The 57897-nt window shown below is 39.5% G+C and overlaps 3 protein-coding genes across 3 annotated transcripts; 1 reads left to right on the forward strand and 2 right to left on the reverse strand.

Moving 5' to 3' along the window:
• Positions 1-573: 573 nt before the first annotated feature.
• BUB3_2 (mitotic spindle checkpoint protein Bub3) lies at positions 574-14526 on the reverse strand. The gene is made up of 3 exons (XM_051214201.1): positions 14451-14526; positions 14283-14410; positions 574-4461 (listed from the first exon to the last, which is right to left on the reverse strand). Exons 2-3 carry the CDS (start codon positions 14347-14349, stop codon positions 3308-3310), a joined length of 1221 nt encoding a protein of 406 aa, XP_051067350.1. The 5' UTR covers positions 14350-14410; positions 14451-14526; the 3' UTR covers positions 574-3307.
• Positions 14527-33685: 19159 nt separating this feature from the next.
• Positions 33686-34719, forward strand: RPS7 (40S ribosomal protein). The gene is made up of 6 exons (XM_012938745.3): positions 33686-33789; positions 33826-33975; positions 34009-34086; positions 34120-34191; positions 34226-34582; positions 34615-34719. Exons 2-6 carry the CDS (start codon positions 33958-33960, stop codon positions 34690-34692), a joined length of 603 nt encoding a protein of 200 aa, XP_012794199.2. The 5' UTR covers positions 33686-33789; positions 33826-33957; the 3' UTR covers positions 34693-34719.
• Positions 34720-53189: 18470 nt separating this feature from the next.
• Positions 53190-54608, reverse strand: MS3_00006096 (uncharacterized protein). Its single transcript, XM_051214206.1, has 2 exons — positions 54179-54608; positions 53190-54133 (listed from the first exon to the last, which is right to left on the reverse strand). Exon 2 carries the CDS (start codon positions 53709-53711, stop codon positions 53355-53357), a length of 357 nt encoding a protein of 118 aa, XP_051067351.1. The 5' UTR covers positions 53712-54133; positions 54179-54608; the 3' UTR covers positions 53190-53354.
• Positions 54609-57897: the final 3289 nt, after the last annotated feature.

Below are 57897 nucleotides of genomic sequence, written 5' to 3' on the forward strand. Positions count from 1 at the left end.
AGTGAAATATTAAACGAGGCTGGTATAAAACACTACACGAGGTTCCCGTACTTCAGTGTGGAAAGAATAAAACACCTAAATCTGAAGAATCCAGACTGAATTTCAGGTTTATGGGACATCATACTTTTGCCTTGTTGCACTTAGTGTCCCTTCAGCCTGATCCGATCTTACCCTGCACTGCTGTTACTAATAGTTAATGAGCTGGTGTAATAAGTGACTCAGCCACCGTACATGTGTCGTTGCTTTTACAATGGTTTCACCACTCCATTTGTGGAAAACGAACGTGAAAGATAGGAAGACCTCATCTTTCTAACTAATAATATTATTTCATCTGCATAATCTAGATCAGCCTAACAATATTTGAGTAAGGGAATAATCCCTGAGTTGTTAGTAAACAATTATCTTGACTTGTGAATCTTTAAGGCTGGAGAGAAACGGTTACAAGGTACAAAGACCCAGTCTTAACCAAGAGGATATAATTAATTCGTATTTTTGAATGACCGATGACTTATAAAAGCAGATTACCTACGGTTCGTGTACTCTAGATAAACTAGGTAATAACCTCTAATGACCCAACTTAGGATTCTGAGATCAAAATTCCTACAACACATCATATGACTCTGCAAATCTTATTCATTTTTGCTTTGTTCCAATATCATAAGATTAAATTCAACAAGAGGTTGGCTTACTTATCTAATGGGACCATAATTTTACCTTAGGGAGTTGTAGGTTAGTTGGAACTTTTACAGCCCCTACTTCTGGTTTTGCCAATCAATTAACTCCTCTATTAGCCACCGCATTTATTAGTGTCCGTTAAAGAGCTGTTCACAAATTCAAGGATATTTCCACAACCACCACTACTCGCGGTTATCGACGTAAACGGCTAATCAATGTGCTTAAGCTACTTTGGCTTCAACTGATCTCCAGCCTGTTGTTTTGCACACAATCTACAGCAGACCGACTTTAGCAAGCAACATTCGAATGAGAACTATTGAAATAAGAACTTGGCAAGCTTATTTCTTCATTTGAAAAACTTGCCATGCTCTCATATTCCTCAACGTCGAATGGTCAGATACAGATTTAGTATCTTTCATCGCTCCCAACCGATAATCACTAATGATGTTGTTGGGTGGATATCATGTCTGAAGTTAGTGCTGGTCAGGTACATATAGTTGTCAAAGTAAAGAGGATGATAATCACCAGACAGAGTTTACTAAGTCCCAAAAGAATAGTTCACACTGGTATTAGCACTACCATTACAAGCAATTTGATCATCGAGTCGATAAAATCTTTAGGATTTTGAGTTGGATAGTTCATATCAAAGAGTAACATTTTAGTAATATGAATGATCTCCCTCAAATTGAAAACCCACCACCCAAAACAATTAGTTTCATCGCTATCGAATAAAGTTCACATCAAACTCTAAAACGATAGTTAGTAACTACGCCTTCCTAAACCATGAAGTTATTGAATTTTAGGAGGCATTCAGTAAGTCATCATCTAATAAAAACAAACATTAACACGTCTCGTTCTTATACCTTTTGGTAGACAAAAGCATCAAAGTTTTATCTACTAGCTTGTATTTCAACCAATTGAAAGTTCTAAGTGGAAATTTTGTGTTTTTATTTTCACTATCAAATAATTTCCGTTTGAAATATTCAAGTTTTACGAGTACAGTACACAATAATAATTAACTCATTTACCACGCACTTAGGTATGAGTCATATTCTAGATATGAGGGCTAATGGGACTACCCAGTCGCCCAAATCAACTTAGGCGATGAGGAGTTTGAACATACGATTTCAAGCCTGAAAGTCGAACGTCTTAACCACAGTTTCATGAGTGGTCGACCCAAACACTACGATCAGTAAAAACAACACACAGAAAGCAAAACTACTGAATTTGTGTGTGACCGTTGTCAAAACATTGAAGAATCACAAGAACAACGTTGAGAAACGTCTAAATATGTGTATACCATCTTTCGTAAATAAAACATAATCATGCTCCATCAAGTTGAAAACTATTTTGTTGTTTCAATGTCGTAACAATGATAATTACGGCGAAGGGAATCACTTTCAGTGCTCAATATTGCTTCGTTAGCAAACAGTTCTAAGCAGGAAATACAGTTCATACTGAAATTGTATTATTTGAGTGTTAACATAACACGTAAGAATGTGAAATTAGAAGTTCCATACATAACTGAACATAACTAGGTTAGTCTAGGTAAATAATTGTTACAAGTCCATTTTAACAAATCTAATAAATTCATTCTTGCATAAATCCCTTTAAACATTTAGACCATTTAATTATAAAAGATATGGAAGACAAACCAGTTATCCAAATATCTGAATGTTTCAAAATGAACATATCTGCTTACAGAAAACGATAAAGGTAAAGGGGGATAGAAGAGGTATGTATGTTCAATAAATATAGCTTTAAAATGGAAAATAAAATGTAAGTGAAACCATAGTGGTTGCAATAATAAACATAATTCTGTACCCCAAAAACATTTTAATGTTACTAACAAAATAAACTTTTTTTCCCAAAAAGAATACAATTAAACTGGTACACGCATTTTACGCGTGAAATTACAGTATAAATAGATTCATAATGAAATGAAATGATGCGGAAAAAAATGATACAAAGTTTAAACTGTTTAAATGAACAGAACTGAGAAAAAGTTGCCTTATTTGGAAGTGTATTTGAAATGTTTACTTTTGAACAATATAAATTAAAGATCAATATATCAAACAAGTAATATCTGGAGATGATGGTAATAGTGATGGTTTAGAAGAAAACAACACGCTTAACCATGCAATATCTATAAAGCAGTAAAGAAAACCAATATGAGTACTGGGACAAAGTATTTGAAAAACATAGAGAGGAGAATTCATTCGACGTCCTGGAAACAGTCCCGACTCCACTTTCCTTAGTAGTTATACAATAGGTAAGTAGCAGATAATGAATAAATAATAGATCATAAGGAATGTGACTTGAATATTGAGTTCTTTTTCAAAATAACTTGCATTTCGGTTTAAGAAGTTAAGTTCATAGCAGGAAGAAATCAAGCGCCATAAACGAAAACCTTAAAATGAATCTATGAAAGGTTCATTTTTACATAAAATTTATTTCTCCGACATTAGACGTGTCGTATAAAAATTCGTGGGATATATATATATATATATATATATATAAAGAGAGAGAGGAAGAAAGAATGTAACATCCCACCCAGTACAAAACAATACCAGATGATACCATAGGTGAAAAAGGGGATACTTAAAAAATACGTTTCGTGTTAATTTGTGCATTAGGTCGATTTTCGGTCGAAACGGCGCCACTGTTCCAGGAGGAAACTAACTAGTTGGTTTCGTGAATTATCTTTAGGTGTATAGAGTTTCTGTTCACATTGGACACCCACTGCAACAGTTGCCCAAGATGTCTGTGGTTTTTTTAGATCTTCTCGGACTGAATCAGGTTGTGGATTATCTTCATTAAGAACAGGATTAGGTGAGTCGTTTGCTTGTACGGGAGGTGAATCTCCCATTCCAGAGCCTGAAATGCGATTCCGTGAGAAATTGTTCTGATGAGGTCGACCAGGGTGAGCTGCCGGTCCATTATAACGGTGAAACTGACTGGTATTACGAGGTACGAAATGCTGTTGATGTGATCTTCGCAAACTGCCATTATTATTAGGACGTCGCCACTGATCAAAAGGACCATTTTGATATGCATTAGGGATTGCCCCAGACTGGGGTGACATATTTACATTATACCGACTCACTGAAGCCCGGGTTCTCGTGTTAGCTCCACCAACAGTAACGGGTGAAGCGTTTGAACGCTGACTGTTGAGATCGTCTGACTCGTTGGCTTGAGTAGATGATCTAAATGAACGTGACGATTTATGTGCATATCGAGGGAATGTCCTACTATCACTAAAGTCATGTCCATTTGGGAGATCCGAAGAAACAGATGGAGCTGGAGAAGATGAATTAGATGCTACAGGTTTAGTTTGTTCTGTGTTAGATGTTGGTGCATTTTTGTTGCTTGAATGCAAAGATCTATCATATTTAAAGCGTGAAGCCGCTGAATTTGAAGTATTAGTATCACTTGGATTACGCATACTTTGTCCATCAATTGAATTACCGTTAATGATGGGACGTTGTATGTCTGTATTTTCTTTTGTATTTCGACTATTGGTATAACGAGAAGGATCATGATGGCCGTTTTGAAGTCCTCTGAGTTTCTTTTTTTGTGCTTGCCTTGTGTTAGATGGACGCACCTGAGTCCAATGTTGACAAGACCGCTGACCAGATTCGGACTCTGCATTTTCCCCACAGCAAAATGAACATTCAACTCTATTATCAAAATCAGTAACATAATTCCCAGGATTGACATCAGTATTTGAATGGAAAGTCATAGTAGTACTGTTGTCTTTGTTAACTGCATCTGTATGTTCCATACCTACGACAAAAAGATATCATAAGTCAGGTTAAATGATTTAAATATTGGTTGGTGGTAACTAAACGGAAATGAATCAAAGATAAATGAATTCTTCGTAGACAAATTTGGGGAAGTTAAATAAGAGATTAAACCAAATGTGACCTGAATAATACAAGTTTTATTCGCATTGTTAACACGCCAATGTACGTGTGGTGGAAGAAAATGTACTCGAAACAGTTGCTCTATGAAAAAGTCAAAAGGTGGGTCTGTAAAAATGCAGACGTTTATAAGCACCATAGAAATATATTAAAACATATATAACAGCCACGCTGTCTGTGGATAGAACTAAATGTGAGTGGTGAGTATGAGATGTGGATTAATGACAACTTTGAGTTAGAGCAGTCAAACGAAAAACAGTTTTGGGTAAACTAATTGCATAAGACGAAGGTTTAATGTCCCAAGTTACCAGCGACAGATACATGACTGTAAAACTTCCCGAGTCGATGGACAAATGAGAAAAATTTAACTGAGATTAAGGAAACAAGCAACTGAACACTAAACAGTAACGAGGGATATGAGAGCTTTAACCAAACTTGTCTCTTGTTAGACCTACATCAAGGCGTGGACGTTAATAGAAGTAACTATGGTTTCATAACTGCTGTGTAAGATATTGCGTTCAGCGAAGATGCTTAAAAATTGACCACTTAACGAATTAAGACCATTCGTGTAGCATAATAATTTTAATAGGTACTAGTTGCTGAGGTCAAAATGAAAAATATTGCAAGCGGAAATAGAACAGCACACATATACGTAGTATAAAATGACCATTTTGTAGCAAAATGAGATTTGTGATTATCCATATACCAAGAGAGGTATTAGTATGAGCTATTGGTGAATTTTATTTGTGAAGACTATGATGCAATCAAGACAGCTTAACCAAAGCAAACGTTTCCTAGCGACTCATGTCCTCAAATATATTTCATCTATGCGAGTAAGTCACAATGTTTTGGATCAACACTGTGAAGTCTTTTCTCGTATGGGCCGTTGATTGGAATAGGTTTGTACATCATTTGTCCCTCTGAGATACTGGGGTTTAAGTACCGTTAGTTTAGAATCAAGGTTTTTACATAGAAGTGAACCTTGTGTCTATCTACCCGGTGTAGTGGTCACGTGTTTGTTTTTATCCTCTCAGTGATTGAGACACTTTAGGTCGTTCAGAAGCGAAAAATCACGACTGATGTTGAACCAGAGACTAGAATTGAAAATGATCGAAACCTAATAAACACAGGAACACGACTAGTTAAAAAGCCAGCTCATTTTTTACGAACAATTAGAGGCATATAGACGACTTCTATGTTTAGGTAGCCAAGTATTGTCTAATCAACTGTACACTGGAAATGGATACTGTCAAAATGAGACCAAAGGCGAACTTATAAACCGGAAGTTATTCTGATGGGTTACAAGAATGATGAAAAGCTATTTAGACGTTATGAAAAGTTCTACACAACGAAGATGAGGAACGCTAACCAAAAGTGTGTGATTATTAAGGGGATGCAACTCCGTTCTTCGTTATTCGAGCTTGTTAGTCAAAATACTGAGGTGAGTTATAAGCATGCGATCAGAGCGGTTCTCGAGGTCCTACATAAATAGAAAAAGCACTTTCAATCAGAGTTACAGTCGCTTGCATACTTCGAACGAACGAAGTTATAAGAACTCTAAAATATAGAGATACACATTGTTGTTTAATCGTATCCTATATATACGACCATGACTCTAACCAGAACAAAATCAAAGATAATAGCGGTTGTGATTGGACCACCAAGTATGCAGGTCGACTGGAAATAAACTGAGGCTTACGACACTTTTAGGCAGCAAAGAAACAACGTTAAGCATTAGCGGGACTTGCGTGAAGATGAGAGTATGATCCACTTTCAGAAAAGTTGTCGGGACGGGAGATTAAAAACTTAAAGGACCAGTTCAACTGCCTTTAAGCTACTCTTCAGTTGCTTGTTAACCTCCAAAAGTCTAAATGGCATATTGTTCAACTTCACCACAGACATTTTTTTAGGCGATAACGCTAACTCTTTAATAACCGATCTACCAGAGGAATCACTTGTTGACTTCAAATACGTAGATGAGATAGTTGTTAGAAGACGCTGGTAAAATGCAATCTTCCGATCACTTTGAGCAACAACGCAAGGATGTTTAGGATAAGCTTTAGTAATGGTCTACATTAACGTCCAAAGTAATGATGGGAGTGAAGTTGGTAATGTCGATCACTTTTCTTAGAAGCCTTATCACCCCTGATGGATTGGTCAGACAAAATCTCGGTTACCATTTACCTACATGGGTCACTCGTAGTGTAGCTCACATGTTTGTCTACTAAGGGACGAGTATACTGAGTAGTTGGTTTTTTTTTACGTTACAGGTGAGAAACGTAACCTTGTAAAACAGGATATTTGTAGGTCACTGGTATTTGATCACAGGTGTAACTTCGAAGCATTGCCCATCAGTTAACAGGTCATAGATTAGATTAATGCATGCTCTATAGACGATAGTTGGGGCAGGTTAACTGGTTAAAAAATGGGTCAGTCAGTGCTAGGAGATAGGTAAAGCTTCCAGAACATTCGTATGCACCCATGATCCTAAGATAACAAAGGATGTATGAACTTGTTGTTAGGCACCAGCTACCATGGGACTCCAGCTCCTAACGTTGCTTTACTGCCTCGTGGATTAGACCTCTATGACAAGGCTTGTGAAGTGGCTCCCTAAGAAGATCAAGTGCTTCGGTTCGGGCACCCAGGCAGTACTTCAGCCATCACACATATCGAACGATTTGTGTGACGCATATGCATTTGATGCCTTCTTGAACCAGTTTATGTTCTTAAATAAATAAGCGTAACTTAAATGGATCGATGTCACCTAACTGGTTGCATCTTCAGTTGCAATTAAATAGTAAATCGAGTTAGGTTCGGGGTTAGCTATCAACCTATCGAGAAGGATAGATAAGCATTCGTTGCAACTGCATGACGCCATGAAAATGGCGAGTAAAGCCGCTTGCAGTTTCGCGAAACGTCCCGCTTATAAGCACTGGGTTTCTTCAGGCTCCTTACAACTCATCGGAGCTCGCCCCCAAATGCCCTGGTATGGCCGAGAGTGGGGTGGGTTCGCCCTCCCTCTCGAAATACTCTCACACGGCCGCGCGTATACAGCCTCTGCTAGGGAAGTCCTACTCATTGCCTTCTCGTGGCGGGGGTGTTGTTTACGAAAATGAGAGGACGAAAAGCGAATGTCCGGCGCTTTAACCGGATCCCAAATCTATGGTGCACATGGGCACCAGTATCCTGCGGGAACAAATGGCGTATGAACCAATTTTCGGTCACCGGCTACCATGGGACTGCATCTCCTTACGATGCTCTACTGCCTTGTGGGTTAGACCTTTAGGTCAAAGGCTCGGGGTGTGGCCCCCTAAGATAACCACCTGCTTCGGTCTGGGCACCCGGGTAGTATCGCAGCCCACACGCAATTAATGAACTGAACTGTCTATGATCATGGAAACTAATTCCCTTGCTTCGACGAACATTCAAATGATTCAACTATTATTATTGCTATTATTATTATTATTATCATTATTATTATTTACTACGTCATTATTCACCCTCTTTTATTCCTACTCTGTCTATACTTATTTTTTTCGACTTATACAGCAGCTCGTCTATGGTGCAAATTCGACTGTATCTAAACGTTCTCGAGTCACTGTCCGGTTGAAAATTGTTTGTTACCACCGAATATGAGTACTGAAGCAGTTTTTTTTAAACCACGTGCACCATCCAAACTGGCTGCCTTCAACGTTCGCACATTTATGCAGGTCGGATAACAGATAGGGCTGGCTATGTCTTTAGAAAGTCTTAATATCGATGTCTGCTGTCTATCCGAGACCCGTATTCAAGACTCTGGCAAAGTACTAAAAATTCGATCTCCATCTGTCGCTTCGAAAAGCTTGTTTTAGGTGCGCTTATCCGGGGACCCTGTGGCATCTTCGGCTGGTCTTGCTGGCGTTGGTGTCGTACTAAGCGCTAGAGCTGAGGCAGCACTAATCGATTGGATCCCCATTAACAGTCGGTTATGTGCTGTTAGATTAGGAAGTTCTATCAAAGCGAGAGGAAATCGGTGTGGGAAACGATGTCTTTACGTCGTCTCCGCCTATGCCCCGACAGATTGCAGCCCGGATGCAATCAAGAATGAATTCTACCACCAGTTATCTGTTCTTCTCCAGAAAGTGCGTTCGACAGATATTGTAGTACTAGCCGGATACTTGAATGCTCAGGTCGGGCGTCTAGGCACAGAAGAGAGTCGTTTAGGTGGCCGATGGGGACTCGTTGGTCGCAGGCCAGATAACGGGGACCGTCTACTGCAACTTTGCACAGACCACAACCTGTTTCTGGCTAGCACTAACTTTCGGCACAGTCATCGCCGATGTGCCACCTGGCGTCCTCCCTCTGCATCTCAAGCCTGGACTCAGATTGATCACACCGCGATCAGCTACCGCTGGCGTGGTTGTGTACAAGACTGCCGCTCCTTTTGGAGTACCTATCTGGACTCTGACCATGCCTTGGTCCGCGCCAATCTTACCTTACTTTTTAGTGGCCAACGAAGTGACCGCCACCAACGGATTGATGTTAGCAAGCTGGCTGCAACTTCTGTTGCTAGTAAGCATCGAAACGAGCTAGTTTCTAGGCTAGCTACCATTCCACCGAAAAGTATAGATGAGCATTGGTTGCAATTGCATGACGCCATGAAAATGGCGGGTACAGTCAGTTGTGGGTTTGCGAAACGTCCCGCTTTTAAGCACTGGGTTTTTGCAGGTTCCTTACAACTCATTGAAGCCCGTCGGTCTACTCCGGATAACCGTGAGTTTGACCACAAACGAAGGTTGTTACGTAGTGAAAATGGGCAGAGCTTGCGTAAGGACCGAGAAGCCTGGTGGTCGATGCGTGCTAATGAGCTGGAAGCAGCAGCTGCATCTGGTAATTACCGGAAGCTCTTCCAACTCATCCGAGCCACTGTCAGCAAGAAGTCTGGTGTGAGCAAAACAATCTGCGAGGATGATGGGATGCCAATCACTAACATCCACCAAATGGGGCGGAAGTCCGCAAGGAACTCCAACTCTTGAAGCGCTACAAATCACCTGGCCCAGATGACCTACCTCCGGCTCTTTTTAAAGATGGTGGTGACTTTCTGACTAAGGAATTGACGACGTTGTTTACAAAGGTTTGGGAACTAGAGAGTGTACCAACGTCATGGAATGAGTCGATAGTTGTCCCTATCTTTAAAAAGGGTTCACGTCGTTCCAGTAACAACTATCGGGGGATAAGTCTACTTCCGATTGCGTCCAAGCTATTGGCTTCCGTCATACTTCGTAGGTTGTTCAAAACCGGAGAAAGATTGACTCGAGAGGAGCAGGCTGGTTTTCGTTCTGGTCGAGGATGTATTGATCATATCTTCACCCTCCGCCAAATGTTAGAACACCGCCATACTTATCAAAGGCCAACAATCGTAGTGTTTCTTGACATCAGGGCTGCCTTCGATTCGTTGGACAGGACTGTTCTCTGGGATTGTCTATTGAAGAAGGGTGTGCCTGAGAAGTTTATTAATATCCTAAAAGCCCTATATACAAACACCTCAGGCAGAGTGAGGGCATACAACCACCTCTCTCCATTGTTCCATTCGAGCAGTGGGGTTAGGCAGGGTTGCCCAATCTCACCATTCCTCTTCAACTTTGCCACCGATGACATTCTGGAAACAGCTCTGATGAATGTAAGTAATGGCGGTGTGGATCTGTTGACTGGAGAAAGAAGTCTCGACCTTGAGTATGCGGACGATATTATCTTACTGTGCGATAATGCTCAAGCCATGCAATCCGCACTTAATCAGTTGGCAATCAGTGTCCGTAGGTATGGTATGTGCTTTGCACCTTCTAAGTGCAAAGTACTTCTACAAGACTGGCAGGATCCTAATCCTGTACTCACCCTGGATGGTGAGCAGATAGGAGTAGTCGAGAAGTTCGTGTATCTGGGTAGCTGCATAAGTGCTGGTGGGAGGTGTGAGTGATGAGATTAATGCACGTATAGTGAAAGCCAGAGCGGCTTATGCCAATCTGGGCCATCTTTGGCGCCTTCGTGATGTTAGTCTGGCCGTAAAAGGTCGGATTTACAACGCGTCGGTGAGAGCAGTTTTGCTCTATGCTTTTGAAACCCGGTCTCTCCGAGTTGAGGACGTTAGACGACTCTCTGTGTTCGATCATCGCTGTCTCCGAAGGATTGCTGACATTCAGTGGCAACACCATGTCAGTAATGCAGAGGTTCGGCATCGTGTGCTCGGGCGCAGAGATGATAATTCAATTGGTGTCACCATCTTGAAACATCGACTTCGGTGGCTTGGACATGTTCTACGAATGTCATCCCAGAGAATTCCACATCGTGCATTATTTGCCGACTCTGGGACTGGTTGTAAGAAGCGGAGGTGGTCAGTGCATGACATGGTGTCGTGGTATGAAAGAAAGCTGCAAAGGGCTGGCTTCTGTTGGTCCTTCACGACTCCCTGGTTGGGGTCCGAGAGATGGTACAACACAGTGGCTAGAGACGTTATCAGATATGGCTCAGAATAGAAGCCAGTGGCGATCATGCTGTAACTTTCTTCATAAAAAGAATAACTTTAACTGAAACTATTCTTTCTGTTCGTACTTTTGCTAGCTGAACTTCATCTGCCATGTTTATTATCTCTCTCATACACTAATTTCTGTTCGTTGTTGTTTTCCTTTTTATTATACGCACTTTACATTCTCTATCTCCTCACATTCTCATTGTTATTGTGTGGTGCATATGTATTTGGTGTCCCTTTGTACCAATATTTATGTTCAAATAAATAGACAAATTTGGAATATTCCATTCCTGATCATCAAGTTAGTAATTCTGAGGTTAGATGCAGGGCACTAGGTGAAGATAGAAAATCGGTTTGTGGGGTGGTGAGTCTACTGGGAATATGGAACAACCGAATACAACTTATGGGGAAGAATATCAATGTTGATTCAAGGTGAATATATGGTCAACTTCAACTGATTAACATAAGTGTATTTTTAGTCTTACCAAGGTTTTAATCAACAAAGCCCCATCAGGAAACTGAACCTTTTACTCTAGTTATTGAGGCAATGAAAAAGACAGCAATTGTCTTGTTCACAGTACTGAAGTTGCGAAACAGTAGCTCAGTGGATGATTAAAATTACAGAATGTGGTGGTTGAGAAATGTATTTTGTATGCATAACTACCGCCTACCTAGATCCGCGATGTTTACTGGTGCATAAGTTGGAAAGCTAGGCGCAGTCAAATCAAAAAGTGGCACCAGTCGAGTTATTGACTGCTGAAATGAGCTGTTCTGGTTGATAGAGACTAACCCGTTGGGTTTCTTAGGATAATAGTAACGTTGGGTGACATGTTCTAAAAATGGTTACAATGGAGCAGTTAAAATCACTCCTTATCTCCTCATCAAATCTTTTACATTATTTTTTTATTTAAACACAAACATTGGTACAAGGTGGCACAAAATTGATATGCACCACACAAATCATTCGATATGTATGAGGGCTAAGATACTGCCCGAGTACACAAAACGAAGCAGGTGGTTTTCTTAAGGGGTCACTCCCGGAGCCTTTGACCTGAAGGTCTGATCCACAAGGCACTGGAGCAACGTCAGGAGATGCAGTCCCACGGTAGCCGGTGACCAACAATTGATTCATACACTATTTGTTCTTTTGGGATACTGGAGACGATGTGCACCAACAGTTTGGAATCAGGGTTTTCTAACTCCCCTAGGTGGACTCTCCGTGTTCACCAACCCGATTAAAACGCCGGACATTCGCTTTCTGTTCTCTCAAGTTCGTAATCAACAACCCCACCAGGAGGTAGTGAGTAGGACTTCCCTAGCAGTGGTTGTATGCACGTGGCCATGTGAGAGCATTTCGAGAGGGATAGCTGACTCTCCCCACTCTCGGCCGTACCAGGGCGTCCGGTGGCCCTTTTTACACCACAAACTTATTGCTTTGGAATCGTACTTCATTTGCGTGATCTCTTCTGCTATCACTGATACAGTTATTACTTCTGTTATCTCAAGATTTATCATGATAGTCTCATATCGGTGAGATGTGTTGTGAAAACTCTGACCGATGCACACATACGCTGAATTCTACGTTTATTATTACTGAACTTCATATTAAACAGTTAGTTACAATAAATCCGAGGACCCTAAACAGTCTACACCTATCAATACAGACCAATTCAATAGTCAGTGACTTCATGGACTGATAACACGTTTTGGCTTGATAGTGCCTACACCAAACAACATCGAAATGAAGGCAACCGAGTTACATAATAGTTATTTGATGATAATATTGCAGTCTCGAACGGCAGTTTAAACCAGAGCATATTTGGACTTTCGAGTTGTACTGACGGATGGTGAAGCTATTCGGGTGATAAAACAGGAATAAATGGGGTGGCGCGGAAACTTGAAGTCTGTTTTAGCTAATTACTTAACGACTTAGAAGGTATAAATTGATGACAAATTAACCTACAAAGATTTATGATGTAATTAACAGATTATGTATACAACTGGCTATTGGGCTAGTAAAAATATTGTGACTAGCAGTTAAAAAGGTAGAAGAATGGTGTTGAATATTTTGAAATACCAGTAGAACGCTCAGTATTGAAAACAAGATTGCACCAGTGATAATTTTATCGAATCTAATGGAAAACACTTAACATCTACTTTATTACGATAAATTCATCATACATGAAAAAATACAATCAAAACTACTTTTGGTGGTGAATCCCTAGGAAAAGTCTACGACTTATAAGAAATCGTAAAAATCATTGAGGGGGATATATCATATGGAATAAACATCGATACATAGATTCGTAGAAAAACAACCAATTACTTAAATTGGAGTTCCATTAGGTATTTATTATATCTTTACATGACTAGAAATACTAACGAACATCGACGCATCTTAACCTGTTTTCTGCTCAAAGTTTATGTAAATATTTGCAAGAAACAACGATTGTGAAGTTTTAATAAGTATAGTGGTATTTGTTTCGGGCTTACACACCAATAACTATAAGATCTCTTCGGCAGACTCACAATGGGTTGAGACTGAATATGAGTTCATATTTACTAACCTAGAATTGTCAAGATGGAAGCGGTGACTGCTCTTACAATCATAGCTACCACCCAGCTAACCTATACATGTACACGGGGTGTAAGGGTGTATTAATTACTACATATAAAACCAGTGTAATATTTCACACGAACTTTACGACACGTTAAGCGCAGCTCGCCCCAAACCAGAGTATATTTATGCCAGGCCCTGCTTTTTCAATGACTAAGACCACAAACTCAAATTAAAAATTTTATACGCATGTTCCCAAGACGTTGTTCCGTTTGGTGGTTATTCCAAAAGAAAGTATATTATCGTGGATTTTTATCACACTACTACGGAGCTATCATAATTTATTTTCTGAAATACTATATAGTAGTATATAGTATTTTTATGATATCATAAAAGACACTGACCAACAACTTGACAATCGGCTTTCATGTGATTGCATGGCCATCACATACCACGGGCAAGCTTAATGTCTGAGAATAACGTGAATACCCTACAGGCGAAATGAAGAGGGAAAAAAAATACCCTATTAATATGTGCATGACCAATTGGTCACGCACAAGTGTCAAAAGTCGGGTAAACTGAAAGTAACCAGGAGCAATAGGCAAAGTGGAGATACTAAGCTGACCTGCTTGCAAACTGTGCTCTTCAATTTTGCGGTCACTTCCACAATGAGTAATTTTCTCAGCCGGCATGACGTATATTCCCAGCAGATTATCCAACAGTCCGCTCTACTGTTTGTGTGCAGCTTAGAACCTTAGTGGATTATAACAAATTTTAATGTCCAAGAATTTACCGTTCGTTTAACAATAAATAGAATAGGACAACGTAGATTAAGTGTGAGGTTGGCCTCAGTTTTAAATTATTTCATCGGTTAAAGGTTTCACCAGGGACCAATCAAACAGTTCCACTACTTGGAATTTGTTACCAGAAGTGGTGTCCACAATTTCAATTGACTCATTCAAGAGAAGACTGGACACTCACAGAAGCATACTAGAAAAGGAACACCATAGGCTGTAGGCCTCCTGCCTTTACTAAACGAATCTGAATTTGAAATGGATCAAATGCTTATGAACGGAATAGTAGCTTTCATCTTGTAGCCTGAGAAAAAGTGAAGTCAACACTAGTCTTAAAAAATCGATTATTTAGATATGAAGTAAGCCAGTCAAAACACAGCGTCCAGCTTAGGTCCTGAACGCGACGAACAGACATTTACAGTATGTAGTTAAAGTTTTTAAAAAAGACCCAATCTTCGTGCTGAAAGGAAGGGAGATAAAGGAGAACCAGCGAGGCCAACGAATCTCAGTAGTTGACAAAACTTAGTTGTTCGGAATAGAAATAAAGCTTTGAAGCGAACAAAATCTGAACGTTTGGTCTGATAGCAAAGAGCCGAAAAACCGAAGTTGATTTGGTTGAATCGAACGAAGTTCTCTTGTATTGCGTGCAAAGCTCATTTAATTAGTTCGTGTTAAACTATGTCACAATAATAACACTGAGATAAGTGCAATGGATTCTAATTCAAGGAAAAAATTATACCGAAATTACTTAGTGGTTCAAATGATACAGCCTGTGCTGTAAGATCAAAGTTTAATCTGTCTCAAAGCAACGTACTTTATAGTAATAACAGAGGTTAATAAGCAAGCTCTTCGTACATGAGAATCTATAGGAGTATCCCTAACAAGATTGGAAAAAAATACCTATCTACAATGATTCGAATAACCGTTCTCAGAAGGCAATCAAAGAAAAGAGTGGTCGGCTGCACTATGCCATGGACTTGAATCCCGTCAAACAAATCTCTGTCGCTAAAGACTCGACATTATTCAACAACAACATAAGTACTAAACATAAGTCTTTACAAAAACCATGGAATTACTCAAAGAAGATTGAAAGGTATAATACCGTGATTAGACGAGTCGTAAATAAAAGACAGTAAAGATGAGAAAAGAAATAATAATACTGTCCAATTAAACACTCTAAAGAGTCTATTGTAACACCTATATTCAGCGTTTTTGTGACGAAAAAATGAAGACATCATTTTCCTTTATTTGTAACATTTTGTTTGTAACCACATTTATATTCTATATCTATTGTTTCTCTGTATCGGTGGTAGAGAAGAGGGTATAATTGTCTGGTTATATATGCACACACTACCGCGATTGTTCAAGAACAAACGCTACCTCCGCCGTCTGTTTTCCTGCTTTATTGGCCACAGCCTTTGACTGAAGATTATAATAGTGTTATAACATCCTTTAAGGCCATCCTACGCTAAGTTGAAGTTTTGCCTCTGACTACTATTAAACAATACTATCGGATTTAATCTTTCTCATTACGCCGTTGGTACCACCACGTTCAGATGAACCTTGTTAACCAAGTGAACTCATTTGTGGCTGTTATCTCAAAGAGCGGCTTACATGTGACATTATTTCTTCACAACTGTTATCGTTTTTTTGTTTAATATGCCATTTATATTGTAACTGTGGTTCGTTACCTTTTGCTTTGCTCATAAACAAATACTTAGGTTTGTAGTGTTAATTCAGTTTTGTATATTATGAGTAACCTTGTGTATTGTTATATCGTGAATAAGCTCTTCTGGAGGGGTTCGCCAAAAGTCTCAGAGGTAACAAACACAAATCAACGACCGTAATATCGTGGAATAGCCGTTGTTGTAAGATCCAAACTGAGGTTTGGACTGAGGGATAGCTGTCTAGGTGGGTTAGATACGCGCCCTTGTCCGTTTGAAACCGAAACGAGGTAATTGGGTAAAATGACGATTCTAAACAAATATGACCACTCAGCTATCCAACCAATAATTGTTCAATTGATCAAATCAATCACAACAAATAAATGTTATTCTATCTAGTCTGGATAGACCACGCACAAATTCTTTTAAAAGATAATATTTGGTCGCTTTATAACACAGAGCGTTTTCAATTCTGAAAGAGTGCCTCAATTCACAACCAAAAATGCACAATTCCAGTCAACACAGGTAACGCAGTCAAAAGGAGGAACAAACCAATATGGCTGCCGCCAAGACCAAGTATAAAGTAAAACAACATAAGTGCAGTTCGAGAAGAAACACGGAGACTTAGTGAAGATGTACTAAAGATAAAAACTATGATAAAATACAAATATTAACAATTCAAATGTAATCAAAGAACTAACAATGTACAACTAAGGGGATCAATAGGAACAAAATGCAGGTATATACATGGAGGGCTTTTCACACACACACACCAAGCATTCAAAACTGATCTTACAATTATTATTACCGCTATTATTAACAAACAACTCATTCATACAAGTGTTGTGAGGAAACCGGAGGAGGCTTCTTCAGAAATGCTATTACGCACAGTGTTTAATAGTGTTTTCATAATATTCACCACGTTTAAACAAGTTATATAGTGTTTTGAAGAATATTGGGCTACCTTTCAGGGAGAAAGGAAGAAAAAAGGATGAGATGTGTAAATAAGTTGGTAAGCATGGTTATGATACACAATCAGAAAAAACGGTTTTAAAAATGATTAAGGTGGCAATATTGTCTTTGTTGCGTCGGTTGTGGGATATGATAATAAAGTGTGGAGGGGCAGATGCCGAAGAGTATGAAATACAATTTATAAGCCGGTATATAAATAAAAGGTTTGATTAAATGAGCCTGGGATAGAGGGGTTCTGACTTGACCTGATGACGTCATTGGTTACAGTCCTTATTTTCAGAACACCCCAAAACAGTTCTGGCGAATCTTCCTAAAACGCCTTCAATTTCCATCATATCATTATGCCAGCAATTGTTGTAATCTAAAATACCATATTCAGGGATAGGTATGGCACATTTCTGTGTAATCGGTTATGAAATATCTGAGACGAACAGAATATTAACACGATTAACATGTGTCGACTGAAATCATCTCCCTCATCATCAATATTTTCTAGTCAGTAACTTCAATATTCCTCCTTTTGGATGTTAGTTTTTTTAAGTAATGGTTTGTCTATCTGTGACATAAGTCACCCAGCTTTATTTCCCTCACCCCAGCAGAGAACACCATTTTCATAAGTACAGTGTTACAGGGATATCATATTGTTGAGATTTATGGACCGCGGAAAGACAGATACAGGATCAAGTATTACCGTAGGACAAAATCGGGGTCTCAAAACACTATAAGTTAATACGAAAGGATGAAAATGAGGAGATTCTCATCAAAGGTAACAAAATAGAAGCAGTGATACGACAGCAAACTGTAAAAATATCCAAACTGATAAGAAAATATAAGACTAACTGAGTAACTCATTACAGTGAAGATTGTATCCCCCGTAACAAATTTATTTTTCCTGTAAATTGGCACGCCTCATATAGCAGACTGTATTTTGAGAATAAATCATTATTCAGTATGCCACAGGCATTTGAAGTTGGACGACATTTTACCCAGTAACACCTAATATGAATTGTACCCACCAAGTGAAATCAAAAGACAGAAGCGAGGAGGTTCGAAGATATATTTGAGAGGCTATCAATACATCGTGAATCGACTGATCTAATCTGGTTAGCGATTGCAGGGGATGTTGAGCACGGCGTTCCCACTCGTAATCTGGTGCGGATGCATGAACGAGCGCCTTTAGCCGGGTGAGTCCATTAAAACTAATGTGGTCAGCATCCAATGTCGAAAACTTACAGAGCTATTTATTTTGGGGATTTATTAACCGAAACAGATCCCCCCTAGTGGAATAGTGATGACCCTGAGACATGGCCAGCAAGAAGCTTAAACCCAACGAGTTTGTCGTTGGTAAACACTGTTCTGATAGCTTGCTAGGTTTTGCAGCGTATGGTCGTCTTTCCTTACTATAAGGGACCGTGAAGTACAATATAGTAATAAAAAAGGTACAATAAAATTTTCGTTTCATCGTAAACTTCGTCGTTCTTTATTTGTCTTTTTCAGCCGTCCTGGAAAAGAAAAAAGGATATGTAAGTGCATGTCGAAATACACTCGTACACGCGTAAAAACACGAAGCGGGCGAAAAGAGGAAAATATGTAACAGCTCAGGTTGGTTGGTTAAGAGTTGACCCCAAACAACCAAGCATATGCTAAAACAGTATTGTTCAAGTATTCATTCACTTCCTTATTTTTTATAAGCGTTATATTCCCTATTATCTTATATTGAATGTTGAGAGCCTTTGTTTGTCTGAACAGATAATCACACTCCACTGTGACTGCGCAAAGATCGAAATAAAGACCTATCCACTACTTCTCTGGTTCCTTCTATCAATAGCACGAGGGTTACCTTAAGGCACGAAAGTGGTGAGCCCTTTTTGAACACAAATCTAACCTCATTTCTGTTATTAACATTTTTTTTACTGAATCGTAAAAGTAGACCTGATTACCGTAAACTAAGTTGAGTATATAACTAGTTTATTCCGTATTATCTTAAGTTATTCGTGTTATAGTAACCATTTTTTCGTGCTAACTTTATTGCTATATTTGTCACATACCTCATGTCAGACTCAACAGAAACCCATAATCTGGAGGATTTGTCACCAGTGGAGATAGACACTGTTATGACTACGAAATCCCGACTTCCAGAATTTGATCGTAGTGATCCTGAGTTGTGGTTTGCTCAACTAGAGCATTATTTCACGAGACACAATTTCAAATCTGAAGGGATTCGCTATAGAGATTTGTGTTCTATCTTTCCTCCTTCAGTCGCCAAAGAAGTCCGTGACTTGATTTTAGATCCACCATCACCACAATCATACACCATCTTAAGACGAGAGATAATGAACCGTTTATCATTATCAGATAGTCAAAGAATCCAAAGACTTTTTCAAGGTGAAACACTAGGTGATAGGTCGCCATCACAGTTTTTACGTCACCTCCAAGTCTTAGTGGGTGATAACACAGTGGGTGAAGCAGTCCTAAAACAAGGATGGATACAAGCTCTCCCATGCAACGTCCAACACTGTTTGGATGCACAAGATCCTGAAACCTCATTATCTCATTTCGCGCGTATAGTCGATAGAATAATGGAAAGAGGTCCTCCAACTGGATCAGGCACAATAAATCACACACAAAAAGGAGGATCAGCAAAAGACCCCGTCATAGAAGGACTCATTGCGAGTGTTAAGAGTCTCACTGAGGCTGTCACCAGAATGCAAATGGGTCATAGAAACAGGAGCAGGTCACCACAACGACCACGATCCAAGTCACAAAACAGGTCACAAATGTCCAGACAATCTGGGCAGTTTTGTTGGTACCACTGGAAGTTTGGTGTCAACTCAACCAGGTGCATGCAACCATGCGCCTGGCCTAAGCATAATTCTAAGACAGCGGGAAACGAGTAACCCCTCCCCAGGTCGCGACGACTGAGGAGAGGCGCCTAAACAGTCGCTTGTTTTATGTTAGAGACAGAAACTCTGGCTTGAATTTCTTGGTGGATACTGGCGCTGCTCTTAGCATCATCCCTCAAAATAAAACTGAGATTAGTCGAGAAACATCATCAATTACACTTCAAGCTGCAAATAAAACTAAAATCGCGACATTTGGGCAGAAAACTTTAACCCTAGATTTGGGGTTCAGGAGGCAATTCCCTTGAGTTTTCACGGTAGCCGACTTAGATCTGGCAATACTGGGGATGGACTTTCTAGAGAGATACGAATTTCTAGTTGACACCAAGAAACGGCGATTAACACTAAAAGAAACTTCGTATTACACAAAAGGCAAAGAAAGTCACATCAGCTCTCTTAACTTGATTCAAACTCCCCCAGTAACAACAGCGAAATTCCAAGATATACTCGTGGAATTTCCAAACTTAACTAAACCAAACCCACAGCCTTCTAAAGACAAACTAAAAGTAAGTCACACTATCAAAACCGAAGGTGCACCGGTTTTTGCAAAACCCAGGAGACTAGCACCAGATAAGCTCAAAATCGCTAGGGCCGAGTTTGATTATATGCTACAATTGGGTATTATCCGTCCCTCTGATAGTCAATGGGCATCCCCTTTGCATATGGTCCCAAAGAAGAATGAAGGTGACTGGCGACCGTGCGGGGATTACAGAGCCCTCAACCGTCAAACCGTACCAGATAGGTACCCAATACCGCATATCCAAGATTTCACCAACGGTTTACAGGGTATGAACATATTCACTAAAATTGACTTAGTCAGGGCATATCACAATATCCCAGTGGCTGATGAAGATATCCCCAAGACAGCTATTTCAACACCCTTTGGCTTATTCGAGTTTGTACGCATGCCATTCGGCCTGAGAAACGCGGCACTTCCTCAGATATTCTTATTCCACATTCTCACACTCTTTCTCTTGAAAGCACTCTGCAAACTGTCAGCGATAGTTGTAGAAAAGATCACATGCTACAAAATAAGATGACAAGCTAGTAAATGAAGAGACATCCATGGACTATCGTTGACAGCGTTAGTCGTAACTGATTGTAAGTCAAATAGTGAGCGAGTTGATAATTTCCCCTTGGGATGAGAAATAGAACTAAGGTGTTTTCGATAGATAGGTTAATCGAACCGACGTACCTACGGAAGTCGATTCTAGGGGGAAGCTAATGTAACAGTTCAGGTTGGTTGGTTAAGAGTTGACCCCAAACAACCAAGCATATGCTAAAACAGTATTGTTCAAGTATTCATTCACTTCCTTATTTTTTATAAGCGTTATATTCCCTATTATCTTATATTGAATGTTGAGAGCCTTTGTTTGTCTGAACAGATAATCACACTCCACTGTGACTGCGCAAAGATCGAAATAAAGACCTATCCACTACTTCTCTGGTTCCTTCTATCAATAGCACGAGGGTTACCTTAAGGCACGAAAAATAAACTCTTACACACGTGATAGCGTAAAAAAGGTTTTCACAAAATGTTTTTTTTCTAAGTAAAAATATAAAAATATAAGCAAATTAAAATTGCTCGTTTTTTGAATTATATATAGTACAAAGAAAAATCGAGACGAAATAAAATGTCAACCAGTATCTTACGGGCAATAATCGTTTAAATGTTCTTGAAATCTTAGTCTTCTTCCAGAACGTGTTGTTTTAGAATTATTTTCTGATACTGTCGATGTATCATCATGCGTGTTGGCTGTCGAATGAGGTATTATGAGTGTAGAAGCCGTGTTGTTCGGTTGTATCGAAGGAACATCGACGTGAATAGGATTTCTTTCTAAATACGCAGCTTTGAGACGATCGATGCTGATGCTATCGTCAGTTCCGTTCTTATGGACTGTACAATAATTGGGTTCGCGATCAAGAACTTTGAGGGGTTGTAGAACTATGGTCTACTATGATATTAGTACTGCTCTAATAATAGACCTAATCCTAAATTTGTAGATTTGTCATGATATAACTGCCTAATCTATAAGATCTTACGTGGAAGTCACACCATCGACTACACCAACTCACTGTGTCGTATCAATTACCAATACATGATGTAGAACAAGGTTAGGCTAGAGAAAGAACAATATATTTAATATGAATAGAAGATATAAGGTAACATTCAGCAGAGACCAGGCCTGCATAGCCGAGCCATGCCACTCGATCAACTCCAGTCCATTCAACTCCTTGTTCGCGCCTTCTCCATTGTTAGGTATTTCTCCGTGTTAACTATTGAATATCTATTTTCTGAGTAGTCTTGTGTTCAGCTTTGAAGATTGTGTGGTTATGGTCCAATGCCATTACAGGGTCCTTCGTATGCTGATTCGGGATGTCGTCGATGTGAGTCTCGACGAACGAAAACGTGATTACTATATCGAAAATCAGGTTGAACGAAAACGTCAGTTCATTGCGATAGTGTAGAAACAGGTTTAACTGGACGCATTGCGTTTGTAAGCCTGTTAAGTCCATGTTCATTAAAGAAGATGAAGGATTCACGAATTCTCCTGGAAGTCGAAGTGTCGGTCCATAAACGAGTTGAGCCTCCAGTGCCAGCTTTTACTGCATTGCGAATACCTAATAAGACGAGTGGAAGAGCGTCAGTCCAGTGAAAAATGTTTGCAGCTGATAGTGAATATTTTATTTGTCGATGAAAACGTCCTACTAACCCGTTTGTTTGTGTGTAGTAGGTGGTCTTTCGGAAGCGAGTGATTCCTAATAGTGTGGTCAGACAACGGAAAGGTCCAGATTCCAACTGGCGTCCGCGATTTGTAGTGATGGTTAAAGGGCAGCCGAAGATTGCTACCTATCGTTCTACGAAGGTGCGGGCCACTGTTTCAGCAGTAACGTCCTTGATAGGTACTGCTTCTGGCCATCGAGTGAAACGGTTTACGCAGGTTAAGAGGTAAGAGTATCCATTTGAATCTGGTAAAGGTCCTACCAAATCCAGACGAACATGGTCGAAACGAACATCGGGAGTTTTAAATGAGCCTAATGGACATTTGTTGTGCTTAACCACCTTAGATTTCTGGCAGCTTACAGAGGAGCGCGACCACTCCCTCACTTCTTTATTAATACCAGGCCAGCAAAACCGTTCTGCTATATGCTTGAAGGTTGCATGAACACCTGAATGAGAGTTTGTGCAGCGTATTGAAGACATTGCGTCGGCAATGTAGATGTGTCACAAAGTAAGGTTTCCTTACCTGTTCCAATTTCTTTGATGCGCAGCCTAAGGGTTGTTGACGATAACTCGTGCTGAAGATCAATGTCTTCTTTTTGAAGCTGGGCGAGTTTCAGAAGGTCGATTCCTTGGAAACGGTTCAAGGAAGTTATACGAGACAAGGCGTCTGCGACTACATTGTTTGCTCCAGAAATGTGTTGAATACCTGAAGCAAACTGCGGAATGTGATCCAGTTGTCGTGACTCACGAGGTGAGTACTTGTCTGACGATGAGCTTAAAGAGAAGGTAAGTGGTTTATGATCAGTGAAACGGGTAAAATCTCCACCTTCGATAGTGTTCAAATTGCCGTACAGCACAATACATAGCTAGAAGTTCTCTACGTAATGTGTTGTATCTCGATTCAGTATCTAGCGACCGTCTCGAGAATAATGCCAAGGGTTGCCAGGAGTGGTTAACCCATTGTTGTAAGACTCCTCCGATTGCCGATTCCGATGCGCCTACCGCGATACTAATGGGTGCTTGCGTGTCCTGATGTCCCGGCGTTGTTACTTGGGCGATAATTTCCTCAAATGTGGAGAATGCTTTTCACGCCGTGTCGTCCAGATTGATGGATTTTGCAGTTCCACGAAGTTGGTCGGTAAGAGGTTTCATAAGCAACACGCATTTCGGTATGAATCGTCCATAGAAACTTACCAGACCGCTAAACGTGAGTAATTACATGATGGTGGTCGGTTCTGGGTAATCCAGAATGGCCGCCACTTTGGTTCTAAGGGGTCGGATGTCTAGCGCAATAATAGGAAGTCTAAGGAGTCAGTTCCGACCTGGCATTTCCGAATGTTTACAGTAATGCCATGTTTTTATAGTCGTTCGAAAACAAGATCCAGATGCTGGAGATGTGATTCTCCATCCGGACTTGCTATTAGGCAGTCATCAGCATATTAATGTACGAAGTTGGGACCTCGAAAACGTTATCTATGAACCTTTGGAAAGTTTGGGCAGCGTTTCTTCGACCAAAAGGCATTCACAAAAATTCGTAGAGTCCGAAGAAAGTTATTATAGCGGTTTTCGGAATATCGTCATTGCCATATAGATTTGGCTATACGCTTTAACCAAGTCGATTTTCGAAAACAGTATGACAACGTTTTAACCAGTAATACCTAATATGAATTGTACCCACCAAGTGGAATCAAAAGACAGAAGCGAGGAGGTTCGAAGATATATTTGAGAGGCTATCAATACATCGTGAATCGACTGATCTAATCTGGTTAGCGATTGCAGGGGATGTTGAGCACGGCGTTCCCACTCGTAATCTGGTGCGGATGCATGAACGAGCGCCTTTAGCCGGGTGAGTCCATTAAAACTAATGTGGTCAGCATCCAATGTCGAAAACTTACAGAGCTATTTATTTTGGGGATTTATTTACCGCTACATTATTATTAAATGTACAAGAAAAGCTCCATATTATTTTAAAAGCAGTTAATGTTCCCTTCGTACAGTGAACAGATGTTTCAGGTTTTCCACCCACCCAAGTCCAAAATGCATTATATTTTACTGAATCATGGTCCGAGGCAGTATAAGACAAAATGGGATACCACTGGTAACTGAGCTTCATTCTGTGAAGTTCACGACTAAACCCAAGAGGATATCTGTTTGCTTTGGTATTTATATGAAAAATATATTATTTAGGTGAAAAACCATGTAATGTTTGGACAAGGAATTGTGGAACTTGAGGTCATCAGGAGATTGACTATTATGTAGTAAATTAGTCGTGTTTGCATGGGTTGCCAATCATTTATCTAGTCACAATGCTGGGTGCTTAGCGGTCTCTGGTGAAAAGTACCCCAATCTAGAGATGACGCACAGCGGGTTAATGAACAACAAATAGATTTAAATAGAAGCTTAAGAAAGACTTGAATTATGATGATTAACTTGACTCAGTGTCTTTTGGTAATCTATTTCAGAAACTCGTGTAGCTGGTAACGAAGGAGGATAACTCTAATTTGCTTAGAGTCTCCGAAATTGTTGCTAAAAAGGCTTAATTTCCAAGATTAAATTTTCTGTTTAGCGAACATTTTAAGGTATCACAACTCACTGTGGTTTCACTGCCTAGAACTCTGTGAAGTAAGCAAGATTAACGTTCATTAACTTTCTGTGCTTCATGTTTAAAATAATAGTAATTTATTTTCTAATAAGTCTGTTACACGAGGCGTGCCAGTTTACATGAAAGATCAGACTGTTACTAATGATACAGGCCTCACATTATCAAGTTACTCAATTTTGTTGATGTGTTATAGGACACATAGATCATACAAACAGAGAATAAACTTTCATACATATGAATGCTGACGTTAGTAAGGCTCTACTTTACGATATGAGAGCTGGCCCGCTTCTAGGAGGTTACGTTTGCTTCTTCAGACTTGTAGATAGTCTGACATGCGTTTGATGATATATTTATTCTCTCGCCTTATTATTAAAGGTAGGCCAATGATTTCCGACTCGTACTCTTTTATTAGGTCCATTTCTAAGCAAGTACTTTTCGCCAGGTTAAAGAAAACAAACCAAAGTTAGAGCATTTAATGAACGATGGATTGTTCAAATGAAAGTGATTTAAAAGAGCTTACAGTTTAGTTATATGTATTTTTAAAATTTATAGGGGAAAATACACTATTCGGATACCAAATGACGTTTTTCCACTAGAATTGTTATAACTCGTTTTTATTGTCATGACTGTTGTAAAGTAACGAGTGGACTCCTATTTGGCATGATTGTTCAGTTTTGTTTGTGATAAGACTTCTTGGTAGGAAGTGAAACCAATTCAGGGTTACGAGCACTGATCGAGGAAGTGTTTGACATAAGAAATCAACATCAATACCATTGGTTCGTGATATCCATCTAGACCATAAGGAGTAACATGAAATCGGGGAACGCCCGATGAATATGAATTTCGTGAACAAAGACACTACCCGCCATGCACACTCGAACCATCATCCTCCTGGGAGCTAGGTTACGCACTTAACCAATAGAACACACGGGCAGGTAACAAACGTGACTGCAGTATCTCCTTACATTGGCGGATTATTAATGATGCTCGTGAATAGTACAACACACAACCGGGTAAGGTGCGAACCAACTCCGTTCCTAGGTGGCTTTAAAAAAATATTCTCAATATTATATGCGTATTAAGATCAGTCTAACTAAATGGTTAATCTGTAAGACTCAGATTATGTCAGTGAATTTAAGAAGCCTATATAATTCTAGAACTCAGTATTTTTATTGTTCGTTTTCTTAATGCTATACTCCAATTTTCCTGATCAGTGGACACTTTCTGTATTTCCGCGTTTACGAACCCGTTTATAAAATGCGATTGTCACAGACTGAGGGTCATATATTTGATCGCGTTTAGTGATGAATCCAATGTTTGTCAGGTTCACACATATATATTTTTCTGAGAAAAGTCGCTTTCTGTTATATCACAATTTTGTGCCCAGGCAGTCTACACCATGTTTTTTCCTTCCAGGTTATCAGTCTTTTCTGGGGGCCAAATATTTATGTGGAACTGAACGTTTACCACTTATAATTGTACAATTCCTTTTTGTACCTGATAGTTGTATACAAATAGTGGAGTAATCCTTCAAGTTTGGCTGACTTCAATTATTTTTTAGTCAAAGTAGATTCTTATTTGTTTTCAATAAGAGGGCAAATCAACAACAATAATAATATATTTTTGCATGAGCAGGTACACTCCATTTTTACAGGCATGATCGATAAACTACAACATTTGTTGACACACAGCATGCTTCCCAACTTATTAAGTTTATAGTTGTTATATAGTGGACTCGTAGAGCGCTTGCCGTAAACCGTGACCTTGAGAAGACGTGTACGTCAAGTTTGTTCCAAACGTCAGATGTTCCATAGCAGTGCCCTCAGAGCAAGATTCTGAAGAAAAAAGGGAAACAGAAGAGCATCAACGCACTGGATGCGTTGCTTAACATTGTGTAGTAGAACAGACAGGTATAATAAACTAGATTAAATTCATATTATCTCTCGCTAGAGTGAAATGAAGTCAGATGCTTCATATAAGAGAATATAGTAATGAAGAACAATGAGTTGTGACGTTTAACAAGTTGGGGTAAGCTCACATAGAGGAAGGGAAGTCTAGGTTGGTACAAGGAAAGCGGTTTATTAGAAGGAAGTGTGCATATAAAGGATGAAGTGTTAAGAATACTAACGATTATGTCTTTTATTATCTAATTTTTTCTTTCTTTTCTTTTTTGTCCATCCGATGCCAGCCACACAATCCTAGTGTAAAATTCCGAGTTAGTATGTGAAAGGTTGTCTTAGTAGAATAGCTAATCCAGTATAAAATTGGAAACATGAATCTGAGTGATGAACGTAGGAAGACAATCTATATCACAGATTGGTTGACTTATTCCCAATCTCAAAGAGCCTGATACATTCAAAATGTTCTGCCCACACAAACGCGGGTGGATTGAAGTTATCGTCCTCACCATCAATGCTTGCTGGTCAGTAACTCCACCCTCCCTCCTTTTGTAATGTTAGGCTCATTTAAGCTTATTTTTGGATATATGTCATACCTCGCATAATTCTCTGTGTTTCACATCCCGTTGGAAAGCACTGTTTTTATAAGTACCATTTAAAAAGCTCATCAGGCAGTTACAAGCTATGGACTGTGGGTAAGGCATCGATGCAGTGCTTTTGTTGACTAGTATAAAGTATAGTTTACCAATCAGAGTATAAGCATTAAGAAGAGTATAATGTAGGATGGTTGTTTATTAAAGCAGGCGGAAAAGTATAGGAGTATATGAGTTGTAGATAAGGTAACGAGTGGGGAAATAATATTGATTGCTAGTCAACATAGTGTGCAGAAGAGTAAAAAGTTAATACAGGATAAACAGGTAGAATCTCACAGTAACTTGGTGCTGATGTTATTTTGTGTTGTCCTAACCAGTTGAGTTACGTGTCTACTTCAAGTGAAGAAATAGGGTGGGAAAGGTTACTAACACAACTGCAAAGTAGGAAAAATAGGGCAAACTGAACTTGAAGTCCATTTTGGTCTAGAAATGTAGAGAGCCTATTATGTCTGAGTGGGGCGCAGATGTGTTCGTACGTGTTAGATCAGTGCAAGTGAGGGCTTGATCAAGCAGTTTTACAAACGTATGTAATTCGTCCGCCATGTGTATTTCGGAGGTAAGACTGTTGCATATTATTGCATACTTGATGAGGAAGAAGTTTTCCCGAGTTTTTGATCTGTATTTCTCAACTTTGACCGTAGGTACTTTGTTTCGAAGTTCGTATCCATGTGAATCTCGGGAAAGAATTATCTTACATGTTGAATTAGTAAGGTTTTTGAGTAGTTTGAAGTAGAGAATCAAATTAGACTTAGGCCTTCTCTCCCAAAGGAGTGCTATTTCTAAGATTCGGCATCGGGAACTGTAGTCAGTGACTGAGTCAGTCTTAAGTATTTTGTGGGTGAGGTCTCGTTGTATTCTTTCCACCTTTAGTATATCATATAGGCGTAGGTTGAAAAATAAGAACAAGCAGTATTCAACGATAGGTCTCACACAAAATTTATAAGGAAGGATTTTAGATTTATTTCGAAATAAATTACGGAGAATGAAGCCGAGCAACTTCCGCATTTTGGGTGCTTTGGCTGAGATGTGTTCAGAGAGATTAAGACTGTGTGAGTAATGTACCCCTAGGTCAGTTACTGATGCCAGTCTGGGTAGTGTGATGTTGTTAAGTGTTAGTTTTATTTTAAGAGATGTCTTCTATACATAACTAGCTGCATTTATTTGTGTTGAGCTCTAACCTCCAGCGTTTGCACTAGCCGTCTACCATACTGAGTTCATGTTGGATTGTTTGCATAGTACTACGTACATCATAAATGTCAGTTTTATAGATGACTTCTAAGTCATCGGCGTAGAGGTAGGTCTTACCTGTGCTAAAGCACTTGCATATATTGTTGATGTAGGAGGACAGAACACGAGAAAACTTTGCTTAACGAATATGGTGTTGGATAGACCGTGTGCGACACTTCCTCATATATTCTTGTTTCATTTTTCTACCCTCTATTCTCTTACAAGCTATGACCGCCATACAGAGGACATGTTGAGCAAGCCATGAGTGGTTGCTTGTGGGGGAACATATGTATTACGAAGTAAGATATCAAGCTAGTAAAGTATATGACATCTGTAGAGTATCTCCGGGTACTCAATTGGCGTTGGCCGTCATCGATTGAAGGTCAAACATTGAACAACTTAATAAATCCCTTCTCGACCGCGTAAAGGGGACTGGTATGTTCTTTTTTGGTAAGTTGATCAAACCGACATTCCTATGGAAGTCGATTGTAGGAGGAAGCTGATGTAACAACTTGAGTTGATTGATCAACAGCTGTCCATTAACATTTTAGTAATTTTAAAATATAGCGCAATTATTCACTTCCTTATTTTGTACAGGTATTATATCCCCTATTGTTTTATATTAGATGTTGAAAAAACGTGTGTGTTTGAAATTGATAACCTTGGACTCCAACTGTTCTGTTCTACGATCTAAATAAAGAACCATTCACTGCTACTCTGGCTTCTTCCAACGATAGAAAGAGAAGTACCCACCACCAAAAAATTGTAATAAAGAGTTAGCCTTATCAAAAATGTAGTGGTCGTCTTATTAATTACAGGAAACCATATATTCATGAAGATTCCCTTTGCTCAAAAATCTATTGAAAAGAGCAAGCTAGGACCACTCATATAAAATCGGAGAAAATATTCTGGAAGGGCCTCGTTTTCTGTAATTTCGAGTGAAAATAATCTAGTTGGCTTCCAGTAAGACCCGAAAACCAAAACTAAGAGACTTAGTCAGTCAGTATTGTATGATTCGTGGCACGGACATGTTTTGTGCCTTTGTGCTCTACTTGCCCACTACGATTTTGATTTTGCCATTCATCTCTCGACTGGACAATAAAGGTATCGTCAGCGCATTTTTAAAAAACTTCCTTATTAATTTAATGGAGATTAAAGTAGTTCACTCGAAAATTGACGCAGTCAGCTCAATGAAGATATCTAATGCTAAGATATTTGAAGCACAAAAACGTGTTTTGATCAAGCGGTCATCCTGCGCCTTCCACGTAAAGTCCGCCTTGATTATTTGATTTATAAAATCTAGTTTTTCACCACACAGTTACTTTTAATTAATTCCACTGGTTTATATTTTTCTCAAAGTAATATATGAGTTCAGGTGCATATTCGATAACCCTAAAATTGTCATGTATCCGCTTTGCAGGAACATATCCTACTGAGTCACTGTGAAGTAAGCCGGTTATATTGAGCTGACTATTCTCCGGCTCAATAGTACTGTGAAACTATTGTGAATGGGAACAGTTGTAAGCACTTGACGAAATAAGAACAGCTAATCTAGTCATTTCATGAGTTAATTATACTGTGGATTGAAACAAATAACATTTAACAGTGATCACTACCCTTAAAAATAATGCAGATGCACTAAATATTTATGCCTGACTTATTAGGTTCAGTCAACTGGATGAGTTGTTGACGCCTTATAGGAATTCGTTCAGTCTTTCGCTGAGTCATGTATCAGATAATGCTCTTGTTGCCCAGTAGCTAGTTTGAAAACTTGAGCTCTTCTACCTATGTAAGATTGTCTACCACTTCGAGGTGCCCAGTCGGGGTCATCTACAGAAAGCCCACTGCTGACATCGAGTACGACAATCGTATGCTGGAAGGATTATCCCACTCTACGCGTCTCGGATTCACTCATATCCTGATTCTAAGGGTCCTTCAATCTTCTTGAAGTCACTTTCGTTGAACATACGTATATTGGGGGTGGAAATTCAGCTGAAGCTCGGTTCTTAAAACTCATTGAGAATCTGGGATTATTCGAAAATATGAAGTCGGCAACTCGACAGTCAGATGCCGTCGCGCTTAGAATGGGTATTTACAAACGAACAATTCCTGGCTGACAACCTCTCAATTCTGGCTACCATGGGGAGAAGCAATCACGCCGTCATAGCCTTCAGTTTCATCAGCAAAGTTGAGCTAAGACATCCCACTGAACGTTTGAATGTGTCAGCTTTACAGAACTATCTACAACAGATGGGTAGGAATGTTCACCCTCAACCTGATGTGGATGCTCATTGGTATTTCTTACTGCACACACCCCTATGTGCTACAAAGCAGTCAGCTCCTCAAACGGTCCCCAAAATCTACAAGCAACCTACAACCATCAATAACCGCACTCTTTGTCTGCTAAGCCGTAAAAGGCACTGTTGAACAGAATACAAACGAACTGACAACAACGGCGTGTACAGGCAATACAAACATATAAGAAACATATGCGCAAATGCTAGAAGAAAAGACGGGCTTCAGTACCAGATAAAGCTTATCGACAAATTTGCCTCCAATCCGAAAAGCTTGTTCCATTGTGCAGCCTCTCTTCGACAAGCCAGAACTGGAGTTTCCCAACTGTTAGGTCCTGATGACCCAACCAATAACGACGGTGACGCCGCTAACCTTTTGGCTGAACAATACTCTCGGATATTTCAACCGACCCACACTAACTATATTGAGGAATGCTTCATCTGCAACTGAACAGGTCTTTCCGAAGTGAACCTGAGCTCCGACTTGGTGTACCGGACACTGCAGCTCCTAAGGAAAGACACTTCTCCTGACCCAGATGTGGTCCATTCTGCCATACTGAGGGAAGCAGCTTCAATCTTGGAAACACCGCTAAGCCGAAGCAAGCTACCGGAAGTTTGAAAACTGGCTCATACAACGCCAATTTTCAAAGGAGATCGAAGCAGCGAAGCGACTGGTGGCCTTTCACTTCATACCTTCAAAAGTTATGAAGTCCCTGATCTGCGACGGTATACACGACTATTTGTTATCCTTAGACTTCTCTTCAAGCCAACAGCATGGTTTCAGGAAAGATCATTCTTGTATAACAAACCTACTGACTGTGGTGGACAGATGGACAACCATCCCTGATCAAAAGGGAAAGGTTGATATCATCTACCTAGATTTCTCAAAAGCTTTTGATAAGGTTAACAATACATGTCTTATCAATAAGCTCGAATGACTGGGTGTCAAATCGCCTCTAATTGACTGACTCACTTCATATCTAAAAATCAACATTTTAAGGTCAGGCTTAGTTTCACTATCTCTTAGACTATGGAATGACCTAGTGAGGTCCCCCAGGGCTCAGTATCAGGACCTCTTCTCTTCTTGATTTATATAAATGATCTTCCACAGCAAGTATCGTCTGACTTATTACTTTTTGCCGACGACGTGAAACTTTGGGGAGAGATACGCAACCGAGAGGATATACTGGCACTTCAGGAGGATCTGACTCGACTTCAAAGTTGGGCAGACGATAACGGACTTACCTTCAACACTTCAAAGTGTAAAGTAGTCCATCTGAGACATGTCGCAGACTACAGTCATAACTTAAGAAACTCCTCTCTGGTAGTATCCCAGGTTGAAAAAGATTTAGGAGTGCTGGTACCCTAATATTTGGAGTCTAACGCTGTGACGAAAATGCCTTTTGAGCAAACCTTGCACTGGTAACATTGAAGCGCATTTTCGGCCATTTTGACGGAAGAACTTTCCACATAATCTTCAACAGTTTTATTCGTCCTCATTTAGAGTACGGAAACAAAGTATTTCCCCCCCACTCTGAAAGGATAAGGACACTGCGGAGCGTATCCGACGGCGAGCCAGTTCGGGAACTCAAATTCAAGCCTTATGAAGAGCGCCTCCAATCACTTAATCTTTATCCATTAGAGTATAGACGTCTTAGAGGTGACTTTCTGATGGCTTACAGTATCCTTAACACTTCTGAACATCCTCTCAAACACCTACTTAAGCTTAGTTCCAACACTAACCTAAGAGGTAACACCCGAAAACTGGAGACACGACATAGCAGAACGGACTGTAGGCACAAGTTCCACTCCCTAAGAGTTGTCAGTGCTGGAATCCGCTGCCGGCCGAGCTAGTCCAAGCTTTTTCCCAGGAGTCCTTTAAGAGGCAACTTGATTTATTCTTAAGGACTAAGGATAGTATCGCACTATGATTTACCAATTTCCTTTTTCTTCTATTATTGTTAATATACCTAGTTTTCTGCCTGGAGGTACGGGTGATTCACCTCTAATAGACACGGAAGGCCGTTAAGCGAAAGCTTCTTCTATTCCGTCCATAACCATTTCAACCATTTGAGCTAAATTGCTTCATCTTCGGTTTTTAGAAGGGAGATAGTGGGAATCACAACTCTTCGTGACTAAAAACGTACTTCAAGCAGTAAACAGTTCACTAATACCACGTATAAATATTGATTTCAAAACCCAGTTCTCAGCAGATCTATAGTGACGAAAAAGTATCGAAGAAATGTTTTTTCTGATAAACTAATGATCCATGGCTTTTTCAAACTTTCGGTTGCCAATTCGTAGAGTTTATCACTTGTATATTAGAACAAGTGACCAAAGTACGGACGGACCTTGTTTAGGTGGCAAACTTTGTCTAGTAATGTGTACATGCGATTATTATAAGTTTGTTACTAAACAAAGTCATAGACATATTTTAAGATGAATTCAACATATAAAAAGGAAAAAAAAGTTGCGTTGAATTCGTCAGTATTCACGGGTCAATATCTCATATCATTCGATAGTTTTGTTTGGAAGCGCATTCACTTTAAGGCCGCTCTGTGTGGATGAAACATGCTTCAGGCTACAAATGTACGTTTCTCGCTTCTCTCATATGTACACTAGGTTCATTCTCTTGCTTTGTCCAAAATAATTAAACCGGACAAAAAGCCGGTCACTCCATTAGAAGAAGAAATTGCTCAAGTATGTTCATGCGGGTACCTGATCATCTTTTAGGCCATCATAGACTTACAGATACACGATGACTGGTCTGATACGATGAAACTTTTGTACTTTTGTGAAGCAAAAGTTTGTTTCTTTATTTCTTATTTTTACGTACTAGGAAATGACTATAGGTAAAGAAAAGGCAGTCGTTATATATGTACCTGTTCCACAACTACGGACATACCAGCTTATACATAACAGACTCGTAGGCGAACTCGAGAAAAAGCTCCGTGGTCCTCATGTTGTACTCCTGGCTTTCCGAAGAATCATTGCAAAGCCTAAAAGAAACTGCAAATTTAATCCGAAGCAAAAGCGTCCTAGAAGTAGGACCCTAACAGCTGTGCACGAAGCTATATTGAAAGATCTTGTCTACCCAGCTGAAATAGTAGGAAAACGCACTCAATTCAAATGCGATGGAAGTACAGTAATCAAATGCCACTTGGATGTTGCGCAGAGAAACTACATAGAGCATAAGGTATGTTTGAGTATTGTCTAAACTTCGTTCAGCTCAAAACTATCACTGGATTATACAAAAAGTTGACAGGTAAAGATGTCATTATCGAGTTTCCAGATTGGGTATTGTGAAAATATGTAATATATGTTTGAAATGGATTGGTTTGTTTTCAGTTTTTTCATGGTCCTGGCTTATCTGTAGGGTAGTACTAATAATCGGAAGCTATTAATCTAAGTAATATTTTGAGATTCTGATGTGGTCTAAGCTTATTGACCAGTGAAATCATGGGGGCACTGATCAACTATTTGTCTAGTTTGCACCGCTTCCTAATCTTATAAATATTGAGTAGTTTCCACAAGCCCACACTGCTGTGGTATATTTTCACATAGCCTATAAGTATCTCACCGACTCCTTCCTACTAACGTCCAAACTCAAGTCCTGTCTTCCCAACGGGCTAGTTTGGGTCGTAGATGATTTTTTTCGAGCTGAATTCTATCCTGTTTGACCTTATAACCTGACAACTGTCAAATAAATCCGACTGTAACTGCTTATAACACAGGGGTGTGAGCTGCTTGTTCCAATTAAAATCACTGGTGTTGTCAGTTAGTAGAAGGCTCTATGTTAGCCATATCCATATGAGCTCGGCCAACTATTATCAGAATATTGGTAGATGGGTTTTTGGAAACCAGAGTCATAGTTATTGACCCCAGATGATTGCGCAATAAGTGCTGTGTCCCAATAATAACATGTGACTAATATTTCAGTAGGGTCTAAGTATTTCGGAATGCCGCATTCCGGTTTGTTCTAGAAATTTTTCGCCGTTCGTGCCGTATTCATGAAATTTGTTATTAAGTTAACATCTTACACTGCCTGCAGTTATTTGTCGTCTGGAGTGCAAATAACTCATTGCTTCATATAATTTTAATTGAATTGGTAATGTTGACCTTTTTTTAATGCTGGCAAGAAAACTGGTAGCAAATGTTAATGAAATAGCTCAACATCTTTTAAATAGAATAAGTAAATGTAAGCAAATGCAATGTTCATTGTGTGAAAATTGTTTTGCGTTAACTTAGCTCCATTAAAGTGTATGTACTTGTATGAAAACTTGGAGCTATTATTATTTTTATCAAACCGACAACCACGAAATGCTTGTCTACTACCCATTCATGTCCACTCCGCCTAGTGAGGGAGCGTGTGTTGAAATTTATCGAAATGGGTAAGTAAGCGGATTCAGTAATGCGATAAGCTCCGATTATCCTAGACGGTATTTTATCTTTGTATTGGCTTGTTTTTCTCAAACTAGTGTCCTGTACGTAAAGTGTACTACAAGTGTCGTCCCAGCGGACTAAACATCATGCTTTACCGGACGTGGCTCTAAGTAGAAGCAGGCGGCAGTCCCGTGTAGCTTTCCTTGACATCATAAATGTAAAGGACTTCTCTAACTGGGAGGATTCTTTCTATTTTCACTCTTCTGACCAAACTGCTTCTCCTAATGATCTTTTTACTGATCCACTTATTCCAATTTGTCACCAAAGTCGTTTACGACTTGCCGTATAATAAGTACGTGAGAAAGACCAAAAGATGAGGATCTACAAGGTTTTTGAACATGCTCCTCAAGAGCTGTAGTTGGAAAAAATAAGAGTATTCTCAAGTACGGTCATCAAACGTCTAGTAGATAATAGGTATCGCAAAGATGGGGAATAACTAACAAGCAGCGGAAACTATTTGTCTTCTGAGGCAAGTGACCTATGTATACAGTGAGAAATCGTAGTCAACCCTTGTTTGCCAATTGCATAATCTCCGTTGTGTTTCATAATTTAAAATATAAAAAGTCCTGTAGTTTATATCACCTAGGTGGCTTGACTATCACTGATATGTCTACAATCCCTGTTCGTTGACTGCTATCATTTATAACTTCATTCCCTTCCTTTCATTACTTTGTTTTCAACATAAAAATATCAATCGGTCCTAATTATTATGTTAAACGGGTCGTATTCTCATCTTGTTTCTTATGTCATTTAGAACTAAACATCATTAATTGTGGTGTTTTAAACTCTTTATGATGATGTGAGTAAGGCCGTTTTCAGCTAATGGGGGCCCTTAAAATGTATAGAACTCATGTTATTCTGTGAAACTTGTTCTCGCTTTATTTAAGTTGTTATTATATGTTAAGTCTACTATGACTTTATGTCCGGCTTTTTATCACGTGATTTGTCCACCAATCAAAATTCGAATCATACAATCTTAGCACTACCAAACCAATGACGTTCGACCGGTATGAGCAGCCTAGCGTCCTTATTGGTCCTATGTCCGCCCAGACCGTCCACTTGAGTCCAGAACACCAAATACCAGCTTCCAATATGCAAACCGAATATTTTATTTCAGACATACTGGGCTTATATATCAATCAAACAGACCGCAACGCACCATAAAATAGGAAATAACATTTGTACACAATAGAGCCGAAAGGTGGCTGTGAACGTGGGAGGCAGTAGTCAATAAACTGAACATAGCTTAAGAACGGTAAATCCTACAATAATAAATTATAGGTTAAAATAAAGCTTATAACAAGGGGAATATAGATATAGATAATCTAGTTACCGAATATTTATACCATGAGAATATATAAATAATAGTCAATTAATGTCTCAGAAGTTACTCGTGATTTAATCCTCGCTCGGATATAACAAAGTCGAATGTATCCTGTGGTCGTGTTTCTTAGTAAGATGATTCTCGTTTGAGTTTTCCGCTGGAGTAAGTCGTTATGAACTATTGTTTTATGTACAGGAGCTATTTGTCAGTGCAGTGCATAGCGTCCGGTATTTGTTTGTTAGTACAGACTGCCTAAAACTAATATTAATTTTAAATTGACATGTAAAGAAGAATTGTAATATATTTGTCCACAATAGACCCAACGTTGTGTGATACATATGCATGGAAAGCCTTTGTATTTTATGTCAATCAATAATCTATTTTGACTTGGTCTGTTCATGACTGACAGTCGAAGAAACTTAAATTTCACTACATCATTAGGCAAATAATACTGACTAAGGAATGTAACTACGAACTTTCCTGACATCCATAAATATAAGCATATATGAGTGTGATCTGTTAGAAGAATTTCCTGAGTGTATTTCGTCGTGTGAAAATGTCTGCGGTATGTCATTTCCCCTCTAAAAAACCGCAATGTTTCAGCACTGGTTCGTATTGATGCCTAATTTGACTACAGTGAGTGAGGTAATCAGATGTCGATAATTCTACTAACTCCGACTAGTCGGCGGCCAATAGGACCCCGACACGAATACAAAATGCCTGCATAGTGTTGTAGCCGGAGATTATTTGTAGACTTATTACATAAATGTTACTTTTATCATAAGCCTTCATTCGACTTTTGGCTACTACTATACGCTATACTATACTTAATTTATTCCCAATCTATTAGTAACAGCCTCCTACACAACCACTTTTGTCTTGATTCCGTGTGACTAATTTCTTTATTTTATGGTATGATTCTGTCCGGTCTGCTGGTATATAATCCACGTATATTTGAAATATATTATTATGTCCAGATAATCATAAAGAATGGTAACTTTTGGGATCCATTTATGGACCAATACTATGCGTAAATTTTTACCATATAATTGTTAAATAAATAAAGTATTCATGTCCCTCTTATTATGAGCTTTATTTTGACCTATGAACTATTATTATACGATTTACCATTCTTGAATTATGCCCTGTCTATTAATTACTACCTCCCATATTCACAGCCACATTTGGCCAAATCTTGTACAAATGTTGTTTCCTAGTTTATGGTATACGATGCGGTCTGTCTGGTTGGTATATAAACAGAGTATGTTTGAAATAAACCATTCATATTACAGAGGCTGAGATTGGTGTTCTGGACTTAACTGGCTGGGCTATGCAGGAAGCAGGACCGATAAGTACTCTAGATTGATCGCACGGGTTTTTATGCGTCATTGGTCCGGTCGATAATTCACTGCTCTAATTGGCGGTATCGTTACGTTATACATTAACAGGGCACACATGCTACAAGTTATAACAACTATCCCCACAGTGGAGGCGGATATTGCGTTCTGGACTAGGCTAGGCTAAAAGATACTATATCGAGGACCAATAAGGATTCAGAGTTGACACAGGCTGTTGTTACTGCTTGACATGTCATTGGCTTATCACATGTCATAGGAGTCGATGTTCTGGTTCGCGACTTCGTCACGTGGTATTTGACAGGGGTATAAGTCATAACACCTAGTTCCTGCCAGCTCCTGTACCACGGGTTTCGAATATCCAGTGTTTGTCAACTAGAGAGTGAGTATACTGACAACAGTTCGATAATGTAATAAGAAGACGAAGATTATCAGAACTATGTGATATATTAGCACAATACATTTCGAACAATCTGATCACGCATATACTTGTTAAGAGCATTTACATATAAAAATGAAAGGTCAACTAGACTGGAAACGGGGTAAGAGGAAGTAAGGATAATGATAAGAGTAATAATAATAATGTGAACTTTTTATATATCAGCGGTAAATCAACTCGAATTAAAATTCAGACGACATAAGAATGAGTACAAAATGAATCAACAATATGTAACAGAGCAGTTTTAATCGGACTACATTGCTCTAGGTTTCTCATCAAACATAATCTGATGCAAGCTCGACCATTTGTATGTAACTTGTAGACTCACTTTAACGCGGCAATTAAGCACGTGCTAACATCCTTGCCTCTTAGTTACACATGTGATGAAATAAGACAATCTGGTTACTCTACGTAGAGTACGATCAATAGGATCCAAGGTAGATCTTGAGATTTCTTGCTCGTGCATCAGAACGAAAGAACTTTGGAGCTATGCGTAATTCTTGGCACTTCGACTTTATAGTTGACATGTCAAACTTCATCAGAACCGTCTCTGGTAGTCAGATCTTTTTCAGATTTGTATAGTAAGGACAGAAGGTCTACAGCCTATGTTATTCATTTTCTAGTATGCTTCTGTGAGTGTCCAGTCTTTTCTTGAATGAGTCATTTGAAGGTACGGACACCACTGCTTCGGGTAATAGGCTCCAAGAATTGACGACTCGGTGTGAAAACCTGTATGCCACTGGTATTTTGTTCGTTCTTGGCTTTTCTACTCGCTGGCAATGTCCTCTAGTGAGAAGGAAAAGAGAGGACATATTAGATCGAAAATCATTTCTTAGTATTATATACATCACAATCAGATTACCTCTTAATCTTCTATAGGACAGAGTAAAGAGGTTTAGCTTTACAAGCTGATCTCTGTATGGTACACCCCGGAGTTCTGGAATTGCATGGGTAGCTGCCCTCTGTACTTTTTCCAGGATATCCGAGTCACCTTTTAAACAGGAGCTTGCAGCTTGAACGCAGCTCTCAAGCTTAGTTCGCACTAGGGTTGTGTATACTGTAGTGAACATGGAAGTATCTAACTTGGTGGATGTCCGTCTTAAAGCCCAAAGGGTTATAAACCTCTCCAGGCAGCGGGCCGTGATCTTAAGATCATGATCACCGCCAAGGTCCTTGTGAGACCGGAGCACGGGTACAAGCACTTCCCCTATGCTGTACCTATTAACCTTTGTATCCCCAAAGTGCACGCAGATACACTTTGCCGCGTTGATAGGCACCAGCCACTCCTTTGACCAGTTAGTCAATAAGAACAGTGTCCTTATAGCATTCCTACTTTTATAGAACCAGAGCAGATATTTTACAACCAGTTGTGAGGAATTCACTATTTATGATTGAAGATTTATTATCTCTAATCTTCAAATTATTACACTCAAGAATAGGAAGTTAATGACCAGTAATACACGGAATAGAAACTTTGGTAAACTTAACTGAAGTGGATGGATTTAAGGACTTCAACCTTCCAACTTAAGTGATGGACTTATTACTGTCTCTCAACATTAAGATCGTGAAAAGTACCAGTGGACAGATTTAATCGTTTTTGATCCCAAGCAACCAAAAAGGGAGAAATGCGTTGGAAGAGAAACGAGAAAACGCGCTAGAATGTCGCCTTTTTCGTCGGTCCGGGGGAAATAATGCGGATTTCCCCATTTTCATTGAATAATATTATGCAGTGAATTACTGAAAGTTGTAAATAAAAAGTGTGTGACTATCAGAATCATCCAAATTAATTGGATCCGATTTGAAGAGTTCAGTATTACTTTCGTCCAAATGAACAGTAGTTTTACAAACCGAGTGGATGTACATCCACTGGACACCTATCCAACTTTACCACATTTGAAGCACTTAGCATGAAGAAAAAAACATGACTTGAGTAAGTGAAATTTATCATAGGATAAACGTTTGCTAAATCTGTGCTAACTTGAGTAACCTGTTTTGCAATTCTTCGCCAAATCATTCTCCATGATTCCATGAGAATCAGAGCCACATTTGACCAGCGCGGGCTTGAGCAACCTTGGGAATGTAGATCACGAGGATTAAGAAATGTATTATAAATTTTCCCTGACCTAAAATCAAACTCACTGACTGCTGATGCGTCTTGTTACCGTTTCACCTGGACCATCTTACTGGTCAGTTACAGCAAACCTGACTACTTACACACACCGACTGTATCAACTCAGACGGCGTGTAATGCAATTATAAGCTTTATCACAAGGTTAGTGGATGTGCATAATGGTTCAAATGGTTGTGGACGGAATAGAAGAAGCTTTCGCTTAACAGGCTTCCGTGTCTAGTAGCAGGGGATCACCAAACCTAGATATGTTAACAGTAAAAGAGGAAAAAGAGGTTGGTAAATCATTTTATAACACAAGACTAGCCAGATTGCCTGAAGAAATACATTGACTTGAGTAGAAGCAGCAAAAACCCAGCAAACATCGCTGATTCGAAATAAACTTCACACCAACATATAGAACATTACACTAACTGCGGCATTTTAGCACATTGAGACATTAAATTACATAGCTACACAAAAGAAATAGCTGAAAGAAGCACAGAACGAAGAAAGCCGACCGCCATTGCTTACAAAGATGGCGGGTGTAATAATTCCCGCCTCATTCTGATTGGTTGCTAAGCTGAAGGGCACATTTACGAAATTGAGTTGCGTTTAATTGCAGCCTCACCAAATCCTCCCGGCAGGAACCTAGGTGTGTTAACAATAAAAGAGAAAAAGAAATTAGTAAATCATAGTGCGATACTATCCTTAGTCCTTAAGAATAAATCAAGTTGCCTCTTAAAGGACTCCTGGGAAAAAGCTTGGACTAGCTCGGCCGGCAGCGGATTCCAGCACTGACAACTCTTAGGGAGTGGAACTTGTGCCTACAGTCCGTTCTGCTATGTCGTGTCTCCAGTTTTCGGGTGTTACCTCTTAGGTTAGTGTTGGAACTAAGCTTAAGTAGGTGTTTGAGAGGATGTTCAGAAGTGTTAAGGATACTGTAAGCCATCAGAAAGTCACCTCTAAGACGTCTATACTCTAATGGATAAAGATTAAGTGATTGGAGGCGCTCTTCATAAGGCTTGAATTTGAGTTCCCGAACTGGCTCGCCGTCGGATACGCTTGTGGTGGTTCCCAAACAAAAAGAGCTTACACAAAATATATTGATACACTAGGTTAATAGTTGTATACCAAAAAATTAATAGTAAAGAAACCTTGATGTCTGTCCGTTAGTAAAACCCAAAGGTAACAAAATACCGTTAACAATACAAAAGGTATATTAAACAAACAGACACTAACAGTTACTGTAGAGTGAATGTTACTTGTGAATTGCCTTGTGAGAACAACGACCACAAACTGAGTTCACTTGATTGACAGGTGTTCCTCTGCAAGTGACTACACCATTGACGTAATGAGGAAGACGGAGTCCAATAGTATTATACAATGGTAATCCGCGCCAAAAGTCCAACGTTGAGTCGGAAGGCCTATAATGATGTTATAATACTATTATAGTCTTCAATCAAAACGGTGGCCAATAAAACAGAAGAACAAACGGCGTAGATAGTGTTCTGTAGCACGTATTCTTAGCGTTTACCTGCAGGCAGGAGCAATCTGAAACACAACACAACAGTCAGGACTGGCAGATGCCACTCAAGTGAGAACACGGCGTGCGAGCACAACAGAGATATATTAGAAATTGAAATACGCGGTTTTTGTACAAAAAGAGAAGTCTGTTACAAAATAGTTTTACTCATCATCCAGCAGGTTTAGTATGCGCAAGCTTTGTTCTTCTTCTTCTAATACGTTCACTTTCTGTTGTCCTGCAATAAGGAAAACAAACCTGCATTAATAAAGTTACACGTAATGATTTTCGATACTGTTACACTATCCCCTCTCCTCATGAGGCACTGTCCTCAGTGCCTGGTGCTGGACATGGGTATGCTACCCCTCCTTCTGGTGGCACTTCATAATGGCTGACGGCAGTCGGGGGGTTGACAAACGGGGTATCTAAGTGCACCGTTGTCTTGTCTGGCTTTAATTGATTGTAGTGTACTGTTATAACATCGTCTTGGGGTCGTTGGAGGTTACGTAAGACGAGTGTAGTGGGAGACCTCATAAACACAACTTCGTAAGGTCCTTGCCAAGGGTGATGGAACTTGCTGCATGTCCCCGGTGGAGCCAAAGGGCGGTGCAGCCACACACGATCTCCGGGTTTATACACAGGTCCGTTCGTCTTGCGATCGTACACGTCCTTTTGGTGCTTGCTGGCATTTTGTAGGTTGATCTTCACTAAGCGATAGGCGTCGGCTAGGCGGCTGCGAAGATTACGGATGTATACTACATGATCTTGGACCTCGCATGGTAACAGTGGCATTTGCAGCTCAACGGGCAGGCGCAATTCATGCCCAAAAAGTAGGGTCGCCGGTGAAAATCCTGTAGATCCGTGCACTGATGAGCGGTAAGCTAACAGACATTGTGGTATCACGTCATCCCAACATTCCGTCGACGACTTATTGATAAACGATTGAAGGAGAGCTTTGATAGTCCTGTTGGTTCTTTCCACTAAGCTGTTACCTTCTGGATGATATGCGGTAGTGTGTGTTTTCCGGATTCCCAATAATCGACATACCTGGGCGACGAGATGACTTTCAAAAGCTGAACCTTGGTCAGAATGGAGTGAGAGGGGAGCGCCGTACCGGGATACCCAATGATCAATGAAAGCCCGAGTGACTGTGAGGGCATCTTGTTGTGGTATAGGCACAGCTTCACACCATTTGCTAAAATAGTCTACCATAACCAGTAAATAACGGTTTCCGTTCTTTGACGTTGTGAGTGGCCCCATAATATCGATGCCAACTCGCTGATGCGGACCTTCTGTCGTCATTGGAACTAAGAGTGCGCGGGGTATTTGTCGGGGTGACTTGATAGCATAGCACATGCCACAATTTTTGCAGAATTCCGCAACGTCTTCGTGGATGGATGGCCACCAAAACCTTCCGCAGATAGCATGTTCAGTCTTCCGTTTTCCTGAGTGCCCCAGTTCTCGGTGTACCTGCTCCATAATATTCTGAACTTGTATACGTGGTACTATCAGTAGTGGTTGTTTTGATTCACTGACTATAAACAGCGTGTCTTCATACAATCTTAAACTGCCCCACTTGGCACAAAGACGGCGCGTCGCCAAGGAATGATCTTTTAACTCTGTCATAGATGGTTTATTATTGCCATGTAGTTGCCTCTGATAAATAAATCGCAGGTCTGGGTCTTCTGCTTGAAGAGACGGCCAGTCGATCTCGGGGGCTGTGCTAAGGACGGCACTAATGGTATCAGGAGAATAAGGTATACGAGATAGAGAATCAGCGTTGGTGTGTCGGCTTCCGGGTCGGTATTCACAGGTAAAATCAAACTCCTGCAACCTCTCCTGCCAGCGCGCTACCTGACCTTCTGGTTCACGGAACGAACGAAGCCACTGTAGTGCACGGTGGTCTGTGCGTACACGAAAGGGTCGTCCTAAGAGATAGTGACGAAAATGTTGCGAAAATTTTACCAAAGCCAGCATCTCTCGGCGCGTCGTAGAATACCTTGTCTCCTTCTTATCTAACCGCCGACTAGCGTAAGCAATGACCCGCTCCTGTCCATCTAGTGCTATTTGAGACAGGACTGCTCCAATAGCTGATGAACTAGCATCTGTATCGAGTATAAACTCACCCGCTTTAGTAGAAGTGTCCGGGAAAGCTAGTATGGGTGGAGCAGCAAGACACGACTTCAAAGTGCTAAATGCTTGTTGACATTCTGTGGTCCACAAAAATGTTCGTCCTTTGTGCGTCAGGCGATGTAGAGGTGCCGCCAGGGATGCGAAATCGCGTACGAAACGTCTATAATATGAAGCGAGTCCCAGGAAGCTGCGAACATCCCCGGCAGATTTCGGTTGTGGCCAGTTAATAATGGCGCTCGTTTTTCCCTGATCTGTTGCTACTCCATCTTCTGTAATGCGATGCCCTAGAAAGAGCACTTCTTTTTGCAATAGTCGACATTTAGATGGTTTAACTTTTAGGTTATGCTGCTTAATTCGTTGTAGGACTGCCTTCAAATTGGCATTATGCTGTTCCGGCGTTCTGCCATACACAATAATATCATCAAGGTAAATTAAACACTGGTGTGGTACGAGACCATGTAGAACTGTCTGCATTAATCGTTGGAAAGTGGCTGGGGCATTAGTTAGCCCAAACGGCATCACTTGAAATTCATATAGACCATTGGGTACTGTGAATGCAGTCTTTTTTCTATCTTGAGGTCGGACTTCCACTTGCCAATACCCTGATGCTAAGTCTAAAGTCGAGAACCAACGAGCGCCTTTCATGGCATCTAATGTAGCGTCTATACGTGGAAGTGGGAAAGAATCACGTTTAGTTATAGCGTTAAGGCGGCGGTAGTCTACGCATAGTCGTAGGGAAGAGTCTTTCTTTTTCACTAAAACGATAGGCGATGCCCATGGTGATGAAGATGGTACAATGATCTTTTTCTCTAGCATATCTTTTATCATTGATTCTAATTGAGGCTGGTAATGTACTGGTACTCGGCGAGGTGGTTGACGTAATGGCATGTGATCACCTGTGAGGATGGAGTGCTGTACAGTGGTCGTCCGATTTCCAGAGATATTCTCAGAGAAAACGGAACTAAATTGTTGGAGTACATCAGTGGTTGCTCGACGGTCTTTTTCATTTATTATTTTATTATCTTGTACCTGACGTACAATTTCTGAAATTCCCACCTGGGCTACAGACTTAGTTGGTATTTCATGGTGTTGTATTTGCACGACAACTCCACCAATACTCGCTTCTGACTTATTCATGTGTATAGAGACCTGGTATTTTAACATGAAGTCGACCCCGAGAATCATGTCCCAAGTCAGTGTGGGGCAAACCCAGAACTCATGTTGAAAAGGCTTCTTGTCAATCGTCAGCTCTAACCCTATCTTAGAACACGCTTTCAAGGGTTCTCCGCTCGCGGTAATTAAGGTAGAAGAGCATTGTTTACGCTGAGTGCTGTGGTTAAGTTTCTGCAAGAGGTCTTCCTTGATCAAGGATACTGAAGCTCCTGTATCTAATAGTATATTAATCTCAGTACTTTGCACTCTACCCTTAATAGTAACAGGGCACAAATGTTTAACATAGCGAGACGATATATGCAAACGACACTGCTTACCTCTGTTTTTCACGCGGTTATGCCCGCATTTCTTGGCATTTTTGCCGAAACGTCTGCAGTAGAAGCATTCTGTTTGCTGGCCTCAATAGTTGTCCCTTGACGACCTTCCGTTCCATGTGGAAGTCGGCTGCCCTCGTCTACTATTCCGGTCAGGGAACTCTCTGATAGCCGCGGCACTTTGAAAGCTATCTTGTCGATTAGGTTCGGTGGCTTCATCGATAGTCATCACGGTTGGTCGATAGGTCGCCAATGGAACTGACAGTCTTTCAGCAGTCAAAAATCGAAGTGCCGTTCGTTTCAAGTCGGCTGTGTCAGCCGGTGGCACTCGAAGTAGATGTTCTCGCAGTGCACCTGGCAGCAGTCCTTCAATAAAACGGGAGCGTGTAATTTCTTCTCGCCCCAAGATGTTCAGGCTAGGGAATGCCTGGGTTGCTATCTGCTGTAATGAGTGAAGATAGTCGATGGGGCTTTCATGAGGTTTCTGGTGGCGAGACAAAAATTGGATGGCTGACTGCTGGGTATCCACCTTCAACGAAAAACATTCATCTAAAATCTTCCAATTTTGAGATGGTGAATTGCACGCAGTAAAGCCGTTAGCTGTCGCTCGTTTCGCTGCTTCGTCATCTAAGTACGACAGAAGGTAGTCGAAGTGTTCCGAAGTTGGAACTCGACGTAGGCACGTCATTACTCTAATTTTCCAGATGTCATAGTCTGATGAGACGCCTAACAGTGGCGGTTGGCGAGGGGTTGTGTTGACTGTTAACTTGCCAGGGATGGCTGGGGGTTCATCATGTTTTGACATAAACACCTCCATCACCACTTGTAGCACGTATTCTTAGCGTTTACCTGCAGGCAGGAGCAATCTGAAACACAACACAACAGTCAGGACTGGCAGATGCCACTCAAGTGAGAACACGGCGTGCGAGCACAACAGAGATATATCAGAAATTGAAATACGCGGTTTTTGTACAAAAAGAGAAGTCTGTTACAAAATAGTTTTACTCATCATCCAGCAGGTTTAGTATGCGCAAGCTTTGTTCTTCTTCTTCTAATACGTTCACTTTCTGTTGTCCTGCAATAAGGAAAACAAACCTGCATTAATAAAGTTACACGTAATGATTTTCGATACTGTTACAGTTCTATATTTTAAACAACGCGGTAGTAGAATCGTATATCATTCATCGAAACAATTATCATCGTCTTTTTAACAAGTGATACAGCAAAACAACAGATATTGAATAAAAATGTGGTTACAACTAAAGTGTGACAAATTAGAGAAAAAATGTGGTTTTTATTTTTGTTGTTACAAAAATCACTGAATATATGTCACCATACGCTCCGCAGTGTCCTTATCCTTTCAGAGTGGGGGGGAAATACTTTGTTTCCGTACTCTAAATGAGGACGAATAAAACTGTTGAAGATTATGTGGAAAGTTCTTCCGTCAAAATGGCCGAAAATGCGCTTCAATGTTACCAGTGCAAGGTTTGCTCAAAAGGCATTTTCGTCACAGCGTTAGACTCCAAATATTAGGGTACCAGCACTCCTAAATCTTTTTCAACCTGGGATACTACCAGAGAGGAGTTTCTTAAGTTATGACTGTAGTCTGCGACATGTCTCAGATGGACTACTTTACACTTTGAAGTGTTGAAGGTAAGTCCGTTATCGTCTGCCCAACTTTGAAGTCGAGTCAGATCCTCCTGAAGTGCCAGTATATCCTCTCGGTTGCGTATCTCTCCCCAAAGTTTCACGTCGTCGGCAAAAAGTAATAAGTCAGACGATACTTGCTGTGGAAGATCATTTATATAAATCAAGAAGAGAAGAGGTCCTGATACTGAGCCCTGGGGGACCCCACTAGGTCATTCCATAGTCTAAGAGATAGTGAAACTAAGCCTGACCTTAAAATGTTGATTTTTAGATATGAAGTGAGTCAGTCAATTAGAGGCGATTTGACACCCAGTCATTCGAGCTTATTGATAAGACATGTATTGTTAACCTTAACAAAAGCTTTTGAGAAATCTAGGTAGATGATATCAACCTTTCCCTTTTGATCAGGGATGGTTGTCCATCTGTCCACCACAGTCAGTAGGTTTGTTATACAAGAATGATCTTTCCTGCAACCATGCTGTTGGGGTGAAAAGATATTTAAGGACAGTAAATAGTCATTTATACCATCGCATATCAGGGACTACATGATTTTCGAAGGTATTGAGAGAAGAGCCAGCGGTCAGTAACTTGAAGGTTCGCTGCGTCGACCTCGTTTGAAAATTGGTGTGATGTGAGCCAGCTTCCAATTTTCCGGTAGTTTTCCTCGACTTAGCGAGTGTGAGAACATCACGCTAAGTGGCGTTGCCAGGATTAAGGCTGCTTCCCTCAGTATGGCGGAATGGACCATGTCCGGGCCAGGAGCAGTGTCCAGTTTAAAATGCTGCAGTTTCCGGAAAACCAAGTCAGCGCTTAGGTTCACTCCGGAAAGTCCTGTGGAATTGCAGATGAAACTGTCATCAGCAAAGCTGATGTCAGTCGGTTGAAATGTCTGGGAATAATGTTCAGCCAGATGGTTATCGGCGTCGCCATCGTTGTTGGTCGGGCCGTTGAGACCTACCAGTTGGGAATCTCCAGTTTCGGCTTGACGAACAGTGGCTGCATAACGGAATAATTTTTTTAGGATTAGAGGCGAATTTGTCCATAAGCTTTGTCTGGTACTGAAGCCTATCTTCTCTTATAGCCTTCGTGCATATGTTCCTGATATGTTTATATTGCCTGTACGCTCCGTCGTTGTCAGTTCATTTGTATTCCGCCCAACAGTGCCTTTTGCGGTTTAGCAGGCGAAGGGTACGGTTCTTGATTACTGTAGGTGGCTTGCAGCTTTTGGGAACGGAGGAATACTAGAAAAGTCACACAATATCCTAGGCTTCTCAAAGTTTCCGAAATTATACTAAATATGGTTCCAGTAAATGTGAATATCCAATCACATCCGTGGCAAATGCTTCTAATGTTCCTAAATGTCTATATGAAGCTCCTGTTCAATGTTGATCACATTCATTTTTTTAGGGTTTATGTCCTTCTAGAGACTTCAGAAAGAGGTATTTCGGGACTCTCTCGACACTGAATAGTAGTATTTTTAGGTTTTGGTATCCTAAGTATGTGAACTTTGATGATTTTAGGTTCCTTGTAACTTTTAGGGAACATTTGTGATACCGACTGACTTACTATATGTAAGCTCATGCGTGGTAAGAAATCCCAGTAAACGTACAAGGACGCTGAAGTTATGTTTCCAAATTCACTTACGACAGATTGTCATTTAAAGCCGACATACCTAAATGTCTGAAACGTCAATTATTATCCCCTTCCAATTGTTTTAGTTAGGTTTTACAGATACAGCTGAAGCCTAAGATGTCGTTTTCATGATTTACCTTGAAGCCAGCTTTAAGAAATAGTCAATTAGCAGCATTTTGTTAATGAAGACCCAGTATGACTGTGATGGCGTCCAAATTTTTTTCTACCGAGCTCATGATTCCAAATTTTTGAGGGTTGGAGCTTAGAATTTGGCAACGAGAAATAGATGTGCATGGGAGGCTCACCACTTTTTTGTCAGTTTCCTTTTCCTCAATTCTGTTACGTTTTTCCCCAGTCAACAGAACTGTGATAATTCCAGATGTCTGCATAAAAAACGCAATCAAATATATTAGTTTCCACCTGTGTTTGTTTGGAGTTATCTAATTCCATTAGTTTGTGCTTCCTGGTTATAATTACTGTATGATTAAATGTTATTGCGCATATCTTACCGTTTAACTGTCCAGGAAGATAACAACTAGCTGTTGATCTATTGTCCTTACAATGTGTTTTCCATTAAAGGTGCAGTTTCTACCTAAAGATGTTCGCTGGTTGAACGGATACTACTTTTTCGGGCAAGGTTATTCAGTCGTCAGTCCCTCGATGGAAAAAATAAAAATGCGCTAAGTTTTTTGGTTCACGGTTTTCTATCCTTTGTGCTATGTCCGTGGGACATGTTAACGCCGAAATTATTATTAGCAATACGGGATGACGGTATAAGATCGCCCTACGTTCCAAGATAAGGTAATGGTAGAACGTTCAGGTGTCATAGGCCCTCGCAACCAGGGGTTTTAGAAGACCACTCACTAATTTCGTTCCCACACTCTCAGTGAGCTGATATCCTTGATAAAACATGAGCTGGCTGCTTGGATGTAGCACTCTAGGCATGGTCTCACATAGATGGGATATAAACTTGGAAACATATCCTCGTCAAAGTAAATGAATGATGGAAAACTTTTGGTGGCTGCTGCGTTAAAGTTTTCGGTTTTCTTTAAGTAACAACTTGCTATTACCTTTAAGTCTTTGTGTGTCTGCATGCATGGAAGCGATTAGCCTTCGACAGTATACTTGTAACTATTACAATTCCCGATGTGCATGGGTACACCCTTTCTAGAATTAATTTCTAAGCTCCAACTTCAGGGCCATTTGGATAATGAGTCTAGGTCAGCTCGGAAATCAAAATGATTAAACCCACTTCTTATTTTTCTCCGGACTTTGACATCATCTGCAAAAATGATGACGACGACTTAGACGATCGCGGTAATTCATCGATATAGAAAAGAAAATGTAGGGGACCTACAGTAGTTCCTTAGGATACATTACATTTGACCGGCTTCCATTCGACTAGTGTCTTTTATGTCATTGAACTGTCTTCCCCAAAAACATACAGATAACAATTTTTCTCAATCTACATTGAGACCTTGACACTATAGGAGGACTTATTCAATCTTGAGGCTAGAATCGCGTCAGTTCGAAGTGGGATTAACTGCCTTCGGTAAAGTGACGAAAACTATTCTATCACTTGATTAGTTGACAAGCGCGCGGAAGAGAGGGCGAGTCAACTGAAACACTATTTTAACTATTCCTGATGCTGATTATTGCAGAATGATACATGAATAATATAGATGACTAACATTAACACAGTGCACATGCAATTAGAAAACACAACACTATTCAAAAGTACTCATTAAGGTAGAAAAGTAGATTAGCAAACGTTACATTAAGATTACAACTCCTTTGTTAAAAGGAGGGTGTGATAGTAAATTGTACATCAAACGAAAGCTTATAGTTTGTGAAATGAACTAAGAACAACAATGAATTTTAGTGTTTTACAATATTTGAATTACGTAAAATAACGCCCTAAAATGTAGTTTGTCATGGCTTCTCAATTCTCTTTTGACATCAGTGTTCAATTTACCGTCACTCTTTCTTCAATCACATAGAAAGTTTCTTGTCTATTCCTGTACAAAACTTTTAATATCGCAACCCGAGAGCTTTGAAGAACCAAGTGAAAATCCTCATTAAATTCTTTGCCGAATTCTACATAGGTCACAAACGTTTTGGGATTCTGACAGCGTATTTAAGTGGTGTTTATGGATCAGGCTAGTATTATAATCTCTTTCTACGGTATAACCCAGCTATTCCTATGGCTTAGTATTCTCGGACACCGATTCACTCGACAAGTCCCCAAATCAGAACACGGTTGAACAGGAAAGAGATTATATTCCAAATAACAAGGTTAAATGGATGTAGGATTTTGTTTAATTACGGCCCCTTATGGTTTAGTGGGATGTTACGAACTTAAGGTATTAATGCTGATTTATCATGCAAAATACCTCATTAAATCGTGTTACGAACGTTGAATTGGTTTCACTTCCTACCCATTAATCCTATTACAAGCAAACAAGACAATTCGATAATATTCAAAAATGAAGAATATTTGAGCGAACAATTGTTTTCAATAACTTCATCATCAGGCTCTACAGTTATAAGTCCATAATTATAATATATTTTACAAAGGCCAAAAGTAAGGCATGTATTAATGAATTTGACAATGTTACGTGTTAAAAACGGCAAACATATGCATCTGTTACGATATATTTATACTCCAAAATTGTATTATTTGCAAATTAGAAAGGTCACTCAATAAAGGTCAAGATGATTTGGAGTAAAGTGCTCAGTCACAATAAGTAGAATAGTATTATAGCAAAGTTGAAAATGCAAAAAAATTGTGTGAATAAAATGCATAGTAGGAGAATTTAATCTTTTCAATTGAGATAATATTAATAATAATGTGATTGCTGTGTGAATATAATATGTAAAAAGAGGGGTGTTATCAAGGTAATTGCGATCAACGAATTAAGAATGATGAATGTGAAGATTAAGATAGAGATAACCAAAATTAATGATAATAAGGTAAATAAGGTAAATAAATGAAATAAAGGAAGGGGGTAAGAGGTTTATAATACGTAATATGTTCTTTAGTATAACTATTTCTTCCTCCACACTGTCTTCAGAACATAATAACTTGATTCTGTGGTTGAGACACTTAACCAAATTTATTTTATATTGAAGAGGTGTGAAGCTTTAAAAATGGGTATACTGACCCGTTCATGTACTCTTTCTAAATATATTTCGCTTTATGGAACCATCTATCCTTCTAGGAAGTAAGACATCCAGAAAAGCTATACTATTGTTTTTCTCCTCCTCGCTGGTGAATTGAATGGCTGGGTGGACATTATTGAAAGCGTCTAACATCTCCTGTTTGTCGATACTTTCGTAACATATGATTAGTGTGTCATCTATGTATCGACAATAATAATCAGATTTACTTAGGATGTCGTTAAGCAGTCCATTTTCCAGTTTGGTCAGAAAATATATTAGCAAGGATCAGGCCAAGAGGTGATCCTGTAGAACTATGGTCTACTATGATATTAGTACTGCTCTAATAATAGACCTAATCCTAAATTTGCAGATTTGTCATGATATAACTGCCTAATCTATAAGATCTTACGTGGAAGTCACACCATCGACTACACCAACTCACTGTGTCGTATCAATTACCAATACATGATGTAGAACAAGGTTAGGCTAGAGAAAGAACAATATATTTAATATGAATAGAAGATATAAGGTAACATTCAGCAGAGACCAGGCCTGCATAGCCGAGCCATGCCACTCGATCAACTCCAGTCCATTCAACTCCTTGTTCGCGCCTTCTCCATTGTTAGGTATTTCTCCGTGTTAACTATTGAATATCTATTTTCTGAGTAGTCTTGTGTTCAGCTTTGAAGATTGTGTGGTTATGGTCCAATGCCACTACAATCCCATCGCTACCCCATCAAATTGTCTGAAGAATTCATTGTTGAACTTAAAGTGGATATTCATAGTGCATTTCAACAGAAGTTCTTTCATTTTAATGACTGGGATTGGTATCTCTATTTTCTTTTCTAGCAGTTGTTCACATATGTAATCGATAGTTTCAGTTAGAGGGATGTTAGTGAATAAAGGTGTTATGTCTAGTGATAGCATGGTTTTGCCATTTATATTCATATTTTTAAGTGTATCGACAAATTCAAAGACATCTTTAACACTATGCTTAACAAGTTCTTGTTGCAATGGTTCTAATAACTTAACTAACCATTTTGCTGTTGAATGGTATGGAGTATTTGCCATATCCAGTATCGGGCGTAAGAGAACATCAGGTTTGTGAATCTTAGGTAGACCATATAGTCGAGAGGAATGTGTTCCAGAAGGCTTGAGCGTATTATAGGCATACTCAAAGATGTATTGATGTTGTTTTAGTAATTTTAATTCGATAACATACGAAGCCTACTCAAGACCATATGATACCTAAATATCAAAAAAATGAATTTAAAAAAATAATACAAAAAAAGATGAAAAGGGCTCCAACAGATTCGATAAAAAAAGGAAGATAGTCAATTGTATATCACAATAACTGTTTTTAGCACTATATTTTATGACCACACATAATCTCATACTTTCAGCTCCTTTCTGAATCCCCTCTGTTTGTCAGTTGTATGTCCACCCATACCTTGTTTACACTTATTTTCTTTAACCTATTAAAATGCTCTTGCCTAACAAATACCTTAATAAAAGAAAATTAGACTGAGTAATCATACCTTAAACATTCCTTCAAGAATATTGGCTACTCTGCCTCTCGTCCTTTCTTTTACTTGCTCCCTCTTTCAGCCCCCTTGAGGTATGGAACGGGTGACTTTATCCTGCACCATCCTTAAAGCCCTGGATATCCCAAAGGGACATAAGGTTGCGGTTTCTAGAAGCTCATACCTTCAATGGACCTATCCTTGATCATCAGTTCCACATTCGCAACGCGACCTTCATGAATCGCGCCAACGGTAGTACTGACTAAAACCATCAACATTCATATCTTTTAAATTATCAACCCAGCTGAGTAATTTACTACAGTGGGTATTGTATCATTTGCATCAATTCGATCTTGCCTGTAAACTGGCATGCCTCATGTAACAAACTGTTATTTGAGAATAAATTATTATTATTATTTTTAAGATGCAAGTAAGAAGCACAATATGGAAAACGTTAGTATATTTATAGTTTTTACATGAGAAGATTCTAGAGTATTCTCCAAGTATCGACCAGTGCTGATTGGATAAGAATTGGCCAATCAGCGTTCACCAAGGCGATCGTGCATTGAGCATGCTTTAATCCAGTCTAGGTCCCGCTAACAGCTAGGCTTAGTAGTTTGTCATTTAGAAGGTCTAAGTGTAAGACCATTGACAACAAACTGCCTTTAAATTGCCGTTATGAACCCATTCACTTCAAGAGGATTTGAGGAGACAGATATTGGCTTATATACGGTGAGAACGTTGGTATACTTAACAGTTTTCCGTGGATGACAGGCCATGCATAAAAAATGAGAAGAAGAAAGATAAAAGAGCAGCTTATCGTGGCACACCTTGACTTCACAAAAAAAGTTGAACACTTTTGTTCAAGCACATGATGTTTTGCTCTTCTAGAGAGATGAAAACACAGCCATTTGTTATACAGCTGTCGGTGTAAACCCTGGTATACTAGCTCACAGTAGTGGTCGTGAAATAGGGTAAAAAGAATAAGTTCGGTCTGAAGCTGCACACTGAATATATTTCTTCCTATTTCAAATGTACATCATGATGCATGACAACGGTATCATCTGTGTAACTCATTCCGTGTTTGTAAACAAATAGTATGCCCATCTGATACACAATGAAGTGAAAACAACTGAAGTTTTTTCCAATTTTCACATCCTTAGTATTAGATAGTTTCCTTGATGTGGTTATTATCTTTACCTATCTCCATATTTTTGTCTAGGATTAGTTTGGATGGATTCGTCAAAGACTGACATATTATACGACTTAGCCCTAAAACGATTTTAGAACAGGCTATTTGCGTCTAAGTTTATCTACGTTGAGTGATATCTGCAATAAGGTTAACTCACTTATGTAAATAAGGAATTTCCTTATTGAGCGTCAATAAACAGTACAGGTTAACACCAAGTTGTTTAGATGGGAAACTCTTTTGGGTAGTTGTTATCCCTAAGATTTTGGTTCTTAAATTTGACATGCTTATCGATAAGTCATTAACAGTTTTTCAACCTTGAACATGAGCATATATATATATAACATATTAAAACCAAATATCAATAATTAATCTCACACATACAGACATACCTACACACTCACACACATACAATTTGTTAGTCAGTTGACTATTTTCATGTAGTTGAATTTTTTCACATGATTTGTAGTTAACTGACTCATTTTATCCTGTTTTACAAAAATCAACATCCAAATTTCATTGGTTTAACACATTATAGTTTTGATTGTTAAAAAGTTTTGTGAACAGGGAAATAAGAAGCCCAGACAAACTACGAAAGCTATTTCTTGGGACTTCATTTCATTTTATTCAAACCTCGTAAAACACTTATGTCTATTTTTGTCCCTATTTTATTCTACAGAACATAAGCTTTCGTTCGACGTATCATTCACTGCCATACCTTTTTTGTTCCGAAACTATTGTAATTTAAACATAATATTTTGCACCTTATTTTCTACCCTAATTCCCAGTTTTGGACATAGTTGTATTTTCCCGAATTATCGTACGTTGTAGTCAGGATATTCGCTTATTTGTTCATGTACGTTTATGCACTAATCCGAATTCAGAAATCAGAGTGTTCCAAATGTCCTGTCTTCTCTCACTTGCGTGCTTGCCAGCCAATCAGGTTCTAGAATAGTTTTCTCTCTACCCCATCTCGAACTCACGCGTACTAGACTCAAAGTTAAACGGCTCAGCCTATTGCGCCAAGGTCACAGTCTAGACTAGACAGATCAAGGTCAGGTCATAACAAAGTATCGACGGGGTAAAAGCTATTCAAGTTCATAACAAGAAGCTATACATTTCTTTGATGAAGTTGACTTTGACTGTTACCCTAACGAAGTCCAGACAAATTTTCACATATAATGACTTCTCTATACTCTGCGCCCAATTTCTGTTAAACTATTCGTTCTAATCTTGACGAATATTCGTATAAAGTATACCATAGTTCTACATATACACAATCGTTTATTCTTGTTCTGTGTTCAGAAACACGTTTATCAAACTATTTACGTATTTTGTGTCTCCCATACTTCTGTTCTCTTATTTTCTCCATTTCGTTCTTTAAAATCAACTCAATATTCATCTCAATTATATAGAACTTGATTTATTATTATTTCATTATTATTTCTATTATTATTACTTTTCTTTAAATATGGCAGATATAATGCTAATATTACTGAAACTTGTGTATTATTGCGTTTCTGAAGAAACCCGAACCGGTTTCTTCGCAACACTTATGTACCCACAAGATGTTTGTGAATAATAATAATAATAATATATATTCCTGGTCCTACATTGCCACGAACGGACTGACTGGCTGACCGCTACGCACAGTTTCCCAGCTAGATGTTTTGGGGTTCACCCTTACTCTTTGTTGTTGCTCAACTGGGAAATCTTACATCCACATTAATATATCCACTTCAACCTCGACATTTCTTAACTTATTTAACGATCGGTTGTGAAGAACTCTGTCAAATACTGTGTTGAAGTCAATGTAGGCTGGTTCTGTAGGTAACTTTTTGTCTTTAAGAGCCACTAATAAGTTAGTGAGACGGGAAAAACCTATTCTAAAGCCATGCTACTTTTCCGAAAGGATCCGGATCGAGATACGTAAACAGATCCTTCCGAATTATCTTTTCTAAAATTTCAACAACCATGCTGGTTGTGCTGACGGGTTGATAGTTCTCAAGTTTGTGTTTCGTAGCTGTCCTAAAGACAGGACTTACTATGGCGTTTTCCAGTATTTTGGTAATCAACCTTGAGTTACGGACGAATTGGAATATATACTTAAGGGTTTCGAGACGAAATCAGCTAGTTCTTTTAGTCACCTAGAATACAATTCACCGGGTCCCGTAAATTCGCCTATGATAAGCTTATTTAGCGGACTAAAGGCATCGAGTTCTTCAATGGACACATTGTCTAGTGTGCGTGTGCAGGGATTTGTGTCAACTGACGGGAAGAGTGTCTCTACGGTATATACAATGCCAAAGTAGTTTGAGAATACTTGAGTTTTACCACAGTCGCCCTTCACTTATGATGAGGCATTGTCCCCCCATAGTGTTGGAATATTTCTTCTCCTCTTAGTCCTTTGGTTTATGTACGAATACAAGCGTTTAGGGCGTTATGTGAAGTTCATAACACGTTTTTCTCCGTTCAACATACTAAACATGAGGAATGTTGGGGCAAAAATACTTCGAGCTTCTTAATATCGACATTTTGTCTCGTC

Source organism: Schistosoma haematobium, chromosome 2, assembly GCF_000699445.3.
Source record: "Schistosoma haematobium chromosome 2, whole genome shotgun sequence".
Lineage (NCBI taxonomy): Eukaryota > Metazoa > Platyhelminthes > Trematoda > Strigeidida > Schistosomatidae > Schistosoma > Schistosoma haematobium.

Excerpts from the sequence above, each read along its gene's own strand:
- RPS7 (XM_012938745.3), top strand. Across the intron at positions 34,192-34,225 it reads TGTACTTTTGTGAAGCAAAA|GAAATGACTATAGGTAAAGA; the intron begins GTTTGTTTCTTT and ends TTTACGTACTAG. Across the intron at positions 34,583-34,614 it reads GAAACTACATAGAGCATAAG|CTCAAAACTATCACTGGATT; the intron begins GTATGTTTGAGT and ends AACTTCGTTCAG.
- MS3_00006096 (XM_051214206.1), bottom strand. The coding sequence starts at position 53,711 with ATGGCAAATACTCCATACCATTCAACAGCAAAATGGTTAGTTAAGTTA.
- BUB3_2 (XM_051214201.1), bottom strand. The coding sequence starts at position 14,349 with ATGCCGGCTGAGAAAATTACTCATTGTGGAAGTGACCGCAAAATTGAA. Across the intron at positions 4,462-14,282 it reads AGAGCACAGTTTGCAAGCAG|GTATGGAACATACAGATGCA; the intron begins GTCAGCTTAGTA and ends TTTTTGTCGTAG.